We start from the raw sequence: 72,089 nt of genomic DNA on the forward strand, positions 1-72,089 counted from the left end.
AGTGGGACCCAGGGGTCTTCCCAGTGGGGTCAGTGCTTGCCTTAAGGTCGGACAGATCAATGAGCACAATTACTAACACCGGCAAGCCAGTAGGTGGTCAGCAAGGCAGGAAAAAGTCAGAACAGAAAGGTCAATGACCTCGAGGCTTGAGACAAATGCCAGCAGGTGCTTTCCTCAAAGGAAAAGAAGCTGAGACCAGCCCAGGGAAAGATAGCCACAGGGAAGATGATGCCAAGATCTGGTGCCCTGGATTCCTTTGCATCACTGCAACAAATAAAGGGGAAAGTGGTGACATTCTTGGCCCTAAGAATTAGGGAAATCACTGGAGATCTCTGGGCCTCAGTTTCCTTACCTGTATAAATGAAAGGATTGAAAAGATCTGTAAGGTTCCTGCCAGCTCCTCAAAGTCTGTGATTTTTACCTATCCCCACTGTGCATTATAATGAATGCTGAAAACATTTCCTGCCTCCTGCAATCCTATCCCACCAGCAGCAGCCCCTCTACTTTATGAAACCCCCACATACTCTTCCTTTCTTTTTTTAAAATTCATTTATTTTTAAAGAGAGAGAGAGAGCAAGAGAGAGAATAACTGGGGGAAGGGCAGAGAGAGGAGAGAGAGAATTCCAAGCAGGCTCCACACTGACAACGTAGGGCCCAATGGAGGGGTCAAACTCATGAACAATGAGATGAATGAACCTGAGATGAAACCAAGAGTCAGACACTCAACCAACTGAGCCACCCAGGCGCCCCTTCCCTTCTCTTTCAAACCTCATCATCATCTTTGGAAGGCTGAGCTGAAAGTAGGTTTTCTTTGAAAAACCCAGGCAGAGCCAGTCCTTCCTTCTCTGTAATCCCATAGTATTTTGCACATATTTCCATCTCTTTCTGTGTGACCTTAACTGTTTTGTGACTCAGTCTCATCTGTAAAAGTGGAAGAATTACTGCACCAAACTTACAGGATTGAAACAAACAGTAAATAGTTATCTTATGTAAAACACTTAAAAGAGAGCCTATTTGTAAGCATGGACTATGCCTCCATTATAGCACTTAACAAACTATTAGTAAAAGAGTCCAGCAGTTACCCCACCCCATGAAATCTGAGTTCTTCAAGGGCAGGAAGTGATATTACTCATATCTTTGTCCCCTATGCCTAACTCCATGCCTGGCACAAAGAATAGATCAATACGGTTATCTTTTGTTTGTTGGTTTTTTTGTTTATTTGGTCTTTTTAATGAGAAGGAAAAGACTAAACTTGATTATACTGGAGGGAGAAAGATGCTTGCCTCTCAGCTTTAACTCTGGATTATTTAAATAAGTCAGGCTGTGAAACAGTGAAGTATGAGCATCCTCAATAGAATTTTTTTTCCCTTAATATTCTCAACTTGCTCCCAGTTACATCTGTCTTCCAGGCCCAAATCATAAACATTCACCTTTGAATTTGAATTTTAATATTTATGGAGGGTTAGTTCAATATTTGCATAGGAACTTTTGCATTTTAATAAATGGAAATCATGTTTCTGTGAATGAATGATTATAGAATCCAAAAACTACCCAGGAGGAATTTAGGCTTTTCTTTAATTACGGAGGAAGAGGAAAGGAAAAAGAGAATGTTGGGTAGTGTGCTGGCCCAAGTTCTTGTTTACTTTATGTTCAAAGGTTGAGTTGAGGAAGTGAAAATAATAGAGAAAAAAGGGAAGAAACACAAGAAACCAAGTCATGTATGCTCTGATAAAATCAAAAATTCTTTAAGAGAATAAAATAAAGCAAGACACAGCTTAGGAGAAAATGCATCTCCCAAGATATATTATATATGTGTTGATCTATCCCAAGATATATAACAGATTTTAAAAAACAAGAAATCAAAAAAATAAAAAAAGGAATCAGAATACATTTAAAAAACTTTCAAAATTCAATAAGAAAACCACCCAACTGAAAAATAGGCAAAACATTAAGATGCTTAAAATAAACCCATTAAAATATGCTCAACATCATTAATCATTAGGGAAAGTTTTATTAACCACAGAGAGATCCTACTACATTGCTTATAGAATGGCTCAAATAAAAAAATACTTATAATATCAAGTGAGTGCTAGTAAAGATATGGAACAATAAGAATGTTCCTTTGTTGTTAGTGAGAATGTAAAATATTCCAGTTAGGGAAACAGTTTGGCAGTTTCTTATAAAGGCAAACACACATTCACCCTAAGACCCAGTTAGTTATTCACTCCTAGTTTTGACCTAAGAGAAATGAAGATGCAAAAACCTGCATACTGTTAAAAAAAAACAAAAATCACCTGGGTAAATTTGAAGATCTAATTGGCTTTTTTCAACGATTTATAAATTGGTAAGCATCCCATCCAGCAAGTAGAAAGGAGCTGCAAAGAACTGTACCAAATAAATTTTATAGACAGAAACAGGAAGTCTGTTAGCAAAGGAAAGGATTGTTTCAGGCAAGTTCACCTTTCCCTTAAGGGGAAGAGCAGGCGATCTTAACATGCAGATTACCTCACAAGGGCTGATTAGGCAATTCCAGACTGATTGGTTTAAAATTTCACTCCTGGGAGACACGAAAACTGCAACTAGGTTAAGTCTTTGTGGAGTATAACAAAAGTGACTCCATTTTGGCCTATTGTTTCTTTTTAACAACAGGAGTGTTTATAATAGCTATATTTATAATAGTCAAAAACTGGAAACAACTCAAATGTCTATCAACTAGTGATTGGATAAACATCCATACAATGGTACACTAATCAACAATGGAAAAAAAATCCCACTGATAGAAGAAACAATGTGGATGACTCTGAAAAGCATCATGCTAACTCAAAGATGCCATATTTGAAGGGTTACAATCTGTACATTTCCATTAATATGGCATTCAATTCAGCAAACCGGAAATCATATCAGTGGTGCCTGGGGTTGGAGGGAAGGGATTGACTGCAAAGGGGCATAAGGGAAGTTTGTGATGAAAGTGATAGGAGTAATAGAAACAGTCTATAACTTTAAAAAAAAAAAAAAAAAGAAATAGTCTATAATTTGATTATGGTCAAAATTCATAAAACAGTACACCTAAAAAAGAATGAATTTTACTATATGTAAACTATAACTCAATAAACCCTAAAAATAATAAATAAACATTTATTTTTTTATTATTTTTTTAGAGAGAGAGCATGAGTGGGGGGAGAGGGGCAGAGGGAGAGAGAGATAACTGGGGCTCCATGTGGGGCTTGATCACATGACCCTGAGACCAGGACCTGAGTCAAAATCAAGAGTCAGGTGCTCAACCAGCTGAGCCACCCAGGCACCTCCAAACACATTTATTTTAAAAATTATTAAGAGGCCAAGGAAAAGTTAACACAGCTTGAGAGATCCTGTATCACCCACCCTACTCCCATTGGCCTTTCAACCTCATCTCTCCTATGAACCTCCTCATGATCTCTAGCCACTTCCAACTTCTTTCAACCCCTCTACTCACATTTCTTCAGTTCCTATAACCTTTGCAGTACCATCTACCAAGAAATCTCTTCCTTCTGCATCTTCTTCTTAGTAACTGTCACAATTGTAATTTCACTTTTTTGTTGTTGTTTAATTATTCTTTGATTAAAGATATGTATCCTCCCCTCAAATAAAAGTTCCTTGAATTCAGGGTCTTTGTTCATCATAGCACCTCCAGCACCCAGCACAATGACCTCTACAATGAGTATTCAACCATGATGTTCAACTACCTACTCAATGTCTCACCCTTAACACAGCCAAAACTGAAATACTTATTATCCCTAAAAATACTGCTCCATGTGCAGAGCTGACATATTGCACACTTCCAAGGAGTGCCATCCACAGAACATCTGTGTGAATGGTGCCCTGCCTCCTCCTCAGGGTGCCCTTGTTAGGGACCAAGAGCAGGCTGTCCTGAAATGGGCCACTTTGGCATTAAGATTATTTTGAGTTAAACAAAAGCAATCCAGGGGCACCTGGGTGACTCAGTCAGTTAAGCATCTGATTTCAGCTCAGGTCATGATCTCATGGTTTGTGGGTTTGAGTCCCCTCTCAGCCTCTGTGCTGGAAGCTCAAAAATAAATAAACATTTTTAAAAATTAAAAAAAAAAAGCAATACAAACATAGCTGTTTCAGAAAAGACTCTTTAGCTACCCTATAACTGCCTAAAAGAATTGAGATATATGTAACTACATTACAATATGGTAGACAGGGAGGAAACCAGGAAGGCCTGTTTAAGTCTTCTCTTTGTCCCATTGTTTCTGAGTGGCCCAGCGAACATTTGTTTACCAAATGTTTTCTCTTTTTCCAAATATTTCCTGTTTTTCATGCTTCCTGAAGAATGCATCCCTTCTCTTTGAAGTCCAAGACCCTTACCCCCTTCACCTCAGTTCATAATGACATATATACCTCATTTTGTCTGTCTTTGGAATTTCCACGTCTGTATGGATTCCCTGTGTGTGCTATTAAATTTTATTTTTTCCTATTAATATGTCTCATGTCAAGTTGATTCTTGGTCTACCTAGAAGAGCCTTAAAAGGGCCAGGAATTCTTGCTTCCTTCACGTGGACTATGAATATGGTGCCCTCTGAAATTGTGCACTATTCTCCACTTCAGTTGATGGCAACTCTGTTCTTCCAATTGCTCAAGCCAAAAAGTTTAGAAGCGTCTTTGATTCATCTTTTACTCTTACACCTCAAATTCATGGTGTCAGGAAGTTCTACAGGCTCCACTTTCAAAATCTATCAGCACCTGTCCCATTCTCCACGACTCCCACACTGGCTTCAACTACCTCACCTCCCACATTGATTATTGCAATAGACCTCATTGGTCTCCCTGCTTCTGCTCTTAGCCCCCTATAGTCTATTCTCAACCCAGTAGGCAAAAACTCTTTAAAACATAAATCAGAACAGGTCACTTCTCTGTTCAAAACCCGACAGCAGCTCATTTCTCCCCAGAATAAAAGCCAAAGTCTTTACAACAACCTTTCAGGTCCTACAATCATTGTAGCTAGCTATATGACTACACCCCTTACTTCAAGTCTGTTCGAATGCTACCTTATTAAAAGGAGGCCTGTTTGACCATTGTATTTAATTTGCCCCTCTCTAGACCCCCTTATAATGCTATTTTTTTTCTATTTACACTCTTGTCACCATCTAGCATATTCATTTATTACATTCATTGTTTATTGTCTTCCTTCTATTAGGATATAAGCTCCCCAAGAACAACATTTATCCATTAAAACCTGCCCATATGTCTAAAACAATGTCTGGCACATTTTAGGTTCAATAGTAAATGAGTAACCTCAGTGCCTAAGCAATTAGAGATTAGTGAATATTAATACAGGAACAAGCATGACACATATGTTGACACTAGTGGTAAGATTTTCTCTCCATAACACTTATTAACATACAACTATGTGGAACTATACAGCAGGATGAGTTTTGCACAAGATTTGCTGTCAAGGCTTGGGTGATTCCTAGCCTATTACCACTTCCTATCTGTGTGACTCTACAAAATTCTCTTTATCCACCTGTAAAATAGGGATAAAACACCTGCCTTATTGACCTCACAGGACTGTTGAAGAGATGAATACAAATGGTTCTACAAGCTGTGATAAGCTAGACAACCAGTTATTTAGGTGGATCAAGATTTGAAACGTTCAATAACATTGATTGTCATCATACTATTCACCTCCTGAGAGTTCTATGCTCTCTCTACTGCCAGTCAGATTTTAACCTTTACTTTCACCAGTGCTGACAGTGAGGAATCTCTGAGCTCCCTTACCCTGTTCAGGTTAATTATCCTCTCTTCCTTTCCATTTTAGGGAAATGGACAGCAGGTGCTGAGTTTCCTGCTCCATGATTTCTGCTGACTCAGGCTGCTTCTTCATTTCCCTAGGGAGGAAAAAAAAAAGTAAGAACACAATGTGTGAACACTGGCATAGCTTTATCACAGCTTAGGTGGAGAGGATGATGTCTCTTCTGAAGGGACAGGATTAAGCCTCTTCTACCAGGTGGGGGAGGGGTGAAAACAGGCGGTTTTGCCAACTGAGAGACCTGGGACAAATCCCTTCAATCTTACAAGGAAAAAGCCGTCAGCATAGTTATCACAGTGCCCTTTGGACTTCACAAAAGTTATTTGAAAATCAGAAGTAGGAGGAGGCCACAGACCGTGGAATTTTTTGAGGCCTTTGGTGTATTTAAAAGTGGAAAAAATATGCCAAAACAGGCCTCAGAAATTGCTATTTTTCAAAAGTCTGGATTAAATAATCCCTTTCATCAGATGGAAAACACCCTGTAACCTATGACCAAAAAAAAAAAAAAAAAAAAAAAGTAGTAATTCATAGTACACTACAAGGAATGGATTCCTTAAGACATGTAAGCTCAAGTTCTACAATGAAAACTTTCAGTCATGTCTGCGACTCTGTGAATTTGCATTAAAGATAATGTCAAAAGTTTATGTGTAAGGTCCTCCTCAGAACAGGTTTGATCCTGTTTATGAAAAAGCTAAAGACGGTACAAATTAGCACACCTTCCTAACCCTATGTTTAATTAATGGCACATCCTTGTTTTGAATTACTTAAATGTATTATTATTTTACCACTTACGTGTTTGTCATTTTCGAGTAAACTGTAGACGCCTCAGGAAAGAGACCGAAATACAGAAAAAAAAAATCAGCTAACAGGATTTCATCTGGCCTCAGCTGGTCCAATGCATGAGCCCTTTGGTGTAACAAAAGCTTACAAATTGTTTGAGGAGGCACTGTACTGTGGGACAACCCTGGCAGCCCTGGACATCTGGCAACCATATGATATCCTTGGACTTCGACTTCTGAATGAAAATATAAGTAAGTGAAGGTAAAGTTCTGCTTCAACTTACATCCTCTTGGTCACTATTAAATAAAAAACTCCAACAAGAAACCTAAGTCATCAGGAAAGTATAAAGAGCTCCGGAAAATTATTTTCAACAATTCACCACCACTAAAACTGGAAGCGCATTTTGTTTCACTTATTCTAAATAATTTACTCTTTCCACGGACGAAGAGTCCAAGGTGCCCAAAGGGGATAGAGAGCAGGTAGAGGTCCAGGTGTCCGGATTGTCACACTTCCGGGTGGCAAGCGGAAAGGAAAGTAGCCTAGGGAGGGAATCTTTTCTACTTTTGAAGAGATATTTGGGAAGAATAAAAGCGACAGCTCCTCGTTAGTATAGTGGTTAGTATCCCCGCCTGTCACGCGGGAGACCGGGGTTCAATTCCCCGACGGGGAGGCCGTTAAGTTTTATTAATCCAACTGCTCAACTATGAGGTGCAAACCTGCTGACATATGCAATACATAATATCCTCTGTAAGCGCATCTTTTAAAAATGGTACTTTTAAGCTTAACACTCACGGTGAAATAAAACCATACCCTGAGAGCAATGCTTTATACAACTGGCGCTAGCTACCAGGGGCTAGCTGGCAAAGACGTGCGCTTGCGCAGAAACGCCCGACAAATTCCAACTGGAGGTCACGAACTCCGCGCGCGCAACCGGGGGGGGGGGGGGGGGGGGGGGGGGGAAGGCGGAGTTCCGCGCCTAAAGGGGCGGGTAAGAACGGAAATTGCTTGCTATAGAAGAGGAAGGAACAGTTTCCCTTGACCCTGGGGACTCGACTGAAAGGGAAACTCCGTTCTCCCGCTTCCTTTGGTTCCTCCCCAAGTTAGGTAGAGGATTAGCGGTCAGTAAAATTTGGGTGCCAAAAGGATCAGTCTCCAGTTCCAATCTGTACTGGGTGGAGGGGCAAGGAGAGACGTGAAGAAAAAAAATGCATCCGGGAGAAGCGCCATGATACTTGAGTCCTAAGAAACTGCGCGAGCCACAGCCCAGCAGGACCTCGTGGCGCAACGGTAGCGCGTCTGACTCCAGATCAGAAGGCTGCGTGTTCGAATCACGTCGGGGTCATGAGGCTTTTACTCTTTTAAGCCACTAACCTCTAGAGACCTAGGATTATTCCCGCCATTTTTTAAAAATGCCTTTAATTTTAAGATTAAATCTTCCTCCTTCAAATGTTACCCTAGTAATCCTTAGTCTGCGAAAAGACAAATCTGTCTTTATATTATAGAGCCTTAAGGCTAGTGGCTTTGTACTGTTTTGCTTTGTAAAGTGAGTTTTCTGTCATTTAATGTGCATGATACATAGAAATATATGTATGGACCATTACTACTGTGCATTAGTGGGTGTATCAGCCCAACGGCCTTCACAAGAAATGAACAAGCCATTTTTCCCAAAACGGTATTAGACCCTTTGCCTTTCGAAAGCAAGTACAATAGAGTAAAATTTTCTAACTTTGAATATCATGGCAGTTTATATGTCTTAGCCTGTGTGCCAATAAACAATCTTACGACGTGTGATTAGTATCCTACTATTACAAACTGGCACACGCAGGAATAGGGACCTGCCAAGGGTCACCAAAGTTTCCAGACAAGACTGGCTGCATATCCTTGTCTTTACTAAATGTTTTATAATGAAGGTGGAAAAAAATGTCCAGAGAATGTGCTAGAAACCATTGGACTTAAGTGACGTATTGATGCCCCCTTTATATTTTCACTAATTGAGGTGAGTGGGGACAAAAGTCAGATACTCAACTTTCAACTATTAATCTTTTTAATAAGGAGCAAAGCTTACTTATTCACCTTTGTAAGTTCCAGCACTCTTAGTACTGAATAGTGCCTTACAGGCATATGTCAAACATTTGTTGTACAAAAAAAATGAATAGCAAGATGAGAAATATTTTTAGATTTTTATTGGCTATGTTCCATAAAAGTCCCGGAGTTTTTCTGTTCAGTGTTTTGAAAACATCAAATACTAATTTCTTATGATTTAACCTAATGTAGCCACTATAGCTGGACATTATATTTTCACTTTGTGTAGTTTGTTCTTTCTCCTATTTGGATGGATTAAGATTAGACCATCCATTTCAACAGATACGGCCCACCAACTATGATGAGCCTAATACTGTGCTCAGCACTGAGGAAAAGGATACACTGAGTAAAGTACCCAAATACTGTAATATATTGGGCTAAGTACCCTGAAAATAAGAACAGAGTAGTATGGAGTTGCTAAAATAGGGACATTAACTCTGCCTTGGTTAGTAGCTCAAGAAAGCCTCATAAAGGAGGATCTTGAAAAATAAAATTTTCCTATGTGACTTTAAGACATTTATCCAGTAGACATATTTGAATGCCTTCTATAAGTTGAGCACTGTCCATAATGTCCCTCAGATCTGGTTTTTTCAACCTGAGGTTTATATGAGTTTGCTAGGACTGCCTAGAGTTCAAGATCGAAGTGACAGCAGGGCTGTTTTCTTCTGAGATCTGTTCTTGGCTTATAGATGGCCACCTTCTCACTGTGTCCTCAATGATCATACCTCTGCATGTGCACACCTCTGATGATGTCTATGTGTTCAAGTTTTCTTTTATAAGTAAACTAGTCAGTTTGGATTAGGGCCTGCTCTAATGGCCTCGTTTTAACTTAATTACCTGTTAACAGTCCTTGTCTCCAAATATCGTCACATTTTGAGGTACTGGGGGTTAGGGCTTCAACATATGAATTTTGAGGGTATACAATTCAGTCCATAATAGAAGTTATGTTCCCTCTCCCCCAGCAACCTTTGCATACATATCATATATCTGTAACAATACTTGCTTGATCTTAGCTTGGATCAAGCATGTTCTTATTGGTACAAAATCATACTCTTGAAAGGTGAACGTGTAATGTTACCTGCTAATCATTTTGTTATGGCAGCCCTAGCAAACTGATACAGCTTCTTTGGAGTACTGCTAGTTCTCTAGTATGGCTGGAGAGAAAGAGACAGAAAGCTATAGAGGTAAACAGGAGTCAGATCACTCAGAACCTTCTAATTTAGATTTTATTCTGAGGGCAATGCAAAGCTATTATTCAAGACTGTGACCAGCTCTGGTTTTACAAAGAGTGAAAAAAAAACCAAAAAGGTGGCTTAGAGCTGTTATTTCCAGACAGTTTCCTATGAATAAGTTAGAAATGCAAATATTCTGGCCCCACCCCATACCTACAGATTCAGAAAAATCCGGGGACAGGGCCTAGCATTTAACCACCAGTGTTCACCAGGCCTTCCAGGCCTTCTGATCCCAGCTAAAGTTTAAGAACCACTGGCCTATACAGCAAGGCCAGAATGGAAGTCCCACTTACCTCACAAAGTTGTTAAGAGAATCAAAGCACAGCCTAGGGAATATGGTCAGCAATATTACAACAGCATTGTATGGTGACAGATGGTAGCTACATTTGTGGTAAACATAGCATAAGGTATAAGAGAAGTTGAGTCACTGTGTTGTACGCCTGAAACTAATGTAACACTGTGTGTCACCTATACTCAAAAATATTTTTAAAAATAATCAAATAAGATAAAATACAGAAAAATGTTGTAAAGCAGTACATACACGTCATTATTTATACTGCTACAGCTCTAAAGCAGTCACTTCACAGGTTCCAGCTTCTTTCCAAGTTAGGAAGTCTGTACTTTCTTAGAATAGCCCATTTGCTAACTTGCTATAACCTTGAAACAACTTAAAATCCAACATTTTATTTTTTTAATTTAAATTTTAGTTAGTTAACATACAGTGCAATATTGGTTTCAGGAGTAGAATTTAGTTATTCATCACTTATGACACCCAGTGCTCACCACAAGAAGTGCCCTCCTTAATACCCATCACCCATCTAGCCCATCCCCCACCCACCTCCCTTCATCAACCCTCAGTTTGTTCTCTATCATTAGTAGTCTCTTGCGGTTTGTTTAGCTTTCTTCTCTTTTCCCCCTCCTTCCCATATACTCATCTGTTTTGTTTCTTAAATTCCACATATGAGTGACATCATATGGTATTTGTCTTTCTCTTATTTTGCTTAGCATAATATATTCTAGCTCCACCCACATCATTGCCAATGGCAAGATTTCATTCTTTTTGATCACCGAGTAATATTCCATTGTAAATATATAAACCACCTCTTTGTATATACACCACCGATATTTGGGCTCTCTCCATAGTTTGGCTATTGTTGACAATGCTGCTATAAATATCAGGGTACACATACCCTTCAAATCTGTATTTTTATATCCTTTGGGTATAGAGCGAATAGTGCAATTGCTGGATCATAAGGTAGTTCTATTTTTAGTTTTTTGAGGAACTTCCATACTGTTTTCCAGAGTGGCTGCACCAGTTTGCATTCCCACCAACAGTGCAAGAGGGTTTCCCTTTCTCTGCATCCTCGCCAACACCTGTTGTTTCTTGTGTTAATTTTAGCAATTCTGACAGGTGTGAGGTGGTATCTCATTGTGATTTTTATCTGTATTTCCTTGATGATGAGTGATGTTGAGCATCTTTTATGTGTCCGTTAGCCATCTGGATGTCTTCTTTGGAAAAGTGTTTGTGTCTTCTGCCCATTTCTTAACTGGGTTGTTTGTTTTTTGAGTGTTGAATTTGAGAAGTTCTTTGTAGATTTTGGATACTAATCCTTTATCAGATATGTCATTTGCAAATATCTTCTCCCATTCTGTAGGCTACCTTTTAGTTTTGTTGATTATTTCCTTCAGTGTGCAGATTTTTTTCTTTTTTCTTTCTTTTTTTTTTTTTTTTTTTTGGCAGAAGCTCTTTATCTTGATGAAGTCCCTGTAGTTCATGTTTCCTTTGGTTTCCCTTGCCTGCAGCAACATGTCTAGTAAGAAACTGCTCCTGCCAAAGTAAAAGAGGTCGCTGCCTGTGTTCTCCTCTAGGATTTTGATGGTTTCCTTTCTCACATTTAGGTCTTTAATCCATTTTACATTTATTTTTGTGTATGGTATAAGAAAGTAGTCCAGTTGCAATCTTCTGCATGTTGTGTCCAGTTTTCCCAACACCATTTGTTGAAGAGACTGTCTTTTTTTCCATTGGAAGTCTTCCCTGCTTTGTCAAAGATTAGTTGACCATGTAGTTGAACACTTCATTTTAACTTCTACAACCATTATATAGGAATGATGTCAGGAAAGAAGCTCTGAAATACAGATCCATATTTGAATTCCCACTTAATAGACCTGTGATTTTGTTCTGTTTCACTAGAAATGTTCCAGTCATTTATCCTTCCAAATGAATTTATCCACTGGCATAGAATGCTCCGAGAATTTATTTCACCTGTTTAATAAATTATGTTTCTCTTTTGAGATTTCTTTTTTTTTTCCTAGAGAGAATGTGAGCAGGGGAAAGTAGCAGAGGGGGTCGGGGTGAGAATCTCAAGCAGGCTCCACCGTCAGCATGGAGTCTGACACAAGGCTTGATCTCATGACCCTGAGACCATGACCTGAGCTGAAATCAAGAGTCTGATCCTCAACCGACTGAGCCACCCAGGCCCCCCGAGACTGTTTTTAATCAGTTTCCTAAGACTCATGTACTCTAGATGAACTGATAAAATGGAGCCTTTGGAAATACAAAACTGAAAGACTCTGAATTCTGATAAGCCAAGGGATTTTCCAATTTCTCAAACTAATTCAAAAAGAAAAGTAGTTATGTTTATAAAAATCATGTGTTCATTGTGGAAATCTTGAGAAACACAGAAAAAATAAGAAAGAAACTAAAAATCATTTGTGCCTCAACACCTAGATGAAATTACCACAAACATTTTGGTCCAGGGGCGCCTGGGTGGCTCGGTCAGTTAAGCATCTAACTCTTGGCTTCAGCTCAGGTGGCTCAATCAGTTACAAATCTGACTCTTGGTTTTGGCTCAGGTCATGATCTTGTTGCTGGTGAGTTCACACCCTGCATTGGGCACTGCACTGACAGCGCAGAGCCTGCTTGGGATTCTTTGTCTCTCTGCCCCTCCCCTGTGCGTGTGCTCTATCTCTCTCTCAAAAATAAATAAACATTAAAAACAATTTTGGTCTAGGGGTGCCTGGGTGGCTCAATTGATTAAGTGTCTGACTTCAGCTCAGGTCACGATCTCACAGTTTGCAAGTTCGAGCCCTGCATCGGGTTCTGTGCTGACAGCTCAGAGCCTGGAGCCTGCTTCAGATTCTGTGTCTCTCCCTCTCTCTGCCCCTCCCCCATGCTCGCTCTCTCTCTCTCTCTCAAAAATAAATGTTAAAAAAATTTTTTTTGGTCTATGTTCATTTAGGTTTTTTTCTATGTGTATATTTTTAAATATACACATATCCCTACACACTTCAGTTTTTATAGAACTGAGATCTTCCTCTGATATGCTTCTCTACTTTTTTCTACTGTGAACATCCTCTTATATATTTTTTTAATGTTTTTATTTTTACTTTTGAGAGAGAGAGAGAGACAGATCATGAGCAGGGAGGCACAGAGAGAGAGGGAGACACAGGATCCAAAGCAGGCTCCAGGCTCTGAGCTGTCAGCACAGAGCCCGATGCGGGGCTCAAACTCACAAACCATGAGATTGTGACCTGAACCAAAGTCAGACATTCAACTGACTGAGCCACCCAGGCACCCCATCCTCTCATATTATTAAAAAAAAGTCAATAATGCTTGTCATCTGCTTTGAGGTGACACTTTTAAATTCAGAACCAAGCAAAACGAGATAATGAAGAATAAAAAAGTCAGCTCTATGTTAATAACATTAAGAAGTTCAAAATGGGAAATGAAGGCAGTTAGTTATGCAAGTGATTTATGAAAAAATCATAAGTTTCAGAACAGTTTTCTGACAAAGTAATTCCATTGATTTATTTTTTAAGCTGTGGCTTCACATAGGAATATATTTCCTGTTTCCGTAGGTTTTGGGTATCAGTGCTATAATTTTAAAGATTTTTTGTAATCTATACCAAATAAATAAATAAATAAATAAATAAATAAATAAAACCTAATACCAATTTCAACAGAAAATATAATATAAAAAATTTTTATATTGTATGAATAAAACAAAATAAAATGTCAAGTCTTTTTTTTTTTCCCCAATTAAGAAATTTCACAGGGTGGTACAGCATGTGACTCTTGATCTCAGAGTTGTGAGTTCAAGCCCCATGTTGGTCATGGAGCCTATTTAAAATTAAAAAAAAATAAGAAATTTCACAGATGATGACTCAACAAATCAAGTCCTTGAGCAGGAGAGAAGGATGAGATCCAGAGTACAAGTGACAGAGTTCTCTCTGATAGTTCTCTCTTCCATTGAAACAAGAAAAATGCATTTGTATGGAACCACAAAGACCCCAAATAGCCAAAGCAATCTTGAAAAAGAAAACCAAAGCAGGAGGCATCACAATCCCAGACCTCAAGCTATACTACAAAGCTGTAATCATCAAGACAGTATGGTACTGGTACAAGAACAGACACTCAGATCAATGGAACAGAATAGAGAACCCAGAAATGGACCCACAAATGTATGGCCAACTAATCTTTGACAAAGCAGGAAAGAATATCCAATAGAATGAAGACAGTCTCTTCAGCAAATGGTGCTGGGAAAACTGGACAGCAACATGCAGAAGAATGAACCTGGACCACTTTCTTACACCATACACAAAAATAAACTCAAAATGGAAAAGACCTAAATGTAAGGAAGCCATCAAAATCCTTGAGAAGAAAGCAGGCAAAAACCTCTTTGATCTTGGCCACAGCAACTTCTTACTCAACACATCTCTGGAGGCAAGGGAAACAAAAGCAAAAATGAACTACTGGCACCTCATCAAAATAAAAAGCTTCTGCACAACAAAGGAAACAATCAGCAAAACTAAAAGGCAACTGACATAATGGGAGAAGATATTTACAAATGACATATCAGATAAAGGGTTAGCATCCAAAATCTATACACAACTTCTCAAACTCAACACCCAAAAAACAAATAATCCAGTGAAGAAATGGGCAAAAGACATGAATAGACACTTCTCCAAGGAAGACATCCAGATGGCCAACCGACACGTGAAAAAATGCTCAACATCACTCATCATCAGGGAAATACAAATCAAAACCACAAGGAGATACCACCTTACACCTGTCAGAATGACTAACATTAACAACGCAGGCAACAGATGTTGGCGAGGATGTGGAGAAAGAGGATCTCTTTTGCATTGTTGGTGGCAGTACAAGCTGGTGCAGCCACTCTGGAAAACAGTATGGAGGTTCCTCAAAAAACTAAAAATAAACTACCCTACAACCCAGCAATTGCACTACTAGGCATTTATCCATGGGATGCAGGTGTGCTGTTTCGAAGGGACACATGCACCCCCATGTTTATAGCAGCACTATGAACAATAGCCAAAGTATGGAAAGAGCCCAGATGTCCATCGATGGATGAATGGATAAAGATGTGGTATATATATACAATGGAGTATTACTCGCAATCAAAAAGAATGAAATCTTGCCATTTGCAACTACGTGGATGGAACTGGAGGGTTTTATGTTAAGTGGAATCAGAGAAAGACAAAAATCATATGACTTCACTCATATGAGGACTTTAAGAGACAAAACAGATGAACATAAGGGAAGGGAAACAAAAATAATATAAAAACAGGGAGGGGACAAAACAGAAGAGACTCATATATAGAGAGAACAAACTGAGGGTTGCTTGGAGGGGTTGTGGGAGGGGGGATGGGCTAAATGAGTAAGGGGCATTAAGGAATCTACTCCTGAAGTCATTGTTTCACTATAAGCTAACTAATTTGTATGTAAATTTTAAAAAATAAAAAAAGAAAATTAAAAAAAAGAAACAAGAAAAATGCAAGAGCAAATGGGTACAGATGTGACCTTCTGAAGTTGAGGCATTCCCTGTAGATGGTTTCTAGTTTCTCAAATATGATGCAAGTTCTCTGGCTGAAAATGAGGACAGGTGGGGGAAAGGATATGAGAGATGTAAGTAGAGAAGTCAAAGTATGAATGATTCATCCAGAGAATGAATAGTTTTGCCAGCCAGTTGAAGTGCTCCCATGAGGTATGAGGTCATAAATTAAAACCAGTCAGTCCTTTTGTATGATTTTTCTATAGCAATCTTTACTACTTGGATGCAAGCAATGGAATGGAAAAGTTTGTTTCAGCAGGGCTTAGTCCAAGCAAGACTGGGTTTCTACTTTGAGGTTCCTCCAAGTGAGAAAGATAGAGACATTGGGGTAAGAGAGTTGAAAATGTTTGCAAAAGAGCAATTACAAGGATTGATCAAGGACTCTACGTTGGGTGAGTTGGAAGTATTGATGATGTCAGAAGCATATTAATAGACTTTAGTTTAAGTGTTGGGCTTAATGGATTGAGGGTGTTAATAGGTCAGTGAGAGTATATTAAATGAGCTGAGGGGAAAAGGCTAGTGATTGACAACTGGGATGCTTGAAATGGACAGTTAGAAGGTAAAAGAGTTATTGATGACACCGTTCAGAATATTACCACTTGGAGTGGATGGATGAAATAGAATAGAGGAACAAATTGTTGGAGATGAAGAGGTCAAAGATCTGAAAGGCCAAGTGCTAGGAGTGCCTGGCTGGCTCAGTTGGAAGAGCATGTGACTCTTGAGCTTGGGGTCATGAGTTTGAGCCCCATGTTGGATATAGAGATTACTTTAATAAATAAATAAACTTAAAATAAATAAAAGGCCAAGTGCTGGTTGCATGGTCCATCTGTAAATATGTTAAATTCACAGAGAATATAGACAGGGATGGTGGAGAAACCTAGAGCAAGGAAAAACAGCCTATAATATCTGAGGGAGAGTGGTCAGGTTGATAAATGATAAAGATGGTAAAGGGTGATTTAGTCAGGTGTATAAACTTCAAATGTTTTTGAAGGAGGAAAGAGGAGAAATAGTTTTGAAGTAGTCATTGGGAACAGAGAGGCCACCCAGGCTCTGTCCTCTTGGTCTTAAGATACATGGAGTATGAAGAAAAAAATAACTTCTACTTAGGAGCCCTACAGCAGAGTAAAAGCAAAAGCTACCTTCATCACTAAAAAATTAATAGTTCTGGGGATATACCTGATGTGTGTAGGACAATTCCAAGTCTGAATTTGACAAGTCATGACTTTGTGATGTAGAAAGGCAATCTCACCGTCTGATAGCTTACGCTATCAACCATGTCTACTGACATGGTTGTAGAATCTGCAAGTAACCTCCAATTGATAGTGTCTAGAGATAAGAAAGAAGAGTTAATTAATGAAAGGGAATGAAAATTGTTTTTGCTCAAGGAATATTCATGTCAAGCATCTGGAATGTAGTGGGTTTTTTTGTTTGTTTGTTTGTTTAAAGATTGTTTCTTAAAGTAATCTCTATACCCAACACTGGGCTTGAATTTACAGCCCTGAGATCAAGAGTCACATGCCCCCTAGAATGCAGTTCTTTGAGAATTACATTCTTTAATGTTGGCCTGTAAGGCATAGTATTGTGTCTATTTAAAACAACTTGATAACACAAACACCTTGCAGACTCAAAAGGTGATTTTTTTGTGGGTTTTTTTTGGTTTGTGGTTGCAAAGCAGGAAAAATTATTGTTTCCAAGGATTAAACTGCGTAGAAAATGGAAAAATATCTGGTGCAAGGACCCTATGAAAAAAGCCATTGCCCCATTCTCAGGTGGTTCTGTGACTTCAGCATTGTATTCTACTCACATAAAAATTTAGGTAGAATATTATCTTCAGGGATCAGTGATGCCTCCTTCTCTAAGGATCTATTTCAGGGACCAAGCTGCTTAGGTATCCTCAGACGACAGGGCAGCAGTCAGAGCCCAGAACTCTTCTATGTCCCACCCTGGTCACATCCTATATAGCCCTGGTAACTCTGACCCTTTTCAGGTACAGCAGCAAAACCTACCTCTTAAAAACTATTAGTACAGTCAGGCCAGAGCCAAATTTTTCCCCTAGCAAGTGAACAATATAGCAGGATAATTTGCTAATTCAATTAGGGTAGAATAGACCCATCATTGCTGAGATTATGCAGACTGGGACTGTCCCACGTGCATTAATTAATTTGTGGGGTTACCAGTCAGTGCAAACTCATGGTCCTTTGCCTCTCAGTTCAGTTCCGCCTATGAAGATAAATGCAATTGCTTATGTGCCCAGGGAAGCCATGGGGAGAAAAATGGATAACTTTCACAAAACATCCTAAAAATGTACAAAATAAATTGCTAGTTAAAATGTTTTAATTTGTATTACTGAGCTTATTACTATTGCTTAAATATCTGTAAAAACTGAGTTTTAGAAAATAAATATAAAATTGCCCCTACCTAAAGAATCCATCATTAAACAATGTCTCCTCAATTTGAGCAAAATAAATTGACTTAACTCACAGGGAACATTTTTAGTGAAGGCATTTTTAAAAAACTTACCCAAATTTAAACAACCATGCAGAAATCAGATAAACATTTAAAAAAATTTTTTAAGCAGCTTATAAAGCAGTCTGGAGGTCAGAATTCTAGGGAAATGATTCAGGTCAGTTTCTTTCTTGGAAGAAAGCATCTTGGAACATCTATATTCGTAAGAAACACAAGTATTTGTCATCAGTGGCATTTGCTTTCAGGAAGACATTTTAACTTCATGAAATTTGAGACTTTTTATATGGATCAGTAATATGGGTTTGATTAGGATTCCCGTCCTGATTATAGCTCACCAGGGTCCTCTGTGATTAAAATCTAGGTATGCACCATCTCCGTTATCTTAAGTTGCCCATTAAAGTATTCCTAGATGTTTCGCTTCGTCTTGCTGTATTATTTAACATTAGGTTTAAGTTATGGTAAGATACTTATGGGTATAAGGATCTAATCCAGAGATGCTCTCAACAAAAACGCAGTTGTGCCCCATCTGTTCAAAATTAAATAATCTATAAACGTCCCAACCTGTAGGCTAAGAAGCAAATAGAATATCTGACGATACAATTTTGTCACAAATTCGGGGGCATTTTAAAGTGCCCAGGAGTCAAGCTTTTGCTTTTCCTGGATTTCAGGAACAAAAGAAGCCTTCGCAAGCAGAGAGAGGGATTTAACTGCTTGCTCTCTCCTTCGCTCCCCACAGGTAAAACAGATCAAGGAAGAGGAGTGCCGAACAGCACGCGTCGCTCCTTTTCTTTCCCTTCAGGGCGAGTGTATGGGGAAGGAAAGGCTGCGGTCATTCTTCTGTAAATCAGTGTTATACGATTGAGAAAGGCCCAGCCCCTGGTCGTCGCAGCTGGCGTGAAACTCGGCCCCTTCGAAGGCGATCGACCCTAGAGAGGAAAGGTTCTTCTCAAGCAGGGCGGGGGAAGGAAACCGCACACAGAAGAGTACTACTTGTCCCTTATCAGCGTCTTAGGGCAAGGGTGGAGAAAAGGGAAACAGAAACGGGCCAAGCCTCCAGGGCTCCCGCCCGAGCGGCTTTTAAACTGCGTTTCTACCACCTCTCGCACCGTGCCGTGGCTAATGGAACCCGCGCGAGGGCTCCCACCAATCACCGCTCGGCTTCCTCCCACCGCGGGCCAATGGCGGCGCGCGTTCTTGGGGCGTGGGCGAAACAAGCTGCTCTCTCCTCGCTTGTGTAGTGTGTGGGCTGGGGTTAGTGGGGGCTCTTATCTTAGCCGCACTTGGTCCGCACTTAGGCTCGGTGGGCTTTTGTGTCCGGCTTTTGCTTTGCTTTGTGTGTGGGAGTTTTTGCTTTGCTCTCCGGCGCTCCTCCCGGGCGGGAGCCGTGAGGCTCAGAGGCGACAGCGCGGTCCCCCCCGCCCCCGGGCAAGGAGCGAGCGCGCCGGCGTGAGCGGCGGGTGTGAAGGCTGCGGGGAAAGGGATTCGTCGCGGAGATGCCGGAGTTCCTGGAGGACCCCTCGGTCCTGACGAAAGAGAAGTTGAAGAGTGAGTTGGTCGCCAACAATGTGACGCTCCCGGTCGGGGAGCAGCGCAAAGACGTATACGTGCAGCTCTACCTGCAGCACCTCACGGCGCGCAACCGGCCGCCGCTCGCCGCGGGCGCCAACAGCAAGGGGCCTCCGGACTTTTCCAGCGACGAGGAGCGCGAGCCCACCCCAGTCCTCGGCTCCGGAGCCGCGGTCGCAGGCCGCAGCCGAGCCGCCGTCGGCAGGGTAAGGACGCCCGGCCGGGGCCACAAAGGCGGGCGATTGGCGGTTGTCGCCCTCCTCCCCCCACCTCCGCCGCCCGCGCGCGCTCGCCGCCCTCCCTCCTTGGCGCCCCCTCGGGCCTCCTCGGCGGCGGGGCTGCCCCAGCGCCCAACCGGGAGGCTGGCCTTTGGGTCTGCGGACGCAGGGTTCGGCTCCTTTGCCTCCTTCGCCGCAGGCTTGCAAGCTCTGGAAGGGGAGGTCGCTGGAGGGGAGAGTCGTGAAGTTGGGGTCGCGGGGCTCGCGGCTGTGTCTGGAAGGTGTGAAGTTGGCGTTTGCTCTTCTGTGACGGGGGTGATTGGTGCGCGCGGGTACCTTGGTGTTCCTTGACCGCCAACAAGAGTGGTATTTCGACGGCGACTTCTGTGCCGGGTTCGAAAGCCCTTGAGGGTCAGCCTGATACTGCTGTAGGTTACGTTCGAACGTTTTCCCGCTTTATTAACTGAAATGACTGGTAACCGAAGCCCAGAGCGCTCCCTGGAGGGCAATTTGTGACATATTCATTTCTAACCAAAATTTGAAATAATGAAATTCCCGCCTTTTTATGGTTTTGCATATGGAGGGCTTTTTGAACGGTTTTTGTTTTTCTTGTTTGTTACTGTTTGTCCAGCAACAGGCCGTCTTTTGGCGGGGCAGTGTTACTCTAAATTGAAATGAACACTTAACATCTTTAAGCAGTTATAAACACTCAGATGTTTGGAAATTCTAGTTTCTAAGGGCTTGGATTTTGTATTTTTTTTCCCTTTTTGGTAAATTTTGCATGAGAAAAGGAGAGATTTAAGAACCAGGAGATACTTATTTTTTGGCATTCTGATATGTCAGTAACTGCAGTTTGGAATATCTAAATCTAGGTAAATCTCAGATTGGTTCTGGCAGACTCATGTTTTGTTTCAGAATTGCTTTTCTGTGAGTTTTTATATGCTGCTTTGTGTGAACTGCCTACTTCTCACATTTCAAATCATGGTGAGAGTGTAGTTGAAACTAGTGATTGGATGTAACTTTGTAAGACATTGTGGAGTTTAGAGTTGAGTTTTGATAACTCAAAAGTACTGCCTCTTTCGAAGTTGTGTTGTTTAACTTTAGTTTTTAAAACTCTGATGTGTTTTTCTGGACTGCCCAGGTGGGAATGAGAAAGATGTAATAGATGTAGGTTTAACTGAAAATCTTAGCCTGGGCTCTAGAGAAATTGAAAATCTTATGTCTTAAGTCAGTGCCTAGCACGTAGTAGTGTCAAATATTTATTCATTAAATAAAAGACCAACTGCATCTTACTGCTTCAGATGTCTGTTTTTGTGGATTTGAAGAAAGCCAACTTACTTCTCCATAATAAAGAGAAATTTACTTTCAAAGTAAAGCATATCCATTGTCTCGTTTTTCTCCAACTCCTCTGGAAAAGATATTCAAATGACTTTAGTCAAGATTTTGTTGGAAGTGCAATCTTTTCCATTTAAATCAGCACACTTAAAAAAGTCTTCTGTAGAACTCTATAGTGTCTCTGTGCAAACGTATTCTTGAGCCATGGAAGTACTTGGTTGTGTTTATGATAGGATTATTCATTCTTTTTTTTTAATGTTTATTTTAGAGAGAGAAAAAGAGAGCGGGGTAGGGAGAGAGAGGCTCCAAGCGGGCTCTGTGCTGACAACAGAGAGCCCGATGTGGGGCTGAACCCACAAACTGAGATCCTGACCCAATCTGAAGTTGGACGCCCAACTGACCCAGGCACCCCTGTTCTTATTTTTAGGATTCATTTTAAACAGAAAACATCATCTTGGTTTTGATGTTTAGAGAATATTTTCCAACTAATATAATACCACGTTAGTTATACTTCAGTTTTTTAAAAAAGCATGTCCCGCCTGGGTGGCTCAGTCATGATCTCATGGTTCGTGGGTTCAAGCCCCACATTGGGATCTGTGCTGACAGCTCAGAGCCTGGAGCCTGCTTCAGATTCTGTCTCTCCCTCTCTCTCTGCCCCTCCCTGCTTGCACTGTGCCTCTTTCTCTCTCCAAAATAAATAGTCCTTAAAAAAAATTTTTTTAAAGTATGTCCCAATCTACCCTGTTTTCTTGGGGGTGTAAACATTTCAGTTATCCAACACTTTTGAGTTCCTACCAAGTGCTCTAACAACCAGAGATTGATTTCTGCAGACCCTGCCAACCATAACCATATAATGATTTAAATTTGTTGGGTTTTTTTTTTTTGGTATGTTAATCGATCATGTCATGTTTGTTATTTACACATTTTATCTCAACGAATTTCTCATGTTATCAGAGTTGATCAGCACCATGCAAATAAATTCTGGGTGAAAGGAATTAACATTTTAATAGAATCTACAATGTCCAGTGGCATGCTAAGCCCTTTATATTTCATTTAATGTTTTAGTCTGTATAGAGGAAAACTATTTCATAGGCATAGAAGCCATAGTCTTCTCTGCCTTGGGTATTTGAAGCTCAAATACCCAAGCCTTGGCCAGGCTTAATGGCATGAACAAATTGAAAAAGTTAATAGTGATTATTTGGTCAGTAGCATCGTTTTCTGCTTTAAAGCACATTAAGTAAAAGTGACTTATACTTTAACTTAGGAATCTGATAGACTTTACCAGGCATAGGAAAAATATCTTGAGTTGAGAGGAAAAGAATCTTAGGGTATCTATAATAATAGATGAAATTATTCTCCATGGCACATTCCTCTTATATGTACAAAATTTTATATCATGGCAATTGTTAGCCTTATATGTAATGACAATATAGTTACATTTTTTAAAGAGTATAACCCAGGAGAAAGTCAAATTATGTTGGAGAGTTGTAGATTAGGCAGATTTTTTAAGTGCTAAATTTTTTTTAGTTTATTTAGTTTTTGAGAGAGAGAATGGGAGAAGCAGAAAGAGGATCTCAAGCCCACTCCTTAGTCAGTGCAGAGCCTGGTGCGAGGCTCGAACCCATGAACTGCAAGATCAGAACCTGAGCTGAAACCAAGAGTTGGATGCTTAACCGATTGAGCCACCCAGGTGCCCCTAAGTGGTAAATTTTTAACTTTTTTTTTTTTTAAGTAGGCTCCTGCCCCATGTGGGGCTTGAACTCATGACCCTGAGATTGAGTCATGTGCTCCACTGGCTGAGCCAGCCAGGTGCCCCAGCTTTTAACATTTTAAAAATAAATCAAACATTACTGTGGATTTGACCAAAGATGTAGCAGTTGCCTTCCATTTAAACATGGGTTTATGAGGAGTTTTTTTTTTTCTTTCTTTCTTAATGTTCATTTCTTTTAAGAGACAGAATGCTAGTGGGGGAGAGGGGCAGAGGGAGAGAGAATTCCAGGCAGGCTCCATGCCCAGAGTGGAGCCCTACATGGTTCTCCATCCCACGACTGTGAGAGCACACACAAGTGGGGGAAGAACAGCGAGAGGCAGAGAGAGAGAATCCCAAACAGGTTCTGCAGTGTCAGCACAGAACTCAACACAGGGCTCAAACTCACCGAACTGAGAGATCACGACCTGAGCCAAAATCAAGAGTCAGATGCCTGACTGACTGAGCCACCCAGGGGCCCCAGAATATTTTTAATTAAAGGAGAACCCCTTTCCATTTCAGCCATAGCCATGGTTTCTTAGATTCATTTGGTGTGATATGACAAAAATATTTGCATATTCAAAATTTGGTTTTTGGTTTTAGTTTTCTTTTAAACTTTTTACTTTATGCATCTTGATGACACCAGCATTTTTAGGTGTAAAATTACCTGGATTGCCGACAGAAAAATAAACATTCAAAAAGTTGGCAATCTGCCTTTTTGTTCTAAGGTGCAAAGCAGTTGTAGCTATTTAGAATCTAATGGAGCATAGCATTCTTGAATGGTCTGATCAAGTGGATCATGAATTCTTAAGAAATATTTAAAGACATGGAGGACAACAGTAAAAAGTATGTTAATTAAATCATAAATTGACTACCATAGTCTACAATAAGGTGTTAAGTGTGGACTTCTGAATCAGAGTTATATAGTACATTAAATTTCCAGCTCTGACACTTATTCAGAGGACCGTCTTGAAAGATGAACATTGCCTATCAGATCAATTTTCACCTGGAAAATAGGAATAATCTAGTAACTACTAGTAGCTACTTAATTGAGGATTCCAAGAGATAATTTGTTAAGGTGTCTAGTGCTCAGCAGTTGATCCCTATTAAAACATGTGATTTCTGAAATTTTTTGTGTTTACTTAGCGCCAGAGCAATACAATGTTACCATAATATTTTTTTTTAGAATTGGATGAGGTAACTTTGTGAAAGTGATGTATGCATACTTTGTTCAAATGTTACTATATTGTTAGAGTTAGCTGTGCATCTTTGAACTTCAGTGTCCTCTCTTGTAAAATGGGGGTGTTAGTATCTATTTCATAGGATCTTTAGGATTCTATAATACATGTAAGGAAGGTACTCAGAACACAATTTGGTACATACTAAGTGCTCAGTAGAATCTATTTTATAAAAATAATTATTGTTATACTAATCTTGCTACTAATGGTAGAAATTTAAAAATAGGAGTAGCTGGGGGCTCCGGGCTGGGTCAGTCAGTAGGGCATGCAACTTTTATTAATCTCAGGGTCATGTGTTCAAGCCCTTCGTTGCTCATAGAGCCTACTTAAAACTTAAAAAAATGAAAATAATAGTAGCTCATAGGTGATATCAAAGAACTGTTGGATTTTAAAGTTGAAAAAGATGTTAGAGATCATCTGGTAGTTGGGAAGAAACTGGAGAACAGTGCCTGGCACATACTAGGTACCTAGTATTTTTAACTGAATGAAACTAAGAGTATGTGATTTTACTTAAAGGAATAAAATTCTCATAGTCTCATGGTTTGTGAGTTCGAGCCCCGCATCTGGCTCTGTGCTGACAGCTCAGAGCCTGGAGCCTGCTTTGGATTCTGTGTCTCCCTCTCTCTCTGCCCTCCCCTGCTTGCACTCAGTCTCTCAAAAATGAATAAATGTTTAAAAAAATTTTTTTTTCTAAATGGCATTACATTTCTGGAACTTTTCTCCCTACAAATTAAAAATAAAAATCAGGTAGCCTGTTATGAACTCCTGCTTTGCTTGACTTTGCATAAGCTGGTTTGTTGGCCTCAAGATTTCTTTGTACAGCTGTAATCTTTCATTATGTTTTAAGAAAATATTAAGAGTTGGTTTTCTGCTTGATTTGATAAGCCCTTGTTATTCTTAAAAATTTTTAATGTTTATTTATTTTTGAGAGAGAGCACAAGCAAGGGAGAGACAGAGAGGGAGACACAGAATGCAAAGCAGGCTGTAGGCTCTGAGCTGTCAGCGCAGAGCCCAACACGGGGCCCGAACCCATAAATTGTGAGATCATGACCTGAGCCCAAGTTGGACACTTAACTGAGCCACCCAGGTGACCAACCGACTGAGCCACCCAAGCACCCCAAGTCTTTGTTATTTCTTAATAAGAAATGGGTTTTTAAGAATGACCTATTTTTCCCTCCCCAGATGACACTCATTAATTCATTCAAGAAAACAGCTATCAACTACCTACTCCTTTGTCAGTCCTTTTTAAATTTTAGATGCTTGGGATACATTATGAATATGACAGTGCCTCTTCTTTCTGCTACCCTCTTAAATGCTGCATCCAGAACACCTGAGATACACATTAAAATACAGATTCTCAGGCCCAAGATTAGATCTCAGAATGGGGTTAAGACTTTTTAAAATAGGGGTAACTTCGAGAAGTTTTGAGGTTTTGATAACAAGCCAGATTTAGGGACTATTGCTCAAGGAGTTTTTCTGGAGAAGATAAAGTATGTTTACAAATAGGTGGAACTGGGGCGCCTGGGTGCCTCAGTCGGTTGAGCATCAGACTTCAGCTCAGGTCACGATCTCGCGGTCTGTGAGTTCGAGTCGGGCTCTGGGCTGATGGCTCAGAACCTGGAGCCTGCTTCTGATTCTGTGTCTCCCTCTCTCTCTGCCCCTCTCCCGTTCATGCTCTGTCTCTCTTTGTCTCAAAAATAAATAAACGTTAAAAAAAATTAAAAAAAAAAATAGATGGAACTGGTGAGTGCCAAAGAAAGAGATTTCTTGAAAACCTCAGGCTTCTGTAAGAATTAAAATTTTTGAATGTTTTGTTGATAGTAGAATTTGAACATTCTTAGAGTGGGAGGTGATGTTCTTTTATTTAAAAGTATGTTATACAAGGAAGTTTTTCTTCCCAACCTGTCCACACTTTTTTGGAAAATTCAAGTAGGTCACTAACACAAGATTTGGTCTATTTGATTTTTAAAAAGTGTTTAAAGAATGCAAGGCTATGATGTATAAACTCTTAGATTCTTGGCAACTTTTGATATCAATGTGTAAGTTGCTTAAAGATTTGAGCCTGATCCTAAACTAGCACAATATGTGTATTAAAGCTTTCTGAAAGTACCATCAGTTTCACAGCCATTTTTTAGTTAAAAGATTTCTCTTGAATCGGTATCATTATTCTTATTAGCAGTTATCTTTAAAAAATAATTTCTCATAGGGGCGCCTGGGTGGCGCAGTCGGTTAAGCGTCCGACTTCAGCCAGGTCACGATCTCGCGGTTCGTGAGTTCGAGCCCCGCATCAGGCTCTGGGCTGATGGCTCAGGGCCTGGAGCCTGTTTCCGATTCTGTGTCTCCCTCTCTCTCTGCCCCTCCCCCGTTCATGCTCCGTCTCTCTCTGTCCCAAAAATAAATAAAAAACGTTGAAAAAAAAATTAAAAAAAATAATTTCTCATAATCTTGCTTTATATAAAATATTTCAAATTTTAATTTTGCTAAAAAATTACTTTTTGGAAATCCTATAACTTTATTTTTTTATTTTTTTATTTTTTTTAAATATAATTTATTGTGAGGTTAGGTAATACACAGTGTGCGCTTGACTTCGGGAGTAGATTCCCATGATTCATCACTTACTACAACACCCAGTGCTCCTCCCAACAAGTGCCCTCCTCAATACCCATCACCCATTTTCCTGTCTCCCCTGCCTCTCCTCCATCAACCCTCAGTTCTCTGTATTTAACAGTCTTCTTATGGTTTGCCTCCCTCTCTGTTTGAAATTATTTTTTCCCTTTCCCTTCTCCCATGGTCTTCTGTTAAGTTTCTCAAATTCCACATATGATTGAAAATATGGGATACTTTTTCTCTGACTGACTTATTTCACTTAGCGTAATATCCTAGTTCCATCCATGTTGTTACAAATGGCAAGATTTCATTCAGAAATTCTTTTATTTTTTAATGTTTATTTTTGAGATAGAGTGCCAGAGCACAAGCGGGGAGGGGTAGAGAGAGGGGGAGAGGAGATCCAAAGCAGTCTCCGTCTTGACAGCGGAGAGCCTGATGTGGGCCTCAAACTCAAAAACCATGAGATCAAGACCTGATCCAAAGTCTGCCACTCAACCAACTGAGCCACCCAGGCACCCCCAAAATAGAAATTCTAATACATGGCCAAATCATGCCTGATTTTTCTTTCTCCCCCTCAGCATCATTGAAAGTAAGCAGTCCATACAACTATGATTTTCACCATTTTGCATAAAATATTTCTAGAATGCAGTATTTATTTTTAGTTTTTTAATGTTTGTTTTTGAGAGAGAGAGAGACAGAGCACAAGCAGGGGAGGGACAAAGAGAGGGAGACACAGAACCCAAAGCAGGCTCAGGCTCTGGGCTCTTAGCACAGAGCCTAGTGTGGGGCTCAAACTCATGGACCGTGAGATCACAACCTGAGCTGAAGTCAGACACTTAACTGACAAAGCCACCAAGGCACCCCTAGAATGCATTATTTTTTCTTTTAATTAATCTCTGTACCCACCGTGGGGCTCGAACTCACAACCCCGTGAACAAGAGTCACATACTCTGTCTGAGTCAGGCAGTTGAAAGACACAGTATTGACTCATTTGCCTAAAATAGAAATTTGGGCCTAAGCTGACTTTGATACTTGTAGCCATTATTCAAACAGCTATTTTTTTGTTCAATTCTCTGAGGCTTTCTGGGGTTACTGAGGCATTTTGTAGGGCTATTTGCCATAACCCTAGAAGACACCCACACTTCTGCTTTCTTCTCTTGTTTAACCTTGGAATGTTTATATTTTTCCAGCAAATACTGCCATTGCTTAAGTTATGCTGAAAACTTCCTTTGAAATTTCTCTCAAAGCTTGTTCCATGTTCTCTGAACTTTTCTAAGTGAAACAGCCATATAGAACTAAATGTGCTGCCAGAGCTGTACCAAGAGGTGATAGTCAAAAAGTTTGACTTCCTTCGTGGTCAGACACTGGCTACTAAAGCTACTGAATATTCACCTGGGTTTCATAGATTCTGATATGCTTGTTTAAATTAAAGGAAATCATTTTTAAATGTAACTAAGAAATATCTTTATGGTAAAGTCGTAAGCTCTTATAGAATAATTTAAATTTTTAAGGATTATTTAAGTGGTCAGTAGTAGTAAATTGTATCTCTGATTATCTGGGTGAAAATCTTTAAACCCTTGCTGTTTACTCTTGAATTTTTGATGATGCCACCTCCTCTTTAGATAGGTTAGCCAAAACTGTTTTTAATAGTAATGTTTACAAATTTGAGTTGTTACAATTAAACAAAAAATATCTTCAAATAATGAGTTGCTCTTAATAAAATTGCTAAGGCCTAATAAAGCTATAAATTGGAGGGTGAATTTGCATGTTTATATTGTATACAGTGTGACTTATAAAATAGGTGAACACTTTAATTCATGTGGAAATGATAACCGGACTTTGTTTACAGAAAGCCACAAAGAAAACTGATAAACCCAGACTAGAAGATAAAGATGATCTAGATGTAACAGAGCTCACTAATGAAGATCTTTTGGATCAGCTTGTGAAGTATGGAGTGAATCCTGGTCCTATTGTGGGTAAGTTGGTAAAATTTCAAGTTATCTTTTCTGTAAGTGCCCCAAATTGTTTTCCTGTCTTGTCTAGCAGTTAGAGTTTGGGTTCTAAGGACCAGTGTGTCATTAATCATTTATATGACCAGGACACAATTTCTTTAACTATAAATAAGGAAAATAAAATGAGAGAAATGAACTTAGATAATCTCCAAGATTACCTCTGTTGTTGAAATTGTTTCATATTGTGCTCATGTCACAGCTACCTGGTGAGACATAGGAGTCTTACATGACAATTGAGGAAAATTTGAAGTGACACAGCTGGCCAAATTCATCCAAGTTAATAAATTAGTGACGGACTTGTTAATAGAACTCAAGTTAGGGATGCCTGGGTGGTTTAGTTTGGTTAGGCATCCGACTTCAGCTTAGGTCACAGTCTCCCCACCGTTCATGAGTTCCAGCCCCACATCGGGCTCTGTGCTGACAGCTCGGAGCCTGGAGCCTGCTTCGGATTCTGTGTCTCCCTCTCTTTGCCTCTCCCCAGTTCCCCAGTTCCCACCGTCTCTCTCTCTCTCTCTCTCAAAAATAAATAAACATTAAAAAAAAAAAAAAAGGAACTCCATCAATTCCTAGCATAGTACCCATTTTCAGTTATCATTAAAATTAACATTTTTAGGGGCGCCTGGGTGGCTCAGTCAGTTAAACGTCCAACTTCAGCTCAGGTCATGAACTCGCTGTCGGTGAGTTCGGGCCCCACGTCGGGCTCTGTGCTGATAGCTCAGAGTCTGGAGCCTGTTTCAGATTCTGTGTCTCCCTCTCTCTGCCCTTCCCCCTCTCACACTCTGTCTCTGAAAAATGAATAAACCTGAAAAAAAATTTTTCTTTTAAATAACATTTTAAAAGTCTTGTTTTGACTGGAATTCAAGAATGATCCCTTAAAGAACAAACTAAAAGAAAACTTGGAACTTAATATAATATACTGGATTTCCATCATTTGGTTACTGTCAGTGATTTTGCAAGGCTGGTTTTGCTTTAATTGTGGAGGGTCTTGACCGTAACCTCAAGATGAGAAAGGTGTATTTTGGTCTTCTAAGTTATGTACAGTTTTGAACACTGGAAATTTGAATTTTTTTAAAATTTTTTTGGAGCAAGCGAGAGAGCATGTGTGCAAGCAGGGGAGGGGCAGAAGGAGAGAGAGGAAAGAATCCCAAGCAGGCTCCATGCTGTTAGTGTAGAGCCCAACACAGGCCTCTATCACACAAACCCATGAGATCATGACCTGAGCTGAAATCAAGAGTCTGAGCCACCCAGGTGCCTCTAGATTTGTTTTTTTTTTTCTATAGGTAAAGTTGCAAACAAGAATTTAGAATGTTTTTCTTTTGTTTTATTTAACATAGTACTTCCACATAGCTGGTAATAAGCCTGTGAATATAACTACTAACAGATATTTGATATTTAATTTTTTTCATTTAAAATTCCAAAAGGGAGATGCTGCAAATATGTGTATTGTGTATCAATGTACGTATTATATATATTGGTATACCAGCTGTTCATTGTTTCCCAGCTTTATTGAGGTATACTTGACAAAAGTTGTATTATATGGTGTGTGTGTTTAACTTGATGTTTTTGTAGATGTATATATTGTGAAATGATCAACATGATCAAGCCAATTAACATCCATCACCTCACTGTTTTATTTCGTGTCTGAATGTGTAGTGAGAGCACTTAAGGTCTACATTTTTCACAAGTTTCAGGTGTATTCTTAACTATAGCCCATTCTGTACATTAGATTTGCAGAACTTAGTCATCTTGCAGAAATTTTGTACCCTTTGACAACATCTTTCCACTTTCCCCTCCCTAGCTGTTCATCTTGCAGCTACTTATGTAACATTTTGAGATCTGTGTTGTTTCTTTAAAAAAAAAGTGTATTATCATTTTAATCATCTTTTTTTTTTTTAAGTTTATTTCTTTGTTTTGAGGGAGAGAGCACGAGTGTGCGCACATGCGTGGGGGAGGGGCAGAGTGGGAGAGAGGGAATTCCAAGCAGGTTCCACACTACCACCAGTGAGGAGCCCGATGCAGGGCTCAGTCCCATGAACCATGAGATCATGACCTGAGCTGAAACAGAGCCAGAGGCTCAACCAACTGAGCTACTCAGGCACCCCATCATTTTGTTCATCTTCTAGAAACCACAGAGGGGTGCCTGGGTGGCTCAGTCAGTTAAGTGTCCAGCTTTGGCTCGGGTCATGATCTCATAGTCCGTGGGTTCGAGCCTTGTGTTGGACTCTGCTGACAGCTCAGATTTTAGAGCCTTCTTCGGATTCTGTGTTGCCTTCTCTCTCTGTCCCTCCCCCACTCGCACTCTTTCTCTCTCTCAAAAATAAACAAACATTAAAAAAGAAAAAGAAACCAGAGGGACATACAGTTAGTGTAAAATAGAAAATAAAAGCTGTTTTTGGCTTTAAATTGTCATTCATGTTGAAATGTGTTAAAAATGTGTTCGTAATCAATTTTACTTTGCTGTCTAATTGGTATACAATTTCTATTTTGTGGCACACATTTTCTATAAAAGGTCATTTGATCACAAAGTACTTATATCTAAATGTGATTTAACACCTTAAATTTACACAATGTTATATGAAAATATATTCGACTAAAAAACTGTAGATGACTTTTCTTTACCCATAACTGAATGGCTCTTTATAGGCATATTAATCTCTGAGATTTGTGGGATTTTTATCATAGTATTGAGAGAATACAGTCTGTTTATAAAAATGATTTTTTTCTATAAGGCAAATGCTATTTACATAGTACTGGAAAATGTACAAAGTCTAAAGCTTTTCAATCAAAAATACTCAGTCATACATGGCTCTTTAGTAGGTGATCTATAATAAGATTATACCAGGGATGCCTGGTGGCTCAGTCAGTTAAGTGTCTGACTCTTTATTTTGGCTCAGGTCATGATCTTACTGTTTGTGAGTTTGACAGGCTCTACCATGACAGTGTGGAGTCTGTTGAGGATTCTCTCTCCCCTCTCTCCCCTCCCTCTCTCTCTCTCTCCCCCCTCCCGCACATGTGTGCTTACTCTCAAACTTAAAAAAAAAAAAAAGATTTATATCAATCTGTGTATTCCATGCTACTAAAACATAATCATGTATGTATTAAAATCTCGGCAAAACACCTATTTTAGAAAAGAATCCTTTGTATGGTATTTTTAATCACTTAAGTTTAGAAAAGTAAAGTGTTGGGGCACCTAGGTGGCTCAGTCGGTTGAGCGTCCAACTTCAGCTTAGGTTGTGATTTCACGGTCCCTGGGTTTGAGCCCCACGTCGGGCTCTGCTGGTAGCTCAGAGCCTGAAGCCTGCTTTGGATTTTGTGTCTCCCTCCCTCTCTACCCCTCCCCCACTCACTCTATCTCTGTCTCTCAAAAGTGAATAAACGTTAAAAAAAAAAAAAAAGTTAAGCATGAATGCAACATTTTAATGTTGGTAAATACGATAAGCAGGATCTTAAATAAGAAAATACAGATATTAAAGCAAGTTCTGCCTTCATACAGGAACAACCAGAAAGCTATATGAGAAAAAACTGTTGAAACTGAGAGAACAGGGAACAGAGTCAAGATCGTCAACTCCTCTGCCAACGATTTCTTCATCAGCAGAAAATATGAGACAGAATGGAAGTAATGACTCGGACAGATACAGTGACAATGAAGAAGGTAAAATTTTAAATGATATTAATCGAATATATGTAATTTTTTTCAGACTCCTAAGATACAGTAACCATGAAGAAGATAAAATTATTTTTTTGCTTATTTCATTTTTCTAAGAATAAAGTATTAAAAATGACGGTGAAGTTTTCCCACTTACCCTTTCCAAGTATTATCAACACAGAAGCAACCGCTATCATTAATTTGGTGTTTATCTTTCCAACCCATTTTTAAATACTTTTTCATATGTATCTAATAACATGATATTATTTTGAACTTTTAAAAATGTATGTAAATATAATGCTGAATCTTATTACTTGCTTTTCTCCATTCTGTTATACTATTGAGATCTCATCTTACTAATTTATTACTTATATGTCCATTTTATTTCTTGCAATTAATATATAGTGGTAGTATTTACAATACAATCTCTGTTTTCTATTGGTAGGCATTTAAATTTATAGTTTTTGCTAGATAATGTGATCTCAGGGCAACTATGAAAAGCAAACATTTTGACATGTTATTAGTAGACTATTTTAAGAAAATTTGACCATAGTAAGTATTTTTTTTAACTAGTACATGAAACAATGACCTTTCTATAATAAGAACAACTTGATATTTATAAAGTTTTAATTCATATGACTTGTTCGTCAATTTCATGATTATTTAATTTGACCCAAATTGCTTATATCTCCATAAGCATTGCCTGCCAGGGCACAGAGTGTCAGATTGGTTGTTCAGAATATGAAATATAGTTTTTTCCTTCAACAGCACTATGTTAGCAAAGAGGCAAAAAAATCAGCTTAAACACAAGTAATGCTTAAACTTCCTGCCTCTTTTGCCTCTACAGGAAAGAAGAAAGAACACAAGAAAGTGAAGTCCACTAGGGATTTTGTTCCTTTTTCTGAACTTCCAACTGCTCCCTCTGGTGGATTTTTTCAGGGTATTTCTTTTCCTGAAATCTCCACCCGTCCTCCTTTGGGCAGGACTGAACTACAGGCAGCTAAGAAAGTTCATACTTCTAAGGGAGACCCACCTAGGGAACCTCTTATTGCCACAACCTTGCCTGGCAGGGAACAGTTGCAGAAGTTAGCCTCTGGAGGGAATTTGTTTACTTCCTCCAAGTCTAGCCATGATAGATGTTTAGAGAAAAGTTCTTCGGCATCATTTCAGCATGAACTCGCTGCCATGTTGGTCTCTGCTGCAGCTTCTCCTTCACTGATTAAAGAAACCACCACTACTTGCTATAAAGATATAGTAGAAAATATTTACCGTGGAGAGAAAAGTGGAATTCAACCATTGTGTACTGAGAGGTCCCATGTTTCAGATCAGTCAGTTCTCTCCAGTGAAAGGAAAGCACTAGAAGAGTCTGGGAGCTCACAAGTAATTTCTCCACCACTTGCTCAGGCAATCAGAGATTATGTCAATTCTCTGTTGGCCCAGGGTGGGGTAGGGAGTTTGCCTGGGACTTCAAACTCTACACCCCCACTGGATGTAGAAAACAGATGGAAGAGAATTGATCGATCTGATTTTCAAGAAACCGAATCTCTGTCTCCTCCACGAAAATTCCCTAGACTCAGTGAAAAGTCAGTAGACGAAAAGGATTCAGGTTCCTTTGTGGCATTTCAAAATACACCTGGATCTGAAGTTATGTCTTCTTTTGCCAAAACTGTTGTCTCTCACTCACTCACTACTTTAGGCATAGAAATGTCTAAGCAGTCACAACATGAGAAAATAGATGCCCCAGAACTATCTTTTCCCTTCCATGAATCTATTTTAAAAGTAATTGAAGAGGAGTGGCAGCAAATTGACAGGCAACTGCCTTCATTGGCATGCAAGTATCCAATTTCCTCCAGAGAGGCAGCACAGATATTATCAGTTCCAAAAGTAGATGATGAAATACTGGGGCTTATTTCTGAAGCGGCTCCACCCGTAGGTATTCAGGCAGCTTCTACTGAGTCTTGTGATAAACAGTTGGACTTAGTACTTTGTAGAACATATGAAGCTGCCGCATCAGCATTGCAGATTGCAACCCATACTGCCTTTGTAGTTCGGGCTCTGCAGGCAGACATCAGTCAGGCTGCACAAATCCTTAGTTCAGATCCTAGTCATATGCAGCAGGCACTTGGGATTCTGAGCAAAACATATGATGCAGCCTCATTTCTTTGTGAGGCTGCATTTGATGAAGTAAAGATGGCTGCCCATAGCATGGGATCTGCCACTTTAGGTCGCCGATATCTCTGGCTGAAGGACTGTAAAATTAATCCAGCTTCTAAGAATAAGCTGGCTGTTACTCCTTTTAAAGGTGGAACATTATTTGGAGGAGAAGTATACAAAGTAATTAAAAAGCGTGGAAATAAACACTAATAAAGTTAAGAATAAAGACACCTTATTTGATCTTTAATATGGGGAACATAGCAGCTTTTCTAAGAAGTTCAAGTACTTTTAATTGCTTTTTGCCAGGATTTTCTTTAAAGATCTTTTTAGTCTCCAGATTGGGCTGTTTTCAAAGTCAAACTTCTGCCTATCAAATTACAGTATAAAATTGCCTACATAGTACTGCCTTTTTTATTTTTTAAGTTGCTGTGATAGAAAAAGCCTGATATAAACAATTTAAAGAATCTTTGCCTCATATAGTTCACTCTCTCCTGTTTTACTTAAGATTTTACAATTCTCCAAAACTAAGGAAATTCCACTAAATAGAATATAAGTGGAGTCTTCACAGATTTAAATATTACTAAATATCTTTTCACTTTCTGGAACTTGTCCACATTTTTTTTTTTTATTTCTCACTTTTTTTTTACTTCTGTATTCCTTCATAATATTCTAGATCAGTGCAATTCAAAGTGCCAGTCTGCAGACAGTCACTGATCTACAGACAAGATAAGTATGCACCAGAATTTGGATCTAGAGGCGCTTTTTAGATCAATGACAGGGTTTATTTTTGTGGCAAAATTTTATTGATGAAACAGTGTGCCAATTTACATTCCAGTGCAAGTGTCTCATTTCTATGAAGGACTGGTAGTAAACAGTTCATGGACCATGCTTTGCAAAATACTGCTATAAACAGGGTGACTGGGTGGCTCAGTTGGTTAAGTGTCCAACTTTGGCTCAGGTTGTGATTTCACAGTTTGTGAGTTCAAGCCCTGTATCAAGGTCTGTGCTAACAGCTCAGAGCCTGGGAGCCGCTCAGATTCTGTGTCTCCCTCTCTCTGCCCTTCCCCCATTCATGCTTTGTTACTCTCTCCTTCAAAACTAAACATTTTTTAAAAATACTGCTCTAAACAATAAAATTCTAAAAGAGTACATTCTCACTATCACTGTAGTTTGTCAGATGAACTAGACACTGGAAAAGTGGGGCGCTTTTTTTTTTTAAATAACACTTTCAAGTTATGTTGTTCATGGATGATTAGACTTAATCTAAATTTTGAAAGCAAATTTGTTACTAGTTTTTAAAAAATTTTATAAGAAATCATATTATACTTTGTTTGTATAAAGCAGTATATTCTGTTTTCATTTTTATGATTGTAAGATGAGTCTAACTGTAGAGGCATTTGATAATCAAATTTCTTTGTATTTTTATTGAAAATAGTAGTATTAACTATCAGCAAAGTATAGTCCCTTTGGTACTCCTAGCCATTACTATATTCTTATTATACGTGTCCATCTTTGCAGCTTCTTGGGAGTAATTTTGTTTGTTATTTGTCTTCTGGAATGTACATGTATACATGTACCTACTAAGTGCAATGTGATTTTTTTAAATGTATTACTGTAGAATGCTTCTGCAAATTCAATAAAGTTGTAATTTGAACAGTATTGTGTGGTCTCCAGAAACATGTTGTATGTGTGTTTTATTCTCAGAGTTGCAACAAGTTAGGTATTTGTGGATGAACATCCCTTTTCCATTTCTTCATTGAAACTCTCTTGAGATTCCAGTGGTATAGTTGAAAATATTCTAAGTATTGTTTTGTGGTTTTTCTTCTGTTAAACACTATGTTTTTATTGGCTGTTAGAATTTAAATTTGTGAGAAGAATTACTCTGTGACCAGATACCTTCATTGTTTTATCCATTTCTGCTCAACTACTACTGGGTTCGTTACTTTGTGATTTCTAATTTTTAGATTCTGAGTTAATAAAATGTAAGGTATATAATGCTAAGGATTATCCTAAACATAAATATATTAATAAGTCCATTTAATAGAAGTTTGGGGTTGGGGGGTAGTGTTGGTACCTTAATCCTAAGTAAACATTGAACTATTTGAGCTAAGATGGTAAAAATCACTGTTTATTTTTGGGGAGACTTGCAAGTAGACTGTGGACTGACTAGTACCAGACTAGATAATTAGCAAAAACATACCTATCCTGACTACTTTTTTTAGCACCAGTGCATTGGGTTCATGCAAAACTAAGCTTTTTGTTTAAGAATTGACTCCCATTTCTGTTTCTGGTAGGAAAATAATCTAACTTAAATTTTTGGTAATAGAAGTTTTAGTAGTAACAGTGACATTGATTTTGCTATACTTTGATAAATGGCCACAAAATGTGGAAGTTAACTAAAATTTTTACAAGTCTTTAAAAGTCTAGCTCTTCTGAGGCACCTGGCTGGCTCAGTTGGAAGAGCATGCGACTCTTGGGGTCATGAGTTCAAGCCCCATGTTGGGTGTAGACATTATTTAAATAAATAAAACTTAAAAAATCTAGCTCTTCAAATGGTGACAAAAAACGAAGGCTAGGTGAATGGAACATTGAAGACTATAAAAGATATATTTGAGTTGTTGGCATCGTGGTGATATGCTAACTAATATATATGCACTAGCCTCTCTTCAAAGAAATGTTTTTTATTATGGAGAGAAGGAGGAGAAATGACCTGTGAGTTTTATTTTATGTAAGTGGGATTCTTCTAACCTCAGTTGTACCCAGGTTTTTTATAATCACATCAAATCAGAAGGGAGGACTTTTAAACTGCCCTAAAGTATTAATGTCACCACATCTATTTATTATTATTAGAGGCTTGATACCATGCAGGTATTTTCAGCCTTAAAATTCCCTATAGCTTTTGCTCTTCCATATTTCAAATTTTAATAGCTAACCTTTATTCATATAGTAGTTATGCCCCGTATGGACAAAAAATGGTAACAACTGTGTTTTAATGTCCTTTTCCCACATCCAAGCTGTTTTGAGTGAAAAGCCTCCATGGGCAGTTTGAATTCACTTTATGTTTTAGGCTACTAGATCCAGAAAAAGGAGAGGAGAATAAATCGTAAGGAGTGGGGGAGATACACAAATATGAATAAAATATGAATGGGGAAGTAAACTTTTTAAAGACAGAAATTACAGTTGAACAATTGTAGTCTATTGAGGTAATAACCAGTAGGTAAACTTGTTTTACATAAGAATGTCTAAAACGAAGGTTCCAGAGTAGTGAGGATGACATTGTAGTTTATTGTGTAGTTCCGAGAGTAATGTTTCTCCGATGTTATTTCCAGACTCTAAAATAGAGCTCAAGCTTGAGAAGAGAGAACCACTAAAGGGCAGAGCAAAGACTCCAGTAACACTCAAGCAAAGAAGAGTTGAACACAATCAGGTATCTTTAGTTTTCTGATCGCTGTGTTCAGGTATAAATAATCTGACAGCACTAATTTGTTTATGTCCTCGCCTTTGGTTAATAGTTGACACCCAAATTCCAGCCCTCAGTGAGGTGTTCATTCCATTGTTCATTAAATGGCCTTAGAAATCTAAACTTCATGTTTTTTGTCAGTAGCGTAGCCTGTACTTAACTGCAAGAGCCTAGTGTTTAATAAATGTCTCATTTGTGTTTGATTCTGTGCTAAGTGTGATTCAAAGCCAGTCATACTTTCAAGGGAAATATTTTAAAAGGTTGGAAATGCCTAAGCATTTTTTTTTTTTAAAGGAAAGGATGGATTTTATATTGTATCTTTGTCTAGATTTCTAATTTTGCTTCTAGTTTTGCTGGTCTTCTGTGGCTTTTCCCTCAACTCTGAAGCTAGTCTGTTCCTAAAACCATACTTTTCTTTCCTTATTTGAGGTGAAAATTCTTTTTCATTTGTGGGTGAGGCAGGGTACAGTTTTTCAAAAGGAAAATGTAGGAAACTAAAGAGAGAACTAATAAGCACAGGTTTAACTGAACTAACAGAGAACAAATTATTGACTCTAATCTTGCATTGATTTGGCTGACCTTTACAAGATAGCTATCTGTAGAGTCATTTTCCTTATCTTTAATTTGTCTAGCTGGGAGATTTTTCTAGTTGGTTATTTAACTTTTCCATCTTCTCTTTGGCATTTTAAAGTCACACATCCTCAGAGGAAGTTCTTGATTGCTTAAGCTATGTCTGCCTTGGTTTGATGTACTTGATAAGTTGAATTTCAGAACTATTTGTTAGAAATAAGCTTGGGGATTGCAGAGAATGTATAGAGCACTCAATGAAAGATTTTGTTTAATACAAAACCAGTACTGGAATAAACATATTATTGCCCTTTTATTTAGCAGCAGGGACATGCTGAAGAATAAGGAAATAACACGAAAAGAGAAATTAGGAAGAATCTGGTGATGGACAATGAAATAGACCAGCGTGGAGAATTTTGGTTCTCAGTATAAAGGCAGGATGGTATAGTGCCATCAAGAATGCTTGACTGGTCAGATAATAGGTAAAAGGCAGGTTGGAGGATGGTATTAAGTATGGTTTAATTGAGTTGGAGAATCTAAACTGAGGGACAGGATAAATACAGAGTAAATTTAGGAGATGATAGTGGCCTTCTACAAAATTCAAAACATCAAGAAAATTGGAGGGAAGTGTTTAAGGACCCTGTACTCAGAGTGTCACTTGTTTTAAGCGTTTTACCAGTTTTGTTCATCTTCCCGTGTACCCTCTAGCTTTTTAAATTCCTTTTGGTTTTATTTTGCTTTTACTGTAATATATTAAAGTGAATCTCTAACATAATTTCATACATTAAAATGTCAGTACTTTCAGTATGTATTTCGAAAAGATAGCTGTTTCATATATACATATATAACACTGATACTATCACACCTAATAAAGTCATTAATTTTTTCATATCTGTTCAAATTTCTCCAGTTTCAGAAATACCTCTTTTATGATTAAATTACTCAAATCAGGATCCAAATAAGCTACACATACCATTTGGTGATTTTTGTTTTGTTTTGATCTCACAAGCCTGTAGCTATCTCCACTCCCCTCTATTAATTTGGTGAAGAAACCAAGTCAGTTCTCCAGAATTTCCCATATTCTGGGTTTGGCACATTGCTTCTTCAGTTGTCATTTAATTTCCTGTTCTGTAACCCTATATGTCCTGTAGACTGGAAGTTAGACCTGTGGTAGGGCTGTGTACTAGGCTTTCTGTGATGATGGAAATATTTTTTATATCTCTTGTCCGTTGGGGTAGCCATTGGCCACATGTGGCTATTGAATACTTGGAATGTGGCTTGTGCAGTTGAGAAACTAAAATTTTAATTTTATTTAACTGAAATTTAAATAGCCACATGTGGCTGGTGGTTACCATATTGCACAGCATCAAACTAGAGGATTGGATAGATTCAGGTTCAGTTTCTTTGACCAGAATACTTCATAAATGGTGTGGCTGTCATACTGCATCATTTCAGAAGGAAAACAATGCTAAATTAGTAATAGGTTCAGATGTTGAAAGCATGACCCATCCATTTTAAAGTTCCACATCACCCTTTCATTTAATGGTTATGATAGCCATTTATGATTATTGCCTAGAACCACTATGTTGTTTGAGGTTATAAGGTAGTGATTTTTCTTATTCTCTTATTCCTTTACATCTATAAACTGGAATTCTTTTATAAAGAACTTTTATGGGGCTCCTGGGTGGCTCAGTCGGTTAAGCGTCTTGACTCTTGGTTTCAGCTCAGGTCATGATCTAGCCTGTTTGTGGGTTCAAGCCCCGTGTTGGGCTCTGTACTGGTAGTGCAGAGCCTGCTTGGGATTCTCTCTCTCCCTCTTTCTCTGCCCCTCCCCCACTCAAGCTGTCTCTCAAATAAACTTAAAAAAAACAAAAACAACTTCTTTCATGACCTGCGTAGTTACCTTGAAATAAAATTCACACAAGAGAGCCAGCATACTTTGCCAACTTTCAAATTAAAGTGCCCTAGTCACTTTGAGAGGTGATCAATAAAATATTTCTTAACTAGCATGGTTTTCATATATTTCATTTATGAATCAGTTACACTCATCATTCTTTTTCCATGTTCAAATTGTGTCATCCTTATTCAGTGGGAATTACTGAGTTGATTTCTGTGTCCTTTTATTGACGCTGTTTGTCTTTGATAGTTTCTTGTTTTCTAGCACAGTAAGATGTCCCAGGCTCATGTATATTTCCTGCCTTTTACCAAATCAGACATTTTTTCCAAAGAACCCTAATCTTTTTCATTGAAAACATTTGGAAGCTACCTACAGTGGATGCTAGGTTGTGCATTTCTGCTGGGTTGTCATTGCTTTCAGCCCTTTTTACTAGGAAGAGCTAGGAGTACTTATTTTTTAGGAAAACATAAATCATGAATTCATCAAGTTTGTGAATGCTGTCTAACTTATGGATGTTCTATCTGTATCTCTTTTATGCTGAGTATCTTGGTTCTTAAAACGTGAGTTACTTAGTTTCACTATACAGATGTTTCTAAATAATACAGTACTCTTGATAATAAGGCAGGTAAAACGCAGTTTGGGTTTTTGGTTTGTTTGTTTGTTTTGGCAGTTTTTCTTGTCGTTAGGGCATAAAATCAAAATATTGTGCTTAAAATCACAAGTGAATTTTTTTTCTTTCATACAGATTTTTAAATGTATATGGTTTTATTTAGGCATAAATAAGAGAGTCAGAAATCTGGACTTTATCTTTGTTCCTTTTATTTATAAGTAGCTATTTCTGTTAACTTTTGGTTAATATTTTCTTTTTGAAAATATTAAGGGAGCGCCTGGGTGGCTAAGTAGGGTAAGCTTCCAACTCTTGATCTCAGCTCAGGTCTTGATTTCAGGGTCGTGAGTTCAAGCCCCGCATAGGGCTCCATGCTAGGCATGAAGCCTACTGTATAGATGTATACATTTATTTTTGCTCCTCTTCTTACATAAAAGGCAGTGAATTTTGCACATTTCTACCTGTTAATCTAAACACATATCCTGGGGATCACTCCATATCAGAATACAGTATGGCCATCGTCCTCATTGCTCTGTACCACTGCATGTTATTGCATTTTATAGATGTACTGGGATTTATTCAGCCACTTTACTTTTGGTGGATATTTGGATTATTTTCAGTTATGCTGTTTCGATAATACAAAGATGAACTGATGAACAGCCTTACACATATCATTTCATATTTTAGCCAATTTATCTTGGGGAAATCTAGAAGTAAAGTTACTGGGTAATTTTGCTTGATGTTATCAAATCTCCCGCATAAGAGTTAAAACATTTCACACTCTCACCAGCATTGTATGAGAATACCTTTCTCTAATGGAGGAATAGGATTCTGTGTTTTTTTAAAAATTAATATGAGTAACCATATTACTCATATTTCACCTAAATTAATAGTTATTCAGAGTAAGGTGGCTTTTAATTAATACTATTTCTTTTTATAACTTCGTTTTGTGTAAATTTTTGCTTAGAGCTTGTATTTTTACTGACAGATCTATAGCCTTTTTTTTATAGCCCAGCTCCTGCATTCTTTTGTGCCTCAACTGCCTACTGTCTTCCAAATAACTTTTTGCCTGATAGCATATTGAAAGGCAATGTAAGGTTTTTGTTTCTGTCTCCTGTTTTTCTCCTGATAAATTCAGGAGTTGCTGGAGAACATCTTGCTGAAAGTAGATGAAAGTTGCAGTTAGTATTTTGGCAACAGTATACAGCAATCACGTTAACTACTAATTTTACATAGGAATGTTTTTCATTCTTTTCAGTCAGTAATCGTCACTTGTTTATAGTGGATTCTGATAGAAAAAATCTTCAGAATATTTTTTCTGGTGTGTGAAGAGTTCTCCATTAGTTTTCTGTGAAGATGATTAATTCTCAGTTAGATGATGATAGTCAAAGAACTAATAAAATTAGTTGATAGTCCTCAACCAAAGAATTTAATAAACCTGGACAAAAGGAAGTATATATGATTTATAGTGAGAAGTGTCTTTCCCACCCCTTTCCAGCTATTCCCACCCCTTTCCAGCTATTCCCACAGGCAACCAAGGTGTTTCTTGTGTTTCTTTCCACAGAAGAATATAAAGAATATTTAAATGGAACTTGACCTTTAATTCAAGGATAACTAATAGAAATGTAAACATGTAATTTTTTTTTATTAACCATAGTAGTTTCAGTAGATGTTGGTAAAATTTTTGATAAACTATTTCAGTTCAAAATATAACAAATGGAAAATCCTGGAATTTGGGAGACAACCAATTTTAAGGAAAGGGGATATTTTTCCACATGCCATCTTCATGGCTGTAGATAAAATATCTGGTCTTTATATTTTATCAGTTTTATTAGCCCTTTCAAGAAATGTAATTTTTAATTCTTTGGGGAGTTTTAAAATAGTTAATATACACTGATAATAGCAGATACACTCTCAAACCATAATATTTTTAAAATACTGGTTCTAATTTTATTGGCATTGAGCAATTGACTATTAAAGAGGAAGCATTACTGAAAGTAGTTTTAAGAAAATACTTTGAGATAGCATCATAAGTCAGTTATAGTATCTTAAACCGGGTGTCCTCAACCCTGGCTGCACATTAGAATCCCCTCAGGAGCTGTAAAAATTAACTATGCCCAAGCCCCTTCTAGAAGAGATTCTGACTTAACTAGACTAAGGTGGGGTTGGGGGCATTTGATATCTCTTAGAAGCTCCCCACTTGATACTGTGCTGCCAGGATTGAGAACCTCAGATTAAAACTATTGTTCCCTTCTATTCAAATAATCAGGAATTTAACTGTTAATAAACATTTATCATATTTGTGTGTAATTTGTTTACGCATTTGTCTTTTGATCAATCTTAAGTTTGCATTCAGCACATATTTTCTGATAGCAGGAAAAGGAACCCAGAGTTTCTAATTATGAGTCAAAGAGAAACTCTTTAATACTAATCCCAAATATAGATAAATAAAAAATTAGATAGGAGACTATGTTTGTACCTTGTGGGGTTTAGGTAGTAATGTTTCCAGCTAAATAAGCATGCTTACTGGATGAGCGCCCTTGTCTCAGGATGAGAGTAAAATACATCTGTCTTTAAAATTAATAGGCACTGAGTTGGATATAAAAACCTCAGTTATCTAGATAAAATATTAGCTTGAAAGCAGAAGTGACAATATAAGCACACTTTAGTATAATACTAACCATTGATAGATGTTCTCTGGTTAATTTAAAAGAATCATCTGGTAATTGTGGCTTCAAAGTTGAGTAAGTTGCTACTTGGAATGCAGAATCTCAGGTCCTGCCCCAGAGCTGCTGAATCAATAATCTGTATTTTAACAAAAGCTCCAGGTGATGGATATGCACATTAGTTTGAGAAGTACTAGTCTAGTGGTTTTCAAACTATTATGTAAGAACTACTAAATTATTTTTTAAATGAGGAAAAATCAATTGGCTTTTCAGGGAGAAAGGAATCTGGGACTGGAAGGTACCAGTGGTCCATCACTACTGCTATCTCTGTAGTGAGAAGTGTAGGTTTGGCACTTGACATTATAGGCTTGTGTGTTTGTGAAAGAGGTAACTTACCACCAGGTTCTTCTTGCTCAATTTTAGTATCTGTTTCTAAGAAAAGTTTGACACCTGGGAACTTTTACGTTCAGATAGTTGTGTGTGGATTATAATTTAAACTGAACCTTTAAATAATCCTACTTGAAAAGGACAATGTTTAATTTATGCTAACAATTATAAAATTTTATTTTGTTTTAAAAGGAAATGGGCTTGTTATAATAAATGACTTTATTATAGTCATGATCAGCCTGCTTTTTGTTTAGACAGCCAAAGAGGTGCAGTTATGAAACAAGAACCAAATAGCAAACAGCAAGTCACAGAAGGAGCAGTGATAAAATTATGTGCTTTTCTCCCTCTCACTCATATTACAATTTGTAAGCTCCTGTAGTTGGATGCTTTAATGTATTTTACCATACTTTTTAGCATTTTCCAATGCCTACATATTGGTTTAGTCATTACGTTTAGAAATATGTTGAGGGCATAGCATTGTTTGCAAATGCTGGCATTTGGAGATTTTTCATGACTTCTCACTGTGCTAGGTAATGTGGCCATTATTAAGGTGTTTGATGTTAGAATATGACTTTTTAATGTGTCGATACTTGAATAGAGCTATTCTCAAGCTGGAATAACTGAGACTGAATGGACAAGTGGATCTTCAAAAGGCGGACCTCTGCAGGCATTAACTAGGGAATCCACAAGAGGGTCAAGAAGAACTCCAAGGAAAAGGGTGATGCAAGGCTTATTGCTTAGAATTGGGTTTTCAGATTGGTAGGGCTTTAGTGATTATTTTATATTTATTGTTTTTGTTTTGTTTTCAAACTAACAGGTGGAAACTTCAGAGCATTTTCGTATAGATGGTGCAATAATTTCAGAGAGTACTCCCATAGCTGAAACTATAATGGCTTCAAGCAACGAAACCTTAGTAAATATGTTTCATAAACTATACAAGTGGTATTCTTTGTAAATTACCCTTTAATTAGAACTGGGGAGGTGGTAAATTTAGCAAATCTCAATTTTGTGTTTTTAAACATTATATTTTAAACTCATTTTCCCCATTCTGAATTTTAGAATTTTTCAATATAGTCAATTTAAATATATCAATTTGTACAAGAATCCTACCTAAGTATTATAAGGAAACTTTTTTGCTAAAATATTTAAGAAGTGCTAAGGCTTCACATGTGAAGCATTGAATATGTTCATTTCTAGGTTCTTTTGCCTAAATTTTTATTAAGAGAAAGTATTGAATATTAAAGAAAGAGAGTATCTTTTTTTTTTCTTTTTACGTGTCTTTGTTATGTTTGGATAATTCTGAGTCTGAATAATTTGAATCTTGGCAGGTTGTCAATAGGGTGACTGGAAATTTCAAGCATGCAGCTCCTATTCTGCCAATCACTGAATTCTCAGACATACCCAGAAGAACACCAAAGAAACCATTGACAAGAGCTGAAGTAAATGCATAAAATTTAGATCGATGCTATCATTGATCTTTTAAAGAGGAAACTTTTTGTATTTGTCTTTTGCAGTGGGAGGGAGCAGAGCTTTCTTAATTGGGTGGGTGTGTGTGTGTATGTGTATGTGTGTGTATATATATATACACACATATATATATGCATATATTATTTTAAAGACATACTTTTATTAGTGACAGTCGAAAGTAACTAATATAGTATGATATGCTAATACTATCAGCTTGCTACCATGTGCCTCTTAAGTTCTACCTTTCAAGGGAGTATTCATTTTTGTGCTGCTTCTAATGTGTTCTCTTTGTTATGGATGTGGGTTGAAAGTGTTTCTGGGCTGTTGGGAGGCTATTCTATCTTTTCACTGAAAGGTCAAATAATGGGACTTTTAAGTGACTTTGTATGATGCTTGAATTGATTAACTCCTGTATACTTAAGCTTTGAAGTACTAACTGCATGATGCATTATAATTTTAATGACTTTGTACTGAAGGTGGTTCTGATCTGGGCATAAAGGTAAACAAAATAAGCAGGTAATTTAAAAAATCATTTTGTGTTTTTTAAGTTAGGAAGATTGAATCGACTCACATACACTAAAACTTTTAAGGATCCATGTTAATTTGATATCTTCTGTATTTCATCAGTTATTACAAAATTCTTAACGGAAGAAGAAACAGTGTACTCTTAATATTAATGAAAAGCATGGGAAATCCAGTGGGGGGAACTTAACGCTGCCATATTAACTATACTGGATTTTAGTTTGAGGGTGGTTTGGGGTTGTTGTTTTGTTAGCTTGAATGTGTGGCAGTCCCCTGCCCCCATTACCACATTAACATATCTCCACAGTGAAGAAATTTGAGGAGAGCTTTGGAAGTGTATGGATACTTGAGCAATGATGGATTTAGAAAGGGGAGTGATAAAAGCTGGGGCAGACTTGAATGCTTTCTGTTCTCTGAAACTTCTTTTTTAAATTGTGTTTTAATTGCACATTTACACTGTTAACTTGTGGTTGTCTGTTTCTTATTAGGTGGGAGAAAAAACAGAGGAAAGAAGAATAGAAAGGGATATTCTTAAGGAAATGTTTCCCTTTGAAGCATCTACACCAACAGGAATTAGGTATTCAGATACATTAAAACAAGTATTAGTGTATTCTACTAGGGTATTTTTATTTATTTACTTATTTATTCCCACCTTTATTGAGGTGCAATTGACATAAAAGTTATATCTACTTAGGATGTACAACATGATTATTTCATATGCACCTACAGGAATTTTAACCTTTTATTTTTAATTGAAATATGGCTAGCATATAATAGGGAAATTATGATTTTTATTCTTCACAAGGTTATTGTACCCATGTTTTCAGAAGTAAACTGTTCTTTTGAGAGCAGTGTAATTCCAAGTCACCAGTTCATATTCTTGAAAGTTGAGTCAGTTTCAGAATTAACTTTGATAAGCTGAAGTATTATAAATAATTTGCCTACTATCTAATTCTCCTTTTTCTAACTCTCAGTTTGTTATATAAACAAACCTCGAAGGAAGTAAAAAAGTTTCCCTTTTCTAGTTGAAAAGGCTGTGTTTAGAGAACTCCTGAATTATTTCCTAACTGAACAAATCACACCAAAGTACTTTATTTTTTTCCTCTCATCCTCTAAATATATTGGCTCTGAAAAGCCTTTAAGGAAACAAGTTTAGTGAATATCAGTGTTCTGAATATTTTCTAATAGAATGAACATCCAACATTTTAAATGAAAAATGTACAGAAATTTTAAATAGGCTGACTGACCTCACTGTTTACATGTGACCGTTTTCTACTCTTATCTCAAGAAATGTGTTTGAAATTAGGAAGTGGTAATGAGATTTTATATTACATATCAGAATCATGACTTTTATCTAAATTTATTTTTTTCTTCCTGCTTTTACTCCCAACAGTGCTAGTTGCCGCAGACCAATCAAAGGGGCTGCTGGCCGGCCATTAGAACTCAGTGATTTCAGGATGGAAGAATCTTTTTCATCTAAATATATTCCTAAATATGTTCCCTTGGCAGATGTCAAGTCAGAAAAGACAAAAAAGGGACGCTCTATTCCCATGTGGATAAAAATTTTGCTGTTTGTTATTGTGGCCATTTTTTTGTTTTTGGTCTATCAAGCTATGGAAACCAACCAAGGAAATCCGTTCATTAATTTTCTTTCTAATAGCTCTGGAAAATCCAACTGAATGATATCTCTTTGGCACACCCAATTTGGTCTCCTTATTTTTTCTAATAACTGTATAAAAAAAAATTTGTGTATACTTGTTGACTTGAGAACTAAAAATAATGTGATTTCACCTGAATAAATGTAGTATTCCATTGAAAAGCAAAGCAGAATATATAAATGGACTTCATTTAAATGTTTTGGACTTTGGACTAGTAGGAGATCACCTCGTGCCATATAATCTTTTTTAGCTCTGGAACTTTTTTGTAGGCTTTATTTTTTTAATGTGGACATCTTATTTCACTTTTGAGAAAAATGTATATTGTTTTTGTGTATTTGGGAAACAAAAAGGGCAAAACATGATAGTATAATGTGAAGCTACACATTTAAATACTTTGAATTCTTACAGAAAAGATTTTAAGAATTCTCTGCTGTATAAAAACTTTACAGATATGTGAAACATGAAATTTGGTAAGAAAAAACATAACTTGGGTTGTACTTTTTGTAATTGCCATAGGTTTGATGTGTTTATGGGGGAACATACAGCAATAATCTCTTCTGTAACTTTTATTAATAGTAATTATTATAGCCCTATTGTACTCACTTTTTAAAAGATTTCTAGTATCATGAATGTCCTACTTCAGTAAGACCCATTTAAATGCTGTTGATATTTTAGCAGGGATCTTTAGCGCAACATACACGTTTTAGAGAACTGTTAGCTGGCTGTACATGTTTTTAGAAACTGTTTAGCTAGCTATAAGGCTGTAATTGGAAACCTGTACTTTTTATTTACAGCGAGACATTCTGTCCAAATATTTCTTAGATAAATAAGTGTGTGTCTGTTTAGAAGTTAGAAACTTTAAACACTGGTCTTAGGTTCCATTTGGGTTTATTATTGCATTGTCTTCTGTTAACCAAAAACAAAATTTGCCTGTTTTTTTTTGCCCAATATTTCCCAACAAAATTTGATTTAAGTGCAGAAAGTATTTACTTTGAAATGACATAGTAAACTTTTCTTAGATACAAAGTAGTTAATACATAAATTTGTAAACTTTGAATATGAAGTGGGCATTATGATTTTTGTATACTCTTGAAATGGTTAACTTATCTTTGTGGTTGATTTATTTTTTAGCTAAAACTTACCTCATGTATAACTTGGTTAAGTAAAATAGTAGGTAATTGAAATTTTAGTAGAATCAAGTAAAACAAAAATTCATTTGAATTTCAACTTCACAGTCATTGACCATAAAGCACACTAAAGATGTAAGTTATTTTAAATATCATCTGGAATAAAAAGATACTTTTAAAGTAAAAAGCTTAATATGTATATTTAGACCACACAATTTTGATTTCATTAGCTGTATTCTGATATTTAGCTTCTAAATATCTTGTAGACATTTTTCACTTACTTTACAGTTGATCGGAAACATTTGGTAGGTCTGGTCCCACAGGGGAGTGGAAAACTTACTCCTAGATCAGAAATGCTTGCCTCTTTGAGTAAAAGTGTTTCTTTGAAATGAGCCACAGAGGGGGCACATTTTACTCATCTTTTCTACAGTACAGTAATAGCAGTCTAGTTTTTCTTGTTTCTAAACTTTGCTTCCCATATAGTTTTCAATCTTTTTTTTATTATTAGAAATTGTGAGAAACTACATTTAATGATTAAAAATATGGGAAGATAATCAAACTTATATGTGTGTAAGATCAATTTTCTAATAGGAAAGGTATGGTCCAAAATAGTAAAAAGTAGGACCAGGTAAAATATTTAGTCTTTTTTTTTTTTTTTTTTTAATGTGTACTTGGTCTTTTGTCTGTGTCTGTTTTATTCCACTAGAATAAATGTGTCCTTGATGTAAATGCAAAGCATTTCTTCCTGATTAAATTGTAGATGTAGACTTTACAATATAATTCAATAATAAAAAAGTAATTAACCTCTAGTTTTGTCATTGTAATAAATGCTTTTTATATAGCACAAACTATAAGATGCCTGATAACATTTCTTATGTGATGTTTATGGATTGTCGAGTTTTAGTTCTTGTTTCAGTTTGCTCCTTAATGTTTTGCTTCTAATCATTTCATAATCAGCTCCTCGTTTGTTCACGGGTAAGCAGCGTATAGCCATTATACTCACAGAATGATACAGGGAAGCTTCCAGAGGCACCTCCCCAACTCTACAATATAGTGATATAGAACAATATAACATCCTTTTCTAAGTTAGTACTTAATATCTGACACTCATTGTTAGTCTTGCTTTGAGATGAAGCAAAGATGTTGCCAAGGTGTAGTTAGCATGGAGCTATGATCATAAGATGAAAGTTCTCTCTCCATTCATGTGTTCCCCAAAGGTGATTTTATTTAGTGATTTTTAAAGTAATATACACACACATACATATACATACTATAATTAGTACATAGCATTAAAGGCTTACCATGCTTATTAGATGCATACCATGTGCTAGATACTGCTTTATGCACTTGATAGATATTGACTTAATCTTTATGGTAATCCTATGAAGTAGATATTTTCTTACTCTCTCATTACAAATGAAGAAATTAATGCTCAGAGGGGTTAAGAAATTTGCTGAAGTTTGAACAGCTGGGATGTGATTACATATGATAATTGGTCTGATTACATATAATATGGCAGAGGGGATATGAAAGACTAACACTCTACATACACACTGTATACCAGTTTTCTTGTTCAGCCTTGCTTCTACAGTTTTGGTGCCTCTAAGTTGCAAACTTCATTAGGGATTCTTTAAGCTTCACTTCTAGTTTTAATCTTTCTCTGCAGCCATTTAAGTTTCATTCCCTTTTACTTTAAAAAAAAATAAATTTGACATAATACATTGTATAAATTTAATGTGTATGTGTTATTTTTATACATTTATATATTGTAATATGCTTGCTGTTGTAGTGATTTATCACATTATGTAATTATGGTGCAATATGGTTGTTTATACTGAAGACCAAGCATTCTTCATAAATAATAGAATCTCTATTCAAAGTCCAAAGTTTGCTGAAAATTATTTTTAGTTTGGCATCATAATCATAGTACCTTAAAATACATTGATCAGTATCACCTTATCTTATCATGAATTGTATACCAACTTTTAATTGCACTTTCTCCTTAAATTTAAAACAAAGATCTCAGGGGTGCCTGACTGGCTCAGTTGGAATTGCATGTGACTCGATCTCAGGGGTTGTGAGCTCAAGCTCCACGTTGAATGTACAGATTACTTAAATAAATAAACTTAAGACTTCAAATAAAAGACTTTTTTTAAATAAAAGACTTCAAAATACCTCTTGCGATTAAATTATATTAATTTCCTTACATATTTTCTGATTTATATTTGCACACCCCATTTTTTAAGTTTCATTTTCTTGTTTTTTGTTTTTTTTAGGTTTTATGTATTTAGTTTGAGAGAGAAAGCGAGGATGGGTGGGGTGGAAGGAAAGAGAGACAATCCCAAGCAGGCTCCACACTGATAGTGTGGGCTCAATCACGACCGTGAGACCACAACCTGAGCCAAAGTCTGACACTTAACCAAGACTGAGCCACCCAGACACCCCTTCTATTTTTTTTTTTAAGTTTATTTATTTATTTTGGAGAGGGAGAGCATGGAAGAGGCAGAGAGAGAGAGAGATAGAATTCCAAGCAAGCTCTGTACCATCAGTGTGGGGCTCAAACTCATGAACTGAGATCATGACCTGAGCCGAAGTCAGACGCTTAACCACCTGAACCACCCAGGGGCCCACATTTTTTTAAATTAATTGTTTATTATTTTTGAGAGAGAGTGCACAAGTGGGGGAGGAGTAGAGAGAGAAGGAGATGAAGAATCTGAAGCAGGCTCCAGGCTCTGAGCTGTCAGCAGAGTCTGATGGGCTCAAACCCATAAACTGCGAGATCATGATTTCAGCCAAAGTGGGATGCTTAACTGACTGAGTCACCTAGGTGCCCCAATATTTAGTTTTGAAAGAGAGAGAGCAGGGGAGGGGCAGAGAAAGAGGGAGACACAGAATCTGAAGAGGCTCCAGGCTCTGAGCCATCAGCACAGAGCCCGACACGGGACTCAAACCCATGAACCATAAGAGCATGACCTGAGCCCAAAGTTGGGACACTTAACTGACTGAACCACCCAGGCACCCACATTTTCTTTTTTTTTTTTTTTAATTTTAATTATGGTATAGTTAATAGTTTCAGGTGTACAATATAGTGATTTGATAGTTTTATGCCTTCTCAGTGGTCATCAAGATAAGTTTACTCATGGAGTTCCTAGGTGGCTCAGTTAGGCATCCAACTTGATTTTAGCTCAGGTCATGATCTTGTGCTTTGTAGGGTTGAGCCCCATGTCAGGCTCTGTGCTGACGGCGTGGAGCCTGCTTGGGAAATATCAGTGTACTCTTAATTCCTTTCACCTATTTCACCCATCCCCTACCCACGCACTCTGGGAACCATCTGCTTGTTCTCTGTGGTTAAGAGTCTAATTTTTGGTTTATTTTTCCCTTGTTGATTTCCTAAATTCCACATATGAATGAAATCCTATGGTATTTATCTTTGACTTTCATTTAGTATTTTTTGACATTCACTTTTTTCACATTTTTGACTTTGACATAGCATTATACTCTAGATCCATCCATCTGTTGCAAATGTTAAGATTTCATTCTTTTCTATGGTTGAATTAATATTCCAGTGTGTGTGTGTGCGTGTGCACACACTACATATATATACACACCACATTTTCTTTATCCATTTATGTATCAGTGGACACTTGGGCTGCTTCCATAATTTGACTATTGTAAGTCATGTTGTGGGGTGCCTGGGTGCTCAGTTGGTTAAGTGTCCAACTCTTGATTTCAGCTCAGGTCATGATCTCTTGGTCATGATTGAGCCCCACATTGGGCTCTGTGCTGAGCTGAGCGTGGAGCCCGATTAAGATTCTCTCCCTCTACCCTTTAAGTTTATTTATTTTGAGAGAGAGAGCACTAGCAGGGAAGGGGCAAGGAGCGAGAGGTGGGAAGAATGAATCCCAAGCAGACTCTGCACTGTCACTGCAGCCCCACCTGGGGCTCAAACTCATGAACCCACAAACTGTGAGATCATGATCTAAGGTAAAATCAAGAGTCAGACACTCAACCAACTGAGCCGCTCAGGCACCCCACTGAGTTTTTGATTTAGCCATTCGGACAGGTGTGAAGTGCTATCTCATTGTGGTTTGGGATGCATTTCTGTGATGATGAGTGATGATGAACATCTTTCCATGTGTCTGTTGTCTATGTCTTTGAAGAGATGTCTGTTCATGTCTTCTGCCCATTTTTAATTAGATTACTTGGGGGTTTTTTTCATAATGAGTTGTATAAGCTCTTTATATATTTTTGATGCTAACCCTTTATCAGGTAATGTCATTTGCAAATATCTTCTATCAGTAGGTTGTCTTTTGTTGATTGTTTCTTCTGTTGTGCAGAAGCTTTTTATTTTGTTGTCCCAATAGTTTATTTTTGCTTTTGTTTCCCTTGCCTCAGGAGACACCTAGAAAAGTGTTTCTGTGGCTGCTGTCAGTGAAATTACTGCTTGTGCTCTCTTCTAGGATTTTTATGGCTTCAGGTTTCACAGTTAGGTCCTTAATCCATTTTGAGTTTATGTACAGGGTAAGAAAGTGGTCCAGTTTTATTCTTTTGTATATGACTATCCCGTTTTCCCAGCACTATTTGTTGAGACTTTTTCCCATTGCATATTTTTGCCTTTTTTGTTGAAGATTTTCTATTTCTTAATCTTTTCCATTTTCATACTGGGTTTTGAAATATATTGTCTTTGACATCTCACTTCTCCCGGTTTTCATCGTTGTAAACATTTTTAAATTCCCTTCAGTAATAGTCTCAACAGAAAGTGGCAACGTGATCAGTCTTTCACCTTGAATTAGCAGTCACAGAGTGCTTTTCAAAGTTTATATACCATCTTCCTCCCACAAAGATTTGGGAAGGAGGTAGAGAAGGAGACCCCGAGTTTTGAGTGCAGGGTGACTCCCAACAGATCAATTCTGTTTTGTTCTGGTATAGAATCGTGAGTTTAACTGACATTTGATGGCATTTATGCTACATGCACAGTGGGTTTTTTGTTGTTGTTGTTTAATGTTTATTTATTTTTGAGAGAGAGAGGGAGACACAGAATCTGAAGCAGGCTCCAGGCTCTGAGCTGTCAGCACAGAGCCTGATGCAGGGCTGGAACTCATGAACCATGAGATCATGACCTGAGCCGAAGTCAGATGCTTAACCAACTGAGCCACCCAGGCGCCCCAACATTCACAGTGTTTTTAAGTTGATTGTAAAATTTTATCACCTACTTCAGCAAATATTTATTTGATGCCTCTGTGTCGGGTATAATTTTTGGCTTGCAGGATGCAGTTTTAGAAATGTCTTTGAACTTGTCTTAGGCACTCTTATGAGAAGTAGTTTTGTTTTTAATGTTTTAATTTTTTTTTTTTTTTTTTTTTTTTTTTTTGAGAGACAGAGACAGCATGAGCAGGAGAGGGGCAGAGAGAGAGGGAGACAGAATCTGAAGCAGGCTCCAGCCTCTGAGCTGTCAGCACAGAGCCTGATGCGGGGCTCAGACTCACAAACCACAAGATCATGACCTGAGCCAAAGCCAGCTGCTTAACCAACTGAACCACTCTGGCGCCCTGAAAAGTAGTTTTATTAAAAAAGAAGAAAAAAAACCATTTGACTGTTTCAACTAATAGCAATATAGGTTTATCAGCAGTTTCAATATTGTTGCCTATTTTCTTTACCTAATTGAAGGACATTAGTAATGTTTAACCTTTGTAAGTCAAAGGACCAAAAATTTGTCAGAGCTTATTGGGAATAAATTATGAAAATACAATTCTTTTTTTTTTTCATTGTTTTTAATGTTTATTTTTTGAGAGAGAGAGAGAGAGTGTAAGAGTGGTAGGGCAGAGAGAGAGGGAGACACAGAATCCAAAGCAGGCTCCAGGCTCTGAGCTGTCGGCACAGAGCCCGACGTGGGGCTTGAACTCACAGACTGCAAGATCATGACCTGAACCAAAGTTGGAAGCTTAACTCACTGAGCCACCCAGGTGCCCCTAAGAAAATAAAATTCTAATCAAATGTTTTTATACTAAATCACTATGGACTTTATTGTCCAGGATTTAACATATTGATCTTGTGACTGAATAATTTGAAATTGTGAGGCAGTGTAAAATGTATCTGTTTTGTCTTAGTAACAGAAATTAGCATATCATGGTTATGGCTTAATTAGAAGAAATAAGTTGTCTGTTAGTATGTAACCTCAAGACTTAGCAACTTAAGACAATTTTTGCCATTTGTATGGGTCAGAAATCAGGCAGTGACTTGGTTGTGTGGTTTCATGACTTTGTAGTTAGAGCTGCAGTATCATCTAAAAGCTTGATTAGGGCAGAATCTTACTCAAGCTCACAGGCTGGTGGGTAGGCCTGAGGTTCCTTACTGAGTTCCTCCAGCTGTTGGGTGGAGACATCAAAGGTTACCTGAGTGCCCTCATGATGTGGCCGCTGACTTCTCCCAGAGCAATCCAAGAGAGACAGTGCACCCATGATTGAAACCACAGTATTTGCATAACCTAGTCTTGGAAATGACACACCATCACTTTTTTCTATATATTCTGTTGGTCTTACAGAGAAGTGAAAATACAGAGAAAGTATTAACAAAAGAGTGAGGACCAAGAGGCAGGGGTGATTAGGGTGCATCCTGTGTGGTCTGGCTACCACAACTGTCTTAAACTGACAAGTTATATGGATATTTAACTTGGTCATTTGGAGACTGTTAAATACTGCTTTGGAATTCATATTGACGTTTTCTTTGTTCAGTTTCATATGTTCATCATTCCAAAAATTGATTATAAAATTAAATGAATGAATAGCAATAAGGCTGGAGAGAGAAGCAGATTTATCACTCAGGTAAATTCAATAGACTTGATTAATAAGATGGTCAGAGAGGACTAAAATTACCTAGAAATGTTTTACTTGGTTGGCCTAGTGGAAGGTGGTGCCAGTCACTGAAAGAATTCTAAAAGAACACTAAATATAGGAAGAAGATAGATTTTGGGTTTGAATATACTGAATTTGATAACCCTATGAGAAATACTAGCATCTAACACAATACTTGACACGTAGTAAGCACTCAGATACTATAGGAATAAATCTAGATGAAGATCATCTGTTGGCAGTTAGGATCTGAAGCTTAGAGAAATTAGGAATAGTTGGGGGTCCATAGAAAGTGATAAATTCTGGGGCACCTGGGTGGCTCGGTCGGTTGAGCATCCGACTTTGGCTCAGGTCATGATCTCTTGGTCTGTGAGTTCGAGTCCCGTGTTGGGCTTTGTGCCAACAGCTCAGAGTCTGGAGCCTGCTTCAGATCCTATGTCTGCGTCACCCCTGCTCATGTTCTGTCTCTCTTCGTCTTTCAAAATTGAATAAATGCTAAAAAAATTTTAAGAAGAAAAGAAAGTGATAAATTCCAAGTGATGGGAATGTAATATCCACAGATGTGGAAGTGTGAAAGAGCTAAGGATGATTATCCATATTTAAGGAATGGAATGAATGATGAAGGAAGACTAGGAGCATGCAGTTGTCACTGAAAAGAGCATTTTTTAAAATTTTTATTTAAATCCAAGTTAGGTAACATATAGTGTAGTAATCGTTTCAGGAGAATTTAGTGATTCATCACTTACATATAACACCCAGTGTTCACCCCTCCGGCAATGTTCAGTTTGATTTAAGAATCTGAAGAGAGCATTTTAAGAAGAGTAGGTCCATAGTAATGTGGAGTAAATATGGGCAGAGAAATGATGTCTACTAAATTTACCATCAGATGACTTTGGTGAAAATTTCAGTGTTATGGCAGGAGCAGAAGTGTAGATAGTTCTAAGAATAGTGGGCAGTAGCTTGAGACTTGGCAATATGTTAAGGAAGGGCTTTGGTTTGTGCCTAAAATGAGAGACTATACAGCCCCACACAGTTCAAGAAACAGTATTACCAATCCCCGCCCCCCACAGACTCCTCTCCCTTCTAGTTTCTATGCCTCCCCAACACCCCACCTAGAGTAACCACTGTGCTAACAACATGGATTTTTTTGTTGTTGCTTTGTAAATAAAGTCATACATTAATTATATGTACTCCTTTGGATTTCACTTAACATTGTGAGATTAATCCATATAATTATATGTAGTGGTAGGTTGTTTATTGTCATTGGTTTGTTGCATTTCATTGTATGGATATAGTATAACTTATCCATTTAACTTTTAATGGGTATTTGGGTTGTTCCAAGGTTTTGGCTATTACCAAAAAATGCTGCCATGAACATTTCTTTGTATCCTTTGGTGGATACATATATATGTATTTTTGTCTATTGGGTTATAGAGTCTGCTTATGTGCCAATGACAACTTTCATATTGATTTGTAGTTCTTAAATGTTCCGGATGCTAGCCCTTTGTCAGCATACCGGATTCTAGTCAGGAGGCAGAAATGACATCAGTTATTTGAACAGAAATAATTTAAAGAATGACTAACCAGAGGCACCTGGTTATCTCAGTAGAGTTTGTGACTCTTGATCTCAGGGTTGTGAGTTTGAGCCCCACATTGGGGACAGAAATTACTTCTAAAAAAATTACTAACCAGTCATAAAATTATGAGCTAGGTAACTGAAAAGGTAACAAGAATTTTGAGATAATATGGATATGGCAATTGCAGCAGAAATATATGTATCACTTCATAATTCATTCATGCATTTGTCAGTGAAAGGATGGTTTTTAAAAATAAATATAGAGGGGGCACCTGGTGGCTCAGTTGGTGAAGCATCCAACTCTTGATTTCAGCTCAGGTCATGATATCGTGGTTTGTGGGATCGAGCCCCATGTCGGGCTCCATGCTGTCAGTGCAGAGACTGCTTGGGATTTGCTCTCTCCCTATCTACCCCTCCCCTGCTCACTCACGTGCCCTCTCTCTCTCTCTCTCTCTCTCTCTCTCTCTCAAAATAAACGCTTAAAAAAATTTTTTTTAATGTTTATTTTTGAGAGACAGAGAAAGAGAACGAGAAGGGGAGGGGCAGAGAAAGAGGGAGACACAGAATCCGAAGCAGGCTCCAGGCTCCGAGGTGTCAGCATAGAGCCCAACACAGGGCTCGAATGCACGAACGGTGAGATCATGACCTGAGCCAAAGTCTGACGCTCAAACGACTGAGCCACCCAGGCACCCCAATAAACATTTTTTTAAAAAATAACAAATATAGGGAATAGTCAGTGACATTGTAATAGTGTTGTATGATGACAGACAGTAGCTACACTTGAGCTAACTTAGCATACATATGGACTTGTGTTGTACACCTAAAACTAATGTAACGCTGTGTCAACTATAAAAAACATGCCTTAGAAGAAAGCTCCCCAGTGGGATTTCAGATACAATAAAATATTCTCTCACCCAAGCATCAACAGAACCACATGGTATTGTGTTCAGCACATCACAAAGCCTTTTAACACTTCTGTTAGAGTCATTGAAAGTACTCACAAATACAGACCCAGACATGCAGTGTAGTTTTATGCTTCTGAAGTTCAGTTGGCTGGTCCTACACGCCCATTATGCTATTTCAGTAAATACAAGCTAATCATTGCCAAGTAAAAAAAAACAAAAACAAAAAAACAGTGTCAGAGAAATAAGGTCTCTACATAGGAAAAACTTAACCCCTAACTCCTATTATGCACAAAAAATTAATTTGAGGTGGATCATTGACCTAAATGTGAAAGTTAAGTCAAGCTCCAAAAAAAAAAAAAAAAAGGTAACATCTTGACCTTAGAGTTGGCAAACATTTTAAAAATAGGATCCAAAAAGCACTGACCAATTTAAGAAGTATAAATCAAAAAGACCTTGCTAAAAAGTAAACGAATGAAAGAATGGCAGAAGATGTTCTGGATACATGTATTTAAAAGTCCCACAAATCAGTAAGAAAAAGACAACCCAAATGAAAACTAACAAAACTTGAATATCCCTTAAAAAAGGAAAATCCAAATAAGCATTTGAAAATGTTGAAGGCTGACGACATCAAGTGTGAGACCGCTAATGGAGCAACTAGAACTGCAGCACAATGACTATTTGGCATACTATCTGGTAGTACCGTATAATGCTAAATGATGTAGCAGTTCCAGAGCTGGAAGTTTCCTCCATGGACTGCACAGCTCCTACAGGTGCTTTTCTAGCCTGGACACTCCTCCCCAGGTACTCCTCTGGTTCAGGTGCAGATCATTTCCAGCGCTAGCTATTCTTTTGACAGGACTCTGCTCCAGGGCTGCCTGGCATCTGGGGGTCTCCTTGGAGCTAAAGCTGTTCTGGTAGAAGCTGAGGCTCACTGATGTCTTCAGCTGCCTCCATGAGTGAGGCAAACCAAGGCATCATGGGACCCTCAGAGCCTGGGCATGGCCTATGCTGGTAGGTGTGCTGGGGGTTGTGGTCCTCTCGTTTCACTGGCTGCCAAGTGCCACCTCTGCCACAAATACTGTGCCAGCTACCAGCACTGCCTGCTGCCCAGGACAAGAAAGGGGGTCTGCCCGGAGGTGGGTGAAGACGAGGATGATGGCTCATCGAGGACAATTACATTCAGCTTGGGGCTGGTGGGCAGGGGACAGAGGGTAGCAGGGACCAGTTTTCCTTCTTGATCCCTGATCTTCAGACACCCCACCTACCCATACCTGATAGCTTGAGGATAGTGGATACTACATGGGGGCCACGAGCCTCAGGGACAGAGGTATCTAGGACTTAAGGGCTAACCAGGGCAGGGCAATCTTCCCTTCCCTGACACTAGCTACTAAAGTGACAAATCTCTTGCTCAATAACCCGCAGTGGCTCCTTGCTGTTCTCAGGACAACTACCAAGGCCCAGCTAGGGGAAATAAGGCCTCTGTCAGCCTCTTGGTTCCCTTTCTTTGAGTTTCCCAACTCCACTCCCTACTAAACTACATGGTGTTTCTCCATGCACTTTTTGTTCACACTCTCTTCCCAGCCTATACTGTCCTTCTGTTCTCGCAAATCCTCTATGACAGTGATGAAGATCCCTGGCCAATAGACCCCTTATAGCCCACCTATCTGCCAGCATTTCAGATGTGCCCAGATGATAACATTTTAGCAGGTGAAAAACAATGTGCCAACTTTCTTACTGAAATTTTTTCTTATCAGTAAAGTGAACAATCTAAATGGTTATACTCTATTACATTTTTCACGGGTATTAATCTATTTTCAAAAACAATCTTTTCATTTAAAATTCTTTTATTTTTGAGAGAGAGACAGAGAGACAGAGCACCAGTGGGGGAGGGGCAGTGAGAGAGGGAGACAGAATCTGAAACAGGCTCCAGGCTCTGAGCTGTCAGCACAGGGCCCGATGTGGGGCCTGAACTCACGAACCGTGAGATCATGACCTGAGCCGAAGTCAGACACACAACTGACTGAGCCACCCAGGCATCTCTATTTTCATTTTATTTATTTATTTTTTTAACGTTTATTTATTTTTGAGACAGAGAGAGACAGAGCATGAACGGGGGAGGGCCAGAGAGAGGGAGACACAGAATCCGAAATAGGCTCCAGGCTCCGAGCTGTCAGCACAGGGCCCGATGTGGGGCCTGACCTCACGAACCGTGAGATCATGACCTGAGCCGAAGTCAGACACACAACTGACTGAGCCACCCAGGCAACTCTATTTTCATTTTAAATGAAAGTAAGAAAAAGTTAATGATGTAGCAATTCCATTCAGGTATTTACCCATGAAGCATGAAAACATCCACCAAAAAATACTAGCTTCATTGGTAGATGCCTGTAATAGTTTTTATTCATAATATCTCCCCTAGGATATAGTTCACGTGTCTGTCAACAGAGAATAGGTAAATGTAGAATGCACATAGTGGACTATCAGATAGCAATAAGTAATCTACAGTTTCATGTAACAATGTGGATGAATGGCCCAGACATCATGTTGAATGGAACAAGCCTGGGACTCCCTTAATATGTGAATGGTTAAACCATTCATACCACGGAATCCTTGGCAATAAAAAAAATACAGACTATTGCACAATTTGTATGGAACTCAAGAGATCATGCTGAGTGAAAAGACAATCTCAAAAGGTCTTATACTATGTGATTCAATTTATATAACACTATAAATGACAAAATTGTAGAGATGGAAAATAGGTTAGTAGTCACCTAGTGTTGGGGAGACTGCTGGGGGAGAGTGAGTGAGTGTGACTGAAGGCTCAAGGAAGATATCTGTGGTGATGGAATACCAATGTTTCTTGACTGCAGTGGTGAGTCGACACATCTACACGTGTGATGAGATGTTCTTACTAGGCATTTGTATATTGTCTTTTATGAACTGTTTAAATCTTTTGCCCATTTGGGGGGTTGTTTTCTTACTGAGTTGTAGGAGCTGTTTATGTATTCTCAATGCTTCCCTATGTTGTTTTAAGCAATTAAGTTTTATATTTCTTTTACTGTATAACAGTTGATAACTGATATGTATAGAACACCTCATTACAACAAAGACAGAATGCATGTTGCTTTAATTTTCTATTGCTACCATAACAAATAACCATAAATTTAGCAACTTAAAACAACAGCTGTTGTTTAAACAACTTAAAACAATAGCTATTGAGCACCGCTGGCTCAGTCCATAGAGCATGTGACTCTTGATCTCAGGTCATGAGTTCGAGCCCCACGTTGGATGCAGAGATTACTTAAACAAAAATAGCCATTTATTATTTCAGTTTCCATGAGTCAGAAGTATGCGCACAGCGTGGCCCAGGCTGAGTTCTCTGCTTAGGGTCTCAGAACAGCAAAATCAAGGATTCAGTAGGGGAAGTCTCTGGGGAAGAATCCACATCCAAATACCTTCAAGATTGTGGCAGGATTCAATTTCTTATGCTTTGCACCTGGCCCCTCTTCATCCTCAAGCCAGCAAAGACTGCTGAGTCCTCACATTTTGACTCTGCCTTGTTCTGCTTTTAAGGGCTCATGTGATGATAGGCCTATTTGGACAATTCAGGATGATCTCCCTATTTTAATCATTATATCTTCGAAGTCCCTTTGTCATATAATGTAACATATCCACAAATTAACACGAGGAGGTGAAGGAGGAGTCAAAATTCTGCCTATTGTACATGTTCTTTTCAACTGGAACTGGAACATTAATCAAAATTGACCATAATGTTGGGCCATAAAACAAAAAAACCTCAAAGTTTTAAAAGACTGAAATATTTCATAGCATATTCTCTGACTATAGTGCATTTGAACTAGAAATCAATAAAGAACAGTACTGAGAAAATCTGTTATTGGAAATTAAACAATGTACTTTCAAATAACTTATGAATCAAAAAAGGGTACAATAGAAATTAGAAAATTTTTGACCTGAGTGATATTAAAGTTATGACTAGGAAAACTTGCGAGGTATAATCAGTGATTAGGTAAAATTTTGAAAGCTTTCCATTTGAAACCAAGAATTAATGTCTACCATCATCATTTTTATTCATCATTGCACTGGAGTTCTTAAATAACAAGAAGACAGAATAAATAAAAAGGGAAAGCTGGAAAGAAAGAAAACTACTCACAGATGACATGATTGTAGAAAAACCAAAACAATTAGAATTAATAGGTTCATTTAACAACACCTCTGAATATAATGTTATTGCACTGAGATCAGTTGTGTTGCTGTATATCAGCAAGAAAAAAATTGAAAATGAAATTTTGAAAAAATACCACTTAAAATAATACAGAAAGCATCAAAAAACATGGAACTTGATCTAACAAGTAATGTAAAAGACCTTTCACTGGAAACTACTAACTTCTCTATTTAAGAGAAATTAAATAGAAGTCCAAGTAAATACCATGCTCATAGATTGGAAGAGTTAACACAAAGATGTTCCTCCCCAACTCATCTATAGATTCAATATAATCCCATTCAAAATCCCAGCAGATTTTTTGATATGAAAATTGACACAAAATTTTGATTTCACTGATTGTAATATTTAGACGGCAAAGCAAAGAGCTAAGAAGAGCTACGGCAATTTCAAAGAAGAACAAAGCTGAACAACCACATGGCTAAATAACAGTTCTATTATAAAAGATATATATATATATAAAGCATATTATAAAAACTGTGGGAATTTAGACATGTGGTTTTGTTCCAACAATGGACAGATAAGTCAATGGAACAGAACAGAGTTCACAGACAGGTTGAGTACAGTCACCTGATAAATGACAAAGACTATATTTTGCTGTGTAGTGCAGAAAGGATGGTCTTTTTAGTATGGGTCAACTGAATATCCATATGGAAAAAACATTAAACTTAATCCCTACCTCACAATCTATAAAAATTCTAGATGGGTTATCCTTAAAATTAGAAAGATAAAGCAATAAAGATTTTAAAAGAAAGTATAGGGAAATATATTTATGAACTTTGAGTAGGTAAAGCTTTCTTAATAAGACATAAAAAGCACCAACCATAAACAAAATAATTGATAAATTGAACTCTAGTAAAATTAAAAACTTCTGTTCACCAAAAGACATTATTAAGAGAGGGCAAAGGCAAGCCAGAGAGTGGTGGAAGATATATTAGCTATATGTGCATCTGATAAAGGGTTCGTATCTGGAGTATATGAAGAATTTCTAAAGATCTACCTTAAAATTTTTTTTAGTATTTTATATATACATAGAAATTTTATATACATTAAATATATCATTTTAAATATATATATATTTTTTATTAATTTTATTTTTTAAATTTACATCCAAATTAGTTAGCATATAGTGCAACAATGATTTCAGGAGTAGATTCCTTAGTGCTCCTTACCCATTTAGCCCATCCCCCCTCCCACACCCCTCCAGTAACCCTCTGCTTGTTCTCCATATTTATGAATCTTTTATGCTTTGTCTCCCTCCCTGTTTTTATATTATTTTTGTTTCCCTTCCCTTATGTTCATCTGTTTTGTCTCTTAAAGTCCTCATATGAGTGAAGTCATATGATATTTGTCTTTCTCTGACTGACTAATTTCACTTAGGATAATACCCTCTAGTTCCATCCATGTAGTTGCAAATGGCAAGATTTCATTCTTTTTGATTGCCGAGTAATACTCCATTATGTGTGTGTGTGTGTGTGTGTGTGTGTATATATATATATATATATATATATATATGTATATGTGTATATATATATGGGTATATATATATATATATATATACATACAGATATCTGTATATATATATACAGATATATATATATCTGTATATATATATGTGTGTGTATATATATATATCTGTATATATATCTGTATATATATATATATATACATATATATATATCTGTATATATATATATATATATATATATATATATATATACACATACAGCATCTTCTTTATCCATTCATCCATCAATGGACATCTGGGCTCTTTCCATACTTTGGCTATTGTTGATAGTGCTGCTATAAACATGGGGGTGCCTGTGTCCCTTTGAAACAGCACACCTGTATCCTTTGGATAAACACCTAGTAGTGCAATTGCTGGGTCGTAGAGTAGTTCTATTTTTAGTTTTTTGAGGAACTTCCATACTGTTTTCCAGAGTGGCTGCACCAGCTTGCATTCCCATACCTTTAACATTTTTTAATATTTATTTATTTTTGGGAGAGCACAAGCAGGGGAGGGGCAGAGAGGGGGACAGCGGATCTGAAGCGGGCTCTATGCTAACAGGCTGCCAGCAGCGAGCCTGATGTGGGGCTTGATCTCGCAAACTGCAAGATCATGACCTGAACTGAAGTCAGATGCTCAGCTGACTGAGTCATCCAGGTGGCTCCTAAAGATCTATCTTTAAAAGAAGCAGCCAAGGGGTGCCTGGGTAGCTCAGTCGGTTAAGCATTGGACTCTTGATTTCAGCTCAAGTCATGATCTCACAGTTGGTGAGTTTGAGCCCTGCATTGAGCTCCACACTGTTAGCCTGGGATTCCCTCTCTCTGCCCCTCCCTGCACACACTGCCTGCACTCTCTCTCTCTCTCTCAAAATAAATAAACTTTAAAAAAATTAAAATTAAAAAAAGCAACCAATAGAAAAATGGGCAAAATACAAGCATTTCACAAAGCAATATGCCCAAATTTCCTATGTGTGTGTGTGTGTGTGTGTGTGTGTGTGTGTGTGTATTAAGACTTAATATATATATTGACTATATATATATATATATATATATATATATAGACTTTAACCATAAACAAAAAGACATAATTTTGACTACATTAAAATAAAGACCTTCATTTCATGAGAAGACCTCATAAAGAGAGAAAGCACAAAACATGAAAGAAAATATTTACAACATACATGGGTGACAAAAGGCAATCCTGAACATAAAGAATTCCTACAAATAAATTAAAAGACCATCTTTTGCCAAAAATGAGCAAAAGTCTTTAACAGGGAGTTCACACATCAGCAATAAACATAAAAAGATGTTTGGCATCATTGGTAAGTAATTAGGTTTGTGTAAAGCAAAACCACAGATACTATTACACATTCACCAATCTGCCAAAAATTAAATAGTGTTACACCAAAAAAGCATGTGAAATAATGGGAATGTCCATGAGCTACTGATGAGACTGTAAGCTGGTACAACTTTGAAAAACAAGCTGACATATGTTGAATATACATGTACCCTAAGAATGAGCAATCTACTCAAATATATACCCTGGATAGACTCTTACACTTGAGCATCAAGATGCATGAAGGGGTGCCTGGCTGGCTTAGTCAGTAATGCATGCAACTCTTGATCTTGGGGTTGTGAGTTCAAGACTCATGGTGGGCATAGAGATTACTTAAAAAAAAAAAAAAAAAAAAAAAAAAAAGATACATGTAAAGAAGGTGTATAGGGGCGCCTGGGTGGCTCAGTCGGTTGAGCGTCCAACTTCAGCTCAGGTCACGATCTCGCGGTCCGTGAGTTCGAGCCCCGCGTCGGGCTCTGGGCTGATGGCTCAGAGCCTGGAGCCTGCTTCCGATTCTGTGTCTCCCTCTCTCTCTGCCCTTCCCCCATTCATGCTCTGTCTCTCTCTGTCTCAAAAATAAATAAACGTTAAAAAAAATTTTTTTTAAAAAGGTGTATAAATAATACTGAGAGTAATTACCAAAACCTGGAAACTCAATAAAACTGTCTGTCAGTAGTAAAATAGATGGATACATTGTGGTATATTTATATAACGGAATATTATAATGTATGAACTATAGCTAGACAGCACAGAAGAATTTCACGATGTTGAGCCAAAAATGCAAGTTAAGGGGTGCTTCGGTAGCTCAGTTCATTGAGCTTCTGACTCTTGATTTCAGCTCAGGTCATGGTCCCTGACCATGGTTCCCTCAGGTCAGGGTCGTGAGATCAAGCCCAGCTTCGGGCTCCAAACCAAACTTGGAACCTGCTTAAGATTCTCTCTCTCTCTCTCTCTCTCTCTCCCCCTCTCTCCCTCTTCTTCTCTCCTCTGCTTACACTGTCTCTGTCTCTCTCTCCCTCTCAAATAAATAAAATGAGAAAAAATTTTATATACAAAATGCAAGTTAAAATAATACATAATGTGATTCAAATTAAAGTTCAAAAACAGGTAAAATTATATTGTTTAAAGATGTATATTTAAGTCTTAAAACTATAAGGAGAAGGAAATAATTTTCAGGAAAGGCTGAATAGTGGTAACCTCCTATGGAAGGAGGGGATTGTGATCCAGAAAGAACACAGAGGCAGGGAAGCAATTGGGGGTAGTGTTGTATTTCTTGATGAGGATGGTGGTTTTATGGTCATGAAATTGTTTATTTATTGTATGTACCTTCTTTACGGTATAGTTCATATTCTTTTAAGTCCAAAAAGCTTTCCAAAGTCAGCTAAAAAGTGGTAGAGATCAGGGCGTCTGGGTGGCTCAGTCAGTTTAGTGTCTGACTCTTGATTTTGGCTCAGGTCATGATCTCACAGTTCATGAGATCAAGCCCTGCTCTGGGCTCTGTGCTAACAGCATGGAGCCTGCTTGGGATTCTCTTCTCTCTGCCCCGCCCCCCCCACCAACAAAATAAATAAAACATTAAAAAAGAAAAGTGCTGGAGATCATAAACATGAGAAAGTGATTTTAGCAATTATAAATGTTACATACTTGGTTTTTTAAAATTTAGACCCTGAACAAAATCTTGAAAAAAAAAACAAAGTTGGAGGTCTCATGCTTGCTGGTTTCAAAATATATTACAAAGCTACAATAATTAAAACAGTGTGGTACCCACATAAGCCAGACATATGGACCAATGGAATAGAGTAGAGTCTAGTAGTGAATCCTCACACATATAGTTAAATGATCGCCAACAAGGTTGCCAAGACGACTCAGTGGTGAAAATCCTTTCAATAAATAGAGTTTGGAAAACTGGGTATCCACATGACTGAAGAATGAAGGTGGACCCTTACCTTACACCATATATAAAAAATAATTCAAAATAAATACTTAAATGTAAGATATAAAACTGTAAAAATGCTAGAAGAGAACATATGGGAAAGCCTTCATGACATTGGATTTAGCAATTATTTCTTGGAAATGACACCAAAAACCACAGGCAACACAGGCAAAAACATACAAACGGGACTAAACCAAACTTTCAAACTTCTATGCATCAAAGGATATAATCAGGGGCACCTGGGTGGCTCACGCAGTTAAGCATCTGACTTTGGCTCAGGTCACGATCTCATGGTTCATCAGTTCGAGTCCCATGTTGGGCTCTGCTCTGACAGCGTGGAAGTTGCTTGGAATTATCTTTCCCTCTCTGCCCTCCCCTGCTCACATTCTTTCTCTCTCTCTCAAAAATGAATAAATGTTAAAAAAATAAATAAATAAACAGCATCTCAATGTCTTTTAGAGGTGCAGTTCCAAACAAAACAAAACAAAAGGATATAATCAACAGAGTAAAAATGCAGCCTACAGAATGGGAGAAAATATTTGCCAATCATACATCTAATAAGAAGTTAATGTCCAGGGTGCCTGGGTGGCTCAGTCAGTTGAGCATCTGACTTCGACCCAGGTCATGATCTCACGTTCATGGGTTCGAGCCCTGCGTTGGGCTCTGTGCTGACAGCTCAGAGCCTGGAGCCTGCTTTGGAATCTGTGTCTCCCTTTCTCTCTGCCCCTCCCCTGCTCACACTCTGTCTCTGTCTTTCAAAAAATAAAATAAAACATTAAAAAAAATAAAAAGAAAGAAGTTAAGGTCCAAAATATATATCTTTAAAACTCCTACAACTCAACAGCAACAAAAAACCCCAAGTAACCCAATTTAAAAATGAAAAGAACTTGAATAGATATTTCTCCAAAAAAGATATATAAATGGACAAGAAGCATATGAAAAGATGCTCAATATCACTAATCACTACAGAAATGCAAATCTAATGAGATATCAGCTCTCACCCATCAGGATGACCATTATCAAAAAAACCCCACTATGTTGGGGGGCTCAGTTGGTTAAGCGTCTGACTTTGGCTCAGCTGATGACCTCATAGTTTGTGAGTTCAAGCCCCATGTTGGACTCCATGCTGACAGCTCGGAGCCTGGAGTCTGCTCTGGATTCTGTGTCTTCCTCTCTCTCTCTCACCTTCCCCAGCTCACGTCTGTCTCTCTCTTTCTCAAAAATAAATATTTAAAAAAATATATTTAACAAAACCCCACTATGTAAAATAACAAGTATTGGCATGAATGTGGAAAAAAAAGGAAGCCTTGTGCACTGTTGATGGGAATGCAAACTATTGTGGCCACTGTGGAAGACAGTATGGAGGTTCCTCAAAAGTTTTAAAATACAACTACCTTATGACATGGTATCACACTATTGGGTATTTACTCAAAACATATGAAAACATTAATTCGAAAGGATATATGCATCCCTATGTTTACAGCAGCATTATTTACAATAGCCAAGATATAGCAGCAGCCCAAGTGTTCCTCGATTAATGAGTGGATAAAAAAGAGGTGGTATATATGTATGATGGAATATTATTCAGCCATAAAAAAAGACTGAAATCTTGCCATTTGCAACAACATGGATGGATGTAGAAAGTATAATCCTAAATGGAATAGTCAGAGGAAGACAAATACCATATGATTTCATTAAGTGTGGAATTTAAGAAACAAAACAACCGGGGGCAGCTGGCTGGCTCAGTTGGTAGAGCGTACCACTCTTAATCTCAGGGGCATGAGTTTGATCCCCACATTGGGCGTGGAGACTACTTTAAAAACAAACAAAAAGAAACAAACAAACAAAGGAGAAAAAGACAACCAAGAAACAGACTCTTAACCATACAGAACAAACAGATGGTTTGGGAGGTGGGAGGGTTATGGGATTAAAGAGCACACTAATCATGATGAGTATTGAGTAATGAATGAATAGAACTGTTGGATCACTATATTGTACACCTGAAACAAATATGACACTGTATGTTAATTATACTAGCATTAAAATTAAAAAACTTAAAATTAGGGGTGCCTGGGTGGCTCAGGCAGTTAGTTAAGCGTCCGACTTCGTTCAGGTCATAATCTCACTGTTCAAGCCCCTCTCTGGGCTCTGTGCTGACAGCACAGAGCCTAGAACTCGCTTCAGATTCTGTGTCTCCCTCTCTCTCTGCTCCTCCCCTATTCATTCTCTGTCTCTCTCTCTCAAAAATAAACATTAAAAAAATTTTAAACTTAATAAAATGAAAACAAAACAGTAATAAGTGTTGGTGAGGGTTTGGAGAAGTTGGTACCCTTGTACACTATTGATAGGAATGTAAAATAGTACAACCACTATGGAACAGTATGGATATTCCTCATAAAGTTAAAAATAGAATTAACCATATGATCTAAACACCTTTGGATACATATTGAAAAGAATTGAAAGCAGGATCTTGAAAAGATATTTGCACACCCATGTTCATAACAGCATTATTCACAATAGCCTTGAGAAGAGGGCAACCCAAATATCCAGAAAAATAGATGAATAGATAAACAAAATGTGATGTACATACAGTGGAATATTATTCAACCTTGAAAAGCCCAGAAATCCCATCACACGCTACAACATGGATGAAACTTGAGGACATTGTACAAAGTGAAGTAAGCCAGTCACAAAAAGACAAATACTGTATGATTCCACTTACATGAGGTATCTGAAGTAGCAAAATTAATAGAAACAGAAAGTAGAATGGTGGTTGCAGAAGCTGCTTGGGGGAGAGGGTAATGAAGAGTTGTTTAACAGATACAGAATTTTGCAAGACAAAACAGTTTTGAAGATGTATTGCACAACAATGTGAATATACCTAACACTACAGAACTGTACATTTAAAAATGGTTAAGGAGCACTGGGTGGTTCAGTCGGTTAACCATCTGACTTTGGCTCAGGTCATGATCTCACAGTTCATGAGTTCGAGCCCCTCATAGGGCTCTCTGCTGTCAGCGTGGAGCCTGCTTCAGATCCTCTGTTCCAAACCTCCTCTCAAAAACATAAAAATAAAACATTAAAAAAATTATAAAAGTACTACTTGTTAGGTTTTAAAAAATAAAACTAAAATAAAAAAAGATCACAAATATGTGGGGTTTTTTTTACCACAATTAAAATTCTAAAAAACTAAATCAGTTGCATCTGAATCAATGAATGTTGAAATTGTGTCCTAAGGAAAATGAGTGGGGCAAACATAGAAGATGTTATTTTAATATTCTCTTGTTATTCTGTGCTAATTGTGCAATTTTTGTTCTAATTACAAATGGTATATATACCATGTTTTCAAAGTTTGGCCGGTTTTGTGAGTTGTTTTTATTTGGTCCAAAAAAGCATGAACTCATAATCCTGTATCTTTTTAAGCATGTTGCTCCTTATAATTTCAACTATGCAATCTCAAAAGATACAGAAAAACCATTCAATAAAATTCAATGCCCACTCATTATTTAGAAAAACAAAAACCAGGGGAGACGGGTGGCTCAATCATTTAAGCGTCCAACTCTGGATTTCAGCTCAGGTCATGATCTCATGGTTTGTGAGGTTGAGCCCTGCATCAGTCTCTGCCCTCACAGTGTGGAGCCTGCTTGGGATTCTCTCTCTCTACCTCTCTCTGCCCCTTCCCCCACAGAAGTAAATTTAAAAAAAACCAAAACTTTAAAAAACAAAACAAATTTTCCATCTAGCAAAAGAAGGGAGGGTCCTTAACTGATAAAGGTTAACTATCAAAAGCCTACAAAAACCCACAGTGAAATACTACACTTAAAACAATAGGAACTAGAAAATAGTTTCTAAATAGTTACTTTAGGAACTAAATAAGAATGCCTACTGTCATCACTACTTGTTGATCTCTAGGAAAGCTGATTAAATCCTCATTTAGCTGCTGAGAAAACTATAGCCCAAATGGAGTAAGTAATTATCAAGAGGCCACATAGCTACTAATCAAGACTGAAGTTTTGAAAGCGAATCTAACCAAAGGGTTTATATTTTTACTTGTGATAACAACGAAGGAATGTTCAACCAGGCACAACCAAGTAACTCCAAACATTCAGACTCAATTCCTTAGTTAAGTGAGGATTTGGTAGATAGCTTTGATTAATAGAATGAGGGCCGCCATAATCAGATAACAGAATAAATCCAATTTTCTCTTTGGTTAAGGGGGCAGAAGGGCTTCAAGGAAGTTTGTTCAGTTAAATTGGATTGGACACATAACACTAAGGTATTCGTTTTTCAGTTATAGTAACGGCGACACTTTTCCTAAGACTATTCCAAATAACTATAACAGGAAAAAGTTATACGGCATTATCAGTAAATAGTTATTTATGGATCATTTTGTCTTTGTAAACGAATCACTTAGGAGCTATTTGGACCTTTTCATCATACTAAATAGAACGTTAGTACTGCCAAGGCATACATCTATTACTGTCTGTTACTCCTTTACTAGTCACTCAGGTGATTTCTTAGAAGCTTCTCAACATTCTACAAATAGAATTTATATATATTATATATATAATATATATAAAGATATTTTTTTAAGTAATCTCCACACCTAACAGGGGGCTCAAACTCACAACCCCGAGATCAAG

The 72,089-nt window shown here is 37.8% G+C and overlaps 1 protein-coding gene and 2 non-coding genes across 7 annotated transcripts; all 3 read left to right on the top strand.

Moving 5' to 3' along the window:
• The first annotated feature begins 7,187 nt into the window (after positions 1-7,187).
• Positions 7,188-7,259, top strand: TRNAD-GUC (transfer RNA aspartic acid (anticodon GUC)). The gene has a single exon. It is a non-coding gene; the product is annotated as a tRNA-Asp (tRNA).
• A 600-nt stretch (positions 7,260-7,859) lies between these two features.
• Positions 7,860-7,931, top strand: TRNAW-CCA (transfer RNA tryptophan (anticodon CCA)). The gene has a single exon. It is a non-coding gene; the product is annotated as a tRNA-Trp (tRNA).
• An 11,505-nt stretch (positions 7,932-19,436) lies between these two features.
• Positions 19,437-49,911, top strand: TMPO (thymopoietin). 5 transcript variants are annotated; one of them, XM_027071036.2, is made up of 9 exons: positions 19,447-19,993; positions 28,782-28,908; positions 32,438-32,596; positions 38,074-38,171; positions 44,927-45,046; positions 45,146-45,241; positions 45,657-45,767; positions 46,806-46,894; positions 47,711-49,911. In XM_027071036.2, exons 1-9 carry the CDS (start codon positions 19,715-19,717, stop codon positions 47,994-47,996), a joined length of 1,365 nt encoding a protein of 454 aa, XP_026926837.1. In that variant the 5' UTR covers positions 19,447-19,714; the 3' UTR covers positions 47,997-49,911. The 5 variants fall into 5 exon arrangements, with proteins under 5 accessions (XP_026926836.1, XP_026926837.1, XP_026926839.1 ...); XM_027071038.2 differs by lacking the exon at positions 44,927-45,046 and having other exon boundaries at positions 19,457-19,993; XM_027071039.2 differs by lacking the exons at positions 44,927-45,046; positions 45,146-45,241 and having other exon boundaries at positions 19,460-19,993.
• The last annotated feature ends 22,178 nt before the right edge of the window (positions 49,912-72,089 follow it).

Source organism: Acinonyx jubatus, chromosome B4 (assembly GCF_027475565.1).
Source record: "Acinonyx jubatus isolate Ajub_Pintada_27869175 chromosome B4, VMU_Ajub_asm_v1.0, whole genome shotgun sequence".
Lineage (NCBI taxonomy): Eukaryota > Metazoa > Chordata > Mammalia > Carnivora > Felidae > Acinonyx > Acinonyx jubatus.

Excerpts from the sequence above, each read along its gene's own strand:
- TMPO (XM_027071035.2), top strand. The coding sequence starts at position 19,715 with ATGCCGGAGTTCCTGGAGGACCCCTCGGTCCTGACGAAAGAGAAGTTG. Across the intron at positions 28,909-32,437 it reads GAATCCTGGTCCTATTGTGG|GAACAACCAGAAAGCTATAT; the intron begins GTAAGTTGGTAA and ends GCCTTCATACAG. Across the intron at positions 32,597-33,437 it reads ATACAGTGACAATGAAGAAG|GAAAGAAGAAAGAACACAAG; the intron begins GTAAAATTTTAA and ends TTGCCTCTACAG.